Genomic DNA, 72089 nt, shown 5'->3' on the forward strand with positions numbered 1-72089 from the left:
CTCTGACATGGTTTCTGAGGGTTAGGAACCTGGGTGTGTCTTAACTGCACACTCTGGCTCAGGCGTTCTCATGAGGCTGCTGTCAAGTTCCTGACGGCTCCAGTCCTCGCTATCTCCGAAGATATGAATATGGCTGGAAGAAACACTTCCATGTTCACTCACACAGGTTTTGGCAAAAAGGCTCAGTTGCTTGCCACATGGGCTGCTCGGCTGCTCATGACACCTCCCCCAAATGAAGGAAGGAGGGAGGAGGGCAAAGAGGGAGGGGGGGGAGACTTAGAAGCCAGTGTCTTTATAATACAGTCTAAGAAAAGACATACCCTCACTTCTGCTGTCTTCTATTGGTTACACAGACCAGCCCTCATATAGTGTGGAATATACCATGAGGCAGACCACTGAAGGACATCATGGACTGTGCCTATCACAGCCCATCCTCACTCTTTCCCAAGGCCCCCAAAGTCTCACCCCATTAAAGCACTAGTTAAAATTCCAGAATCCCATCATCTAAATCCAGTCTAGGTACAGATACAGGTTCCTCAGATGTCATTCCTTAGTATAGTTCCTCTTGGTTTGAAGGCTGTTAGCTAAAGGGACAAGCCATCTGTCCCCTAATTGGCCGTGATAACCACCATATATACTATTGTTCAAAAAGGAAGAAAATGGGAGAAATAGACGTGTCAGTGATCCAAAGAAATTCTGAAATCCAGCTGAGCAAATATCCAAAGCTCCTTAATTGGTACATCCTTCCATGCTCAGTTTTTATTGCCCGTGGCTCTCGGACCCACCCTGTGGGATCTTGGTTCTTCCCTCCTGGACTTCCAGCCTCCAGAACTGTGAGAATATAAATTCCTGTTGTTTAAGCCCCGTAATCCCTAAGCTGAGCATGATTTTACTTTACTTTAGCTTCTATCTTACCTTAATATATATTATAAACCCAATCTATTATATAACCAGTTAGTTAAGTTTCATTTTAATTCATATTTTTCCCAAAAAACATTTTTTAGACTCTGAATTTTGTAACTATTTTAAAATATATTTTATTATGTTGTTACAGTAGTTCCAATTTTTTTCCCCTTTGCCCCCCTCTGCTCAGTACCCCTCTTCCCTCCAGCAATCCCACCTTCCTTAGTTCATGTCCATGGGTCGTGCATATAAGTTCTTCGGCTTCAACCTTTCCTATATTATTCTTAACTTCCCCCTGTCTATTTTTTACCAACTGATTATGCTTCTTAATCCCTGCACCATTTCCCCATTTCTCCTCCTCCCCCCTCCCAGCTGATAACCCTTCAAATGATCCCCATATTTATGATTCTGTTCCAATTCTGGTTTGCTTAGTTGGATTTTGTTTTTATTTTTTAGATTCAGTTGTTGATAGTCGTGAGTTTGTTGTCGTTTTAATACTTATAATTTTTATCTTCTTTTTCTTAAGTAAGTCCTTTTGACATTTCATATAATAATGGGTTGGTGATAATGAACTCCTTTAGCTTCACCTTGTATAGAAAGCACTTCATCTACCCTTCCATTTCTAATGACAGCCTTGCTGGATAGAGTAATCCTGGTTGCAGGTTGCTTTTCATCACATTGAATACTGCTTGCCAGTCCCTTCCTGCCTGCAAAGTGTCCTCTGAGAAATCAGCTGATAGTCCTATAGGCACCCCACCGTAGGCAACTCTCCGCCTCTCTCTTGCTGTCCTCAGGACTCTGTCTTTATCTTTCACCTATGGAATCTCAATCATGATGCATCCTAGTGTGGTCCCCTCTGGGTCCAGCTCGCCTGGGACCCTCCCTGCTTCCTGGACCTGTATGTCCATCTCCTTCACAAAATTTGAGAAGTTTTTCTCATTTTTTTCAATTCTTGCCTCCTCATTCTGCACTGGTTGACTGTTGTTCTCTTCCTTATATTCCAAATCATTGATTTGAACCCTGGTTTCCTTCCCTTCACCATTGGTTTTGTGTGGCTTTTCTTTTGTTTCACTTAGCGTAGCCTTCACTCCTCTTATGCGTTTGCCATACTCAAGCATATCTGTTAGGCCTGTGAGCATCTTTATCACTAGTGTTTTGAATTCTGCATCTGTTAGGTTGTCTATCTCCTTATCTGTTAGGTTGGCTATCTCCTTGTCACTTGTTCTCCCGCTGTAACCTTGATCCATTCCCCCTTTTGGGCAATACTTCTCTGTCTCCTCATTCTGACAGGCTCCTACATCTGTTTGCCTCCATGTCCCAGGTAGAGCAGTCGCTCCTGTTACATTGTAAGGGGCAGAGCCTTAGGAATTCGTCAGTACAGGGCGACCTGTCACCACGTTGTGGTGCTGTATGTGGGGGAGGGGTCTGAGAGGGAACAATGCCACCTGCCCAGCACTCGCCCCTTTTCTAGGCACTTCTCCCACTTCTGTATGAGACTGGTGCCTCTCTAGCTGTTGCCCTGGCCATCGTTCCCAGGGTGGGTGGGTCTGTGGACGTTCTAGGACTGTAGTGGCCTTAAACAAGCAGACTCTGCTGACAGACTGGCAGTTTATGCCTTGACCCCAACCCCCACTGGTCTACACAGTTAGAAGCAATGAGGCTTGATTTTCTTGGTGCTGGGACTGTGAGTTGCAAGGTCCAGTTAGGTGCTGGGAATGCTCCCCAGGTGTCCTTCCCAACTTTTTAAAATGTGTGACTATGCTTTCTGCTGGCCTGCTGCTACCATCACACCGTATCCTTTCTGCCCCTCCTACCTGTCTGGATGAATATTTCTTCTTTATATCTTTGTTTGCTGGACTTCCATGCAGTGATTTTCTGGAACTTCTGGTTGTTTCTAGTTTCAAGGTAGTTTTAGTCCTTCTTAGTTGTGGAGGGAGATGCAGCAAGTCTGTCTATGCCTCCATCTTGGCCGTAAGTCCCCTCTGTACTGTAACTATATATTAAAAGCACATACATGCTGACTGGCTTCACAGGGACCACCAATACTTTTAGATCTCTACTTACTTATTTTTAAGTGTCCTATAGAGTAGGTCTTTGAATAATTTTTTTATAAGCTCACACACTGATAGTTTATTTTATAAGTGATCTCAAGAACGGGACTAAAGAGTAAAACTGGAAAGGTCAATACAAGGACATATCCTTGAGCTGGGCCCCGCTGTGGAAACTGAGGCTCACCCTGCGTAGAACATGCCTTAATGTTGTCCATCTGAGGGAAAGAAAATGACAATACTTACCCGCCAGCTCCTGTCCCCCACTGGTTGAAGAAGGTCAAGATATTTAAAGAAGGTCAAATAGGTGAAATTGCTTCTGATTCTTAGATATCTGAAAATACCTTTCCACTGCCTGTGTTCATGGATTAAATTTGGCTTGGAATAACAGTATGCTTAGATCATAAAGTTTCCTCTTTAGAGAAGCAGATATTTCTCCATTTAGAGCTGGTGAATAAAAACAGAAACTAGCCTTATTTTTTCCCTTTGTGGATAAACTATTAATTTTATCTGGTTGCTTACATGATGATCTCTTTTCTCTAGATTTACAGGCTGTGTCCAAATAAGGACATTTTTTCTTCCATCAAAATCTTGATTTTTCTTTTCTTCCACTAAGGAAAATATTTTTCTATCACGTCTGTGATTATTTCTTTTCCTTTTGTTCCAGCACTTTCAGGAGTATTGTTATCCATAGGTTAGGTTTTTACTACTTTCACTCTGTGTCTATTATGATCTCTTGACATTTCATCTTTATACTTTATACAATCTTGGAAAGCAAGTTCTTATACTGAGTACACAAAGGGTTCTTATACTGAGCACATGAAAAGCCAGCAAGATAATCAGATAGAAAAAAGCCCTTCCCCTCCTCCTCCAGTACCAGATTGGAAGTGGGACTAGGGAAGGGAGGCACATGCACGATAGAAGTCAAAATGGCACAGGGGAAGGTGCTAGACCAAAGAGGCCTGTTGGTCTAGCCTGGGGAAAGAGGGATGTGTTGGGAGGTGGACCCACCTGAAGCACGCAAATGTTTGGGTAATTGATTGGTATTTTGAGAAAGCACCAGGTCCATCCCACATTCAAGCTAATATAATCCCAGGGGAACAAATAAGCGCTCTCTTGCGCTCTCTCTCTCTCTCTCTCTCTCTCTCTCTCTCTCTCTCTCTCTCTCTCTCTCTCTCTCTCTCTCTCTCTCTTTCTCTCTCCCCTTGTGACCTGCACTCACATGGTGCACTTGCCTGTTCTCTCCATGGGCCATGTGGCTTTAGCAGCCACATGTCCCATGGTCTCCAAGAAGGAGCCTCTCTGGCTCTCTTTGCCCACCTAGTGATGCACTAGCCTGTGCAGTTGTGGACTTTCTCACCCAGGAGCACTTGACCATATGGCTATGGAAGCTACGTGGCCCATGGCTGTGTGGGCCTCACACACAGGCTCCAGGAGGGAGCCTGAAATGGACAGCAGCTGGGAACAAGCTAAGCTACCTGGATAGAGGCTAAGACTGCTTAGCAACCGCCTGTGGGCTCCAAATGAATGTACTTTTAAATAGAGCAGGAACACTGGACACTGGCTTTTGTCTTGGCCTTGGTAAGGACACGGTTGAACATCTTTTTTCTATTGCATAAAGAAATGGTTTTGGAGATGGGAGTCCGCTATTCTCCCAGGTTGCACAGCACCTGAATAAAACTTCTTTCCTTTTGCACCAGCATCTGCCTCACAAGTTTGGCTTTTGTGGTGGCAGGCAGCTGAACCCCTGTTTTTATTCAGATATGCCATGACTGTCAGTCTACTGCTCTATTAGAGCATAAGCCCCACATGGCTGAGAACCCATCATTGCTGCATCACCAATGCCCAGAGAAGTGCCCAAGTCATAGTGTGGATGACAAACCCTTTTCCTAATATACATAAAAATTAGAGCAAGTAAAGTTTTGGGACTTACATAGATAAACAACACAGACTGAATCAGTAAGTCTAAATGTGTGGGAGAGAGGATGTGTATTGTTTTGGAGGTTAATAACCAAAACAAAAATAAATGGACTGAAACTTTCTAAATATTTACAATTGGAAAACTGCCTTTGGCGCATCTCAAGTCTGTCCTGGAAAATTTGCTGGGAGCAGAGATTTGCATGTGGATGAATCTGTTATGCTTTCAGAGTGATGTAGACAGCCCCACTCTGCTCCCTAGAAAAGAAATGTGAGGGCAGATGTGCATGGCCAGTTTGGGAACAAGGTTGCTGAATGGATGAAACTGATTTTGAAGGAACCTGTACTGTTCTTTCAACTCCTTATATGTTGGAAATTTTCAAACTAATAAATTGAAGGGAAGACTATCAGAACTACAAACTGTCCACTCAGGACTAGAAATATTAAAAAGATGCACTGATTTCGTAATGTATGAAGGACAAGTTGAGACATTAAAACTAAGAGACTTAAGGGAAACAATCCTGGGATACTGGAGGTGCTAAGATAGACTGCAGTTTGAATAAACAGAAATCTGAGCAATAGTAAAAGAAAAAAAGAGGGGCAGATGGATGGAATATAGATTCCTTAATTTCACTTCATGCCAACAGTTATGAAAAGTCCTATATTATCATTTATGAGTTTATCATGTTTTAAATCAAGAATGTAAGGTTATATTCTCTAATGAACAGTTTCCTTAGAAAGCAGTTCAATACATTTATGTTATGAACCCGAATAATCTGCCTCCAAATAAAAATAAAAATACACAAAAGGAAAAATCATGGAATAAAATAAAATGAAGGAGACAATACATTTATGAGCATAAACCAATGAAGTAGTAAACAGAGGTACAACAGAAAAGATTAATAAAGGGAAAAGCTGACTGTCTGAGAAAAAATGAATTAGACAAACACCTGATGAGATTAAACTACACAACAGTACAGAAGAGAGAAGACACAGAAATAATTTTAGGACTGACAAATGTGACCTAACTATGGATTAGTAGAAGTGAAAAAATGTAGTTAGAGAATAGTATGAAGATTCTTATGCCAGTAAATTCAAAACCAAATGGATAAATTTCTAGAAAACTGCCATTTACTAAAATGGACACAAGAAAGCCTAACTGGTCTTAAAACAATTAAACAGATTCAATCAGTAGTTTAAATATTCCCCCAGGCACAGATAGGTTTCAATTAACTTATCAAATTCTTCCACAGAATAAGATACTACTCCCTCAATAACTTTATAAGACCAGAAAAACTTGGTATAAAGCCAAATCAGGAAAGTACAAGAAAAGAAAACAATACGCCAATTAAAATACAAAAACCCTAAAAGAAAAAAAAAGAAAAACAAGCCATCCAAGCCCAGGAAAATATAAAAATGGTAACACAGCATAACAAAATTGAGGGTTTCTCAAGCATGCAAGGGTAATTAAAAATTAAAAGATTTACAAGAGTTACTTAGCAAATAACCAGACTAAAAAAGATACATCATAAAATCATTTCAATAGATGCAAACAATTATTTGCAGTAAAATCAATATAAATTCATCATCTAGTAATGATAAAAATAATTAATAATAACAATAAATAAAACTTCTTTAGGAGCTAAAGTGTGTCTATAAAAAAGACTTAACAAATATTCTTCACAGTGAAATGTTAAATTAATTCTTTTTAAAACAAGGAGTAAGAAAAAGAACACCTTCTATATGAAAGATAATAAAAATAATAACAACTGAAAAGGAATGAAAAAAGAAATCATTATTTGCAGATGACTGTCTACGGGGAAAAAACCCCAAAGAATCTATAGACACATTTAGGAAATATTTATTTACACTCGGGTTTATATACAAAAGTCAACTCCATTTATAATAAACTGGCAACAACAAAACACATAACTTAAACACATTCTTTTAAAGGACCTAGTAATAATTCTAGGAAAGGTTGTACTACATATGGAGAAAATTATAAAAGTCTGGAAGACACAAAATTAAAATCTTTGAGGAAGATGATTTTATATATATGTCAATTTTATGCAAATCTATAGACTTAATACACTTTCAAAGAAAATTCCAGCATATTTTTTTCATTATGGTAAAATACACCACTTTAACCTTTTCTGAGTATACAGTCAGTGACATTAAGTACCTTCACATTGTGGTACAGCCATCACCACCATCATCTCCAGAACTTTTTCATCCTCTCAAATTGAAGTTCTATCCCCATCAAACACTAACTCCCTGTTTCTTCCTCTCCCTTGTAGAGGGAAGGGAAGGGAGGGGAAAAGGAAGAGAAACATTGATCACTCACACACCCCCAGCAGGGGACCTGGCCTGCAACCCAGGCATGTGCCCTGACAGGTAATCACACCAGCGACCCTTTGGTCTGTGGAACCATGTGCAACCCACTGAACCACTCCAATCAGGGCAACCATCTGTTTCTGTCTCTGTGAATTTGACTACTCTAGATACCTGGTGTAAGTGCAGTCATATAATATTTGTCCTTTGTGTCTATCGGTAAGGGTCTTTTTTTAGGAACTTGTTTGTCAAACTGATTTCAAAACTTAAATGAAAGTGCAAAAGATCCAGAATAGCCAACATAATTCTGAATTATAGTTCAGATATAATAATATATTATATATGTTATATAATAATATACTATTATAAATCTAGTGTAATTGTAATGATGTATTGCTGGACTAAGGATATGCAAACAGACTAGGAACAAAATAGCCCCAAACAGACTCTTACATATAGAATTTAACCAAGTCCTGAGAGGCAATGCAGATCACTGGGAATGGATAGTTAGTTAAGAAAATGGTGCTGGAACACTGGACAATCCCTAAGGGAGGAAAAAACAAAACCAATCCCTTCCTCACACCACAGACCAACATTTCTAATAGAGTCAAGAGTTAAATTGAAGGTGAAATTCTCAAACTTAAAAATATATATATTTCACCATCTAAAAGCAGACAAGACATGGAAAATGTGAAAATAAAAGATTGATAAACTCAATCATAATGTAAGAATTTACATTAATCAAGACATCATAAAGAAAATGTAAGAGAAGCCACAAATTTGGAGAATATAATTGTAACATCTATAAATACAAAGGACAAAGAACCCCTAAAAGTCAATAAAAATAAGACCAAAGAAAAAAAAGAAAAACTGGCAAAACACATGAACAGGTATTTCACATTAGGAGAAACACAAATGGCAACAAACACGTGAAAGCATGCTCAATCTTAACAGTAATAAATCAGTGAGAGATCTTTCTCATATATTGTATTGACAAGAATTAAGTTCAATAATGCCAAGTGTTGGTAAGGATATGGTTTCACAGATTAGATGCTACTGTCATGGCATATATTGTACAATCATGTTAAAAAACAATTTGGCGCAGTCTGCTGAAGCTGGACACTGGCACACCCCACAACACAGCATTGGACTCCTAGGTAATATATACTTTTGAGGAGTGTTTTCCAAACAACAGATTGCAAATCATTAATGAGTTATGACATTAGTTTAAAAAATTGAGATCAATGTTTTAATTTAAAAAATATCAGAGAGGATTATGAGCAATAAGATAAGCATCATTTCATGAAATGTTTGCTTCAGTTGTGCTTGTTGGTTGGTGGTTCTCGATGGATATGTGGGTATCAATGTGACATAAAACATATTTATTTCTCTGAGTCATGGCAACTAAATGTGAAAGCCCTGTAGAAACTCACACATTTCCCCTGAAAACATGTACAATATTTTTCATAAGACATTTATGTAAAATATCAAAAGCATAGCCCAAACATCCACTGGTACTGAGATGAGAATGGTTAAGTAAATTGTGGTGAAATGGAATGAGCAAGAGAACAGATCTTCAGTTACACATCATGGCTTAGACAAATCTTAGAAACACAATACTGAGTAACAACAAGAAGCCACAGAATACCACATACATTATGCCTTATTTATCAAGTTTAAAGTCAATACTAAAAAATCAATAGACAACCAGAAGCATGGATCCTGAGCCAGATGATTTGGGTTCAGATCCTAGCTCCAACACACATTAGCATGCCACTTTGGGCAAAATACTTAACCTCTGAGTCTCAGTTTCCTCATCTGAGTAATGAAAACAATAGCCTACCTCATGTCGTTTTTATAATTAAAACCTGTAAAATGCTCAGAACCATGAACATGCAATAAAAGAGCACAAGTAGAAAGAATAGAATTAGTACTGCTATAGTTCTTAAGTTGGGAGTGGGTGCATGAGTGTTAAGTGTAGATTTATATTCATGTCTCGCGCCTACGCTGTTCGGAATCTTCTTCTCCATGCTCCTCCAATACGCCTTTAAGGACTGCAGCGAGGGTGTCTTCATTCACACCAGATCCGATGGCAAGCTCTACAACCTGGCCCGTCTATGAGCCAAGACCAAAGTCAAAGAGGTGCTCATCCGTGAGATGCTCTTCGCCGACGACGCAGCCTTGACATCACACTCCGAAGAGGGACTCCAGCAGCTAGTCACTTGCCTTTCCCACGCATGCAAGGAGTTCGGACTAGCCATCAGCCTGACGAAGATGAACGTTATGGCTCAAGGCACGGGGACTCCCCCATGCATCACCATCGACGGATACACCCTGGAGGTTGTCAACGACTTCACTTACCTCGGGTCCACCATCTCGAGCTCTCTGTCAGTCGACTTGGAGGTCAACCGGAGAATCGCCAGGGCAGCCACAGTTATGGCCAAACTGAACCGGCGAGTGTGGAACAATTCCAGCCTCACTGAGAAAACCAGGCTGCGCATCTACCAAGCCTGCGTACTCAGCACTCTCCTCTATGGCAGCGAGACGTGGACCACCTACGCAAGGCACGAAAGGAAACTCAACAGCTTCCACATGAGGTGCCTGCGACGCATCCTGCATGTCGCCTGGCAGGATAAGATCCCCAACACCGAGGTGCTGAAGCGAGCCAACATGAGCAGTTTGCATGCAGTTCTTAGTGAGAGACGCCTCAGGTGGCTCGGCCATGTCAAAAGAATGGATGCAGGCCGTATTCCCAAAGACCTCCTCTACAGCGAGCTTGGAGAAGGCCAGAGGATGACAGGGCGCCCAAAACTGCGGTTCAAAGACATCTGCAAAAAGGACATGACACAATGCTCCATCAATCTCAACACATGGGAAGTTCAAGCAGACGACCGCCTAGCCTGGAGGCTCGCGGTCAGGCAAGGTACGTCACGCGCAGAGGCTGCGCGCAATGAGGAGGCGGCCCAGAAAAGATCGAGGCGGAAGCAGCGTCAACAGCAGCAACAACAGCCATCTGCCTTCACCTGTACCAAGTGCGGCAGGGATTGTCACTTCCGAGTCGGACTGCACAGCCATTCTCGGCGGTGCAGATAGACTCTCAAGAAGCTACGCCATCGTCTCTCGAGACGGACGGCTGCCAATGACGATGATATTCATGTATTTTTCTATACATATCAAATATTAAACATTTCAAATGAGTGAGCTGTGCCATGACAAGACTCTGTGCTCTCAGGCTCAATAATAAACCACTGAGGGCCAAGGATGGTGACAGCCTAAGCAGTTACATACTGGGTTCTGAGCTTGCCATCCACAGACTCAGAGCCAGCTTCGGAGCAGGCTAACCAGCGGCCTTTCTTCAGATTGCTTGGTGTACTGAGCCAGCAGTTCCCACACCACAGCCTGTGTGCAGAGTTTATCATTTGTCAGTCGTTTGTCAAAAATATAAAAAAAGCCAGTGTCTTCACAGGCTACAGCAAATGAGTTCTAGTTGCTTCTAGGAAACTCCTTGAAAGGAATCAAATATGAGACATCCTTCCAGGGGCCCCCTCTCACCCACAGCAAATGAGTGGTGATCACTGTCCACTCTCTATCTCTCCTAGAGTGGCTCCTCCTTGAGATACTAGACTTTAATGCTAATACCAGTATCACTTATTTCATATGACACTTTATTTTTTAAATTTATTTATTTTTCACACCTTTTTCCTTTTATTGAAAAAAACATTTTAATGGCATTTAATAAAGGACACAAACAAATCAGCAAACCAACAGGGATATACTAGTGAAAAGCATAGACAATATAAAACTAAAAATGTCATTGGCTTCTTTAATTGGTTAAGAACACACAAAATGTAACAGGAAGAAGGTCTGTTTTAAACAAATGAAAAAGCTATGGGCTTTTTTTCCCCCCAATTCACCCCAAGTTAAATATATACACACCACAAAAAAAAAAAAATGGTGTGTGAAGATGTACACAAGAAATTGTATCCTGAATTGAGGGAAACAGCTATTAAAACAGGAATTAACACAATAAAATCAGCAACAGATTAGCAATTTTAAAAACTGAGTCTTTAAACGCTGCATAGCACAGAACTATACTATACTGCTAGATACAAAGGAGAAAGTCTGTTCAGTTTTTAGCAAAAATGTTTTTCCAGAAAAGCAAATCAGGACAATGTAATCAATAGACCAAGGAGGCTACAGCTAGCTATCAGAGCTATAATTTCTCATATCTCAGATAGAAAACCCTACTTATCCAGAAGGGACTGAATTTCAGGACAAAACAGGAACGTGTAATATTTCTTACTTTTCTCTGCTTCTTTCCCCATCAACCCTTGATTCCGCATGATCCTTCAAAAAGATGGCTGTTTTTAGAATTGGCTATTTTATTTTTCTTTCTGTGGCAAAACTGTCATGGAGCTTGGATATTTCAGGCTCATAGGCATCCATGACCACCCACTGTGGTCAAAAAACTTAGCAATGGACTTCATGAACTCAGCCTGTCGCTGCTGCTTTGTTCTCCCACTGATGAAGGTCAGCTTCAGAGTGTATTTGTCATCGAACCTTTTGAGACTGGAAGACAGTTGCCAAATATCACCAGGATCCATTCCTGTAGGATCTTTCCTATGGGCCAAGAGAAAGATGCTCTTCTCCTTATATGAGATATAAATGGTCAGGATACCCATCATCACAAAATAGGATATGACTCACAAAGCCAAAACAGGCTTGGACTCTGGAAAGGGGTGCATATAATCCCAAATTAATGCCACTATGGCAAAGAAACAGGAGATGTTACAGATGGTGAGGCGACCGTCAATTAGACCAAAATTCTCCACATACTTGTACTTTTCCAGAAGTACCTTTTTGGCAGAATCATCCAAAGAATTTTTCACAGCTGATACATCCCATTTGTCAGTTTTTACAGGCTTATCATCAATCTTCCACTTATCCAACAAGCCGCTGCGGCCACTACCTGTCTCGCCACTTGGGCCACTGCCAGACTCACTACCGCCTCCGCGACCACCACTTCTCCCGCCTTGTGCAGCTGCCGCAGCCGCCATCTTGTCTGCCTCTGCATCCCCCTCCCACTCCTACTTGTCCGAAGCCGGTTGGCTGAAGCCCACGTCGTGACGTGTCCTATTTTTAAAATTTATTTATTGTTTTTTCTATTACAGTTGTCCCACTTTTCCCCCTATTGCTCCCCCCTACCCTGCCTACCCCTTCTCCCACAGTCAATCTCCACCCTGTTGTCCATGTCCATGGGTCATTCATACTACTTCTCAGATAACACTTTAGATAAAACCAAACATCTATCTCTGGACCAGATAGATGTTTGGTCTTTTTTTGTTTTTGCCTCTGATAGTCCATGGTTGATTAGGCCTCAGGGGAAAAGCATTAAAATGTACACATAAAACCATCTTCATCAATCTCCTCCCTCATTCGCTTTAAAGTTATGATTTGGGCCGAAAATACTGCATGCTTTTCCAGGTTTGTCAAAGATATCTGTGGCTGACCTTTGGCATAGCTAGGCCAACTCACAGCAATAGCTTGTAGGCATGTCAGAGAGGTCACCTTGGACCAACCTGCCCATGAGCCTCCAGCTGACTGCTGTGGTACGAATGGGCCCCAGTAAGGCCAGTGAGGAATCGCACTGGGTTACCCAGCCCAAACTGCTGACCATAGAAGTAGGACCTAACAATTGTGTGCCCCTGGAGTCAGAGGTGGCCACAGGACTCACTTTAGGCCAGTGACAACACAGCTGGTGTAATGTTCCCACTTGTGACTAGTACGTAACTCTGGGTTTCAGTCTGTATCAGAGACTGCCACACTAATTTCATGTACAGATGTGGCATTGTTAGGTCTTATGATGTTGTTATGTTTATTGTTTCTTTGAAGTAGTGTCTTGAATTCTTGAAATTATGCCTCTAGATAAGTTATATCATCTGTGATTTCATTTCAGGATAGTGAAGGAGGTGTCACAAAATATTTTTTATAAAAAAAGAGGGCATTAGGTCCAATAAATTTAAGAATCACTGTATTAGGGATCAAAGGACATGAACATTTTTATGACCACTGTTATACAAAACAAGTGTGAAAATCAAAATACTTTCAGCAGAGAAAAAATGGGGAGAAACTGACTAACTTTAACTAGAATTTAAATTAAAATAACACCGTAATCCAGTTTCCTTTCACTGACGCATCACTAGGATGAACATTTACATTTTGTTTTTTCTCATCTATTAAGTTTATGATGGCTGTAACTCTAGCTCCTTCTTGTTACAGGAGCAATATCATCTCAAGAATTAAAATTTGTTTTCTTTTTACCTCCAGACTTTTATTTTTCTTTACCTTTCTTCATCCCATTTATTGCTACCTGATGATAGGGAGCACAACAACTTGATTATTGGTCCCCTGTCTTTCTACTGCCTTGAAGGTTAAGTACAGGAGGTCAGAATCTGTCTGTCCATCTTGTGTATGGCACTGAGCTGGGAGCTGAGGAATCTTCCTTGAATTAAAATGAATAAACAAATCTCCTTCCTGTTTTCAATATCTCATCCAATCTGTTCAACTCCTTAATAACTTCCTTCCACTTCTGTCACTACTTCCACCTTTCTGGTTTAAGCAACCTAAATTGAGCAAATGAACTCATCTAACAAGAACTAAAATTAGAATGACATAATCACCCTGTTCAGGAGCTAAACATAACAGAAAAATCAGATAATTGGGCCCTGGCTGATATCACAAAAGCAAAATTTTTTGCTCATTTTTTTCTTTCCTGTTTGTCCCTTGCTTTTGACATCTTTCCTCCTTTTCTAGGTCAGGAGACAAGAAAACATGATTTTAAAATGAGTTTATTTTCTGCTGCTGATGTCCCCTCGGTGAAAGATTAAATGATTGAAGCCATCAGCTACCATGGGGTTTGGCCATTACAGTATCTAGATCCAATATTTTATTTGATAAATGACTGGGGAAAGGCAAAGATAGATCAGTCACCTTGTCAACTGAGCATGCAAAGAAGATGAGCTCATTTAGCCTCATAGATGTGATCCTTAACACACTGTAATGTGTATATATGTGTGATACACTGTGTGTATATGTATATATACACATACACACAATATATATACTATACACTAATACTAATTATACTATACACTAATATACTACATATACAAACATATATACATATATAAATTTAACTTCCTATTTTAAAATAATTATAGACCCACAAAAATTTTTTTAATTAAGATAGCACAGAGAGGATTTTTAAAAAATCTAGTCATCACCCAGATTCCCCCAAAAGTAATGTAAGTTACATAACAATAGCAATTATCAAAACCAGTAAATTCAATAAAAACTTTATACACTGAATATTCTCACTGTAGTGGAGATCTCATTATTTTAAAATGAACTCAGAAGTAGAAATATTATTTTTTGCAATACACATAATTACATCCTTAGCTAAGTCTGGGGTTTTGGATAGTTATACCAGATTTTTCTAAAACAACATGTGATGTTATTTCTTTCTGTTTTTGTGGCTGAACCCTTCTCCAGTCCTGGGCATGAATACTCTATCTTCCTCTGTGCACTTGGTTAATCCCCAACGACTGAGTCTTGCTGCACCTGTTCACAAGCCCTTTCTTTGGAGAACTCTAGGGACTGAGCAGTCAGAACAGCTACATTCTTCCCTTTTGAAAAAGATCCATCTGCAGGTGCAATCAAGCTAATCTACAGCCAACATTTGGAAACTCTGAGTCTAAGCAATTGTGCAAAAGAATGACATCATAAACACGCATTCATAATGAATATCATATGTATCAGGCAACACCATTAGGTAACATCAATAAAAGTTAGTTTTTAGGTCAAATGGCTTTTCAAGGCATCTTTGAAGCAACTAAAATTTCTACTCATGAAGTATCTCACTGATTTAGACCAGGTTCAGTGAAACTTGGATACAATGTCTAAAAAGTAGGATCTAGTGCCAAGGCAGAAACACTTAGAGCAAATTAGAATAAAAACAGGTGTCTGAGGAAAAGCCACCCAGACATCACCCACTCTATAGCAAAGACAGGCCAGGCAGTGGGGATGCCTCATGTTTGTGCGATGGAGTAACTCCGAGTGGCAGTACTTACGGCACTGGGGCCTGTAGTACTTATGACACTGGGGTCCAAAATCATGCCCTAGCAGGATTGGCTACAAAATCTGGAGACCAGTGCAAAACAAAAATGTTCAAAAATTATTAAGGACTTAAAGATGGTGAGAGCAGTGAATTAAACCAATCAGGGTCCTTCTGAGCATGAGGTCCTATACGATTGTCCAGCTTTCACCCCAGAAACCTGGACCTGGCCCCTGGGATCCCAGTAGGACCACCAGACAACAATGTACCTGCATGTCCTGCCTTTTTATTACACTAAATCTGGCCACCCTAGGTCTCTGAGAGCAGCCCAGGTGTCACTAAGGGAGTACAGTTGAAGAAAAGACCAACTGGGTGATTCGCCACCAAGCATTCTAACTTTTCACCTCTGTTAGATGCTAAACATCACATCAAAATAAGATTTCTTTGAGGAGAATTTTTAAAGATTGCCTGACTAGAAATAAATAAATGAAAAAGAGAGAGGAAGAATAGGGAGGGAAGGGAAGGAACAGAAAAGGGAGGAAGGGAGGGAAGGAGAGTTGAGAGAGAACCACTTTAAACTAGCACATAAACCATCAGGTACAATGCTCTGAGTAACCACTGAGCCTTAAACATAAATCTAAATTTTACTTAGGAGGATGAATGTATCTAAAGCAGTGATTTAAGTCCAGCAAAAATCTATGCACTACTCAAATGAACTTAATAGTGGTTAGTTTTTGGTTTGCTTGCTTGGTTAAATCTGGATCAAATTTAACCTATTTTCCCAATATCTCTTTCCAACAGAAAATAAAGTGCATCTTTGTGCTTTCCTTCCTTCATTCTGTAACAGAACCCCTGGGCTGCTCTGATTGAAACAGAACCCATGGGCTTTTTAGTTAGGAGCCCAATTGCCCGCCACCAGAATCGTAACTCTCAATACCAGAGTTTAGTGAAAAGAAAAAGAACTGTTTATTTAACAGTTATACAGATTTAGATTATTTGCGGGTTTCTGCCGTTAAGTCTTATGTTCTTTAAAGCACCCACAAACACATAGTTCTGCCTCCCCCTACCAAACCAGGCTAGTTTTAGAAAAGTTAGAAATACTGTTTCCCTACTTCCTAGACACAGTTCAGCTTTACCGGTAGCTGCCAATCATTCAATTCTGATTGGGGAGGTCTTTCTGTGTTGTGGTGCCCTCCAGCACTCAATGCAGAACTGCGTGGATTCTTAGCCTCCTTGCAAACTGCCTTCCCAAACCCGCATGGTGTTTCCCTCTCAAAACAGCACGGAGAACCTTCTTAAAACCACATGGAGAACCTCTTCACCAAGCTGCATGGAGAACTCAGTTCCTCTAATCCACATGGAGAACTCCCTTCTTAAAGCAGCATGGTGAGAGTCCTTCTTAAAGCAGCATGGAGAGCACCGCTAAAATGTCTGCAGCTGCTTTTTAAAAGCCCTGACTGTTTCCTCTGATGCAGTGGATGCAGTAACCAGTTCTGACCATTCACAGAACCCCACGCAGGCTCTGTAAGCTCTTTCAGTACCATTCCAAGGTCCAAGACCCCTCCCATCTTCCTGGGCCCTGGAAGCATCAAAGCCATTTACATAACAAAGTTACCGGCCACTAGCCCCAGGCGTGCAAAGGCATCCTAAAAGCTGCTTCCTTTTCCCCATCCCCAAGCTGCAAGCTCTGGGGTTTTTTTTTGGACACTCCCATTCTGTAACAATTCCACCCACATTTATGGAGCACCTATTATGTGCAAGGCATCCATTGTCTATGTGGAGTCTAGTGTGGATTAAATAGGTGACTATAAGAAACCTCTGTTCCTATGGGGTTTCCAGTCTGATAGGAAAGATCAACACAGACACAAGCACGACACCCAGGGCATCTGTCAGAGCCCGACAGGCACAAGCACAGCCAGTCAAAGTAGATCCCTTTTCTACAATGGTCAGGGAGGGAAGACTTCTCTCTCTCTCTCTTCCTCTCGCTCTCTCCCTCCATATTTGCTCACTTATCTGTCTCAAAAGGTATCTTTCCACCACCAGAAGACTGCCATTCAATGCACTTGGCCCATATGGAATCAGGCCTCCTCCTGACAAAGACATGGTGGCCCTCACCCTGGGCTGCTGGGACCCAGGCTCACACAACCCCCTACCCAAGCCTTACTCTCCTTCTAAGATTTCACTCAACCTTCCACTCTGGCACTGGGCACAGCCCTGCTGCTTTCTGTCACCATCCTGATCAAGACCTTGCTTCTGGAAACATTGCCCACAGCTCTATAAGGAAAGCCCCTCACATGGTCCAGATTAACCCAGAACCCTAGAACCACATGATTCCACTATGAATTTACTAAGCATCTATTGTGTGCCCTGCATGACATTAGCAACAGGTGAAGGACATTGAATTTTTCATTAAGTGGACAGGTATGTCTCAGAGATTCTGTGGGTTTGGTTCCTGACCACCGCAATAAAGTGATTTTTGTGATAAAGTGAGTTATATTCTTTTTGCTAGGGTGTGGGGGAGGAGGGTGGATCTCACCTTCAGTTTGTAAAAAATGCAACCTCTGAAAAGCATACTAAAGTGAACCACAATAAAACAAGGTGTACCTGTACCAATAACTGTGATGAACACTTCGTGTCCCTCACTTAACCCTCATGATATCTGGATAAAGTTTGGGTTATCACCCCACTTAGAAATGTGGGGAGGGAGGCTCAAAGAGACAAGGAACTTGCCCAGTCTGTTTCATGCTAGTGTAGGGACTGAGCCCTGGTCTCTAGAAATCAGACCACCATGTCACACAGATTGCAGAGCTGTATTTGGTGTGCAGGAATGAGGTCGTGAACACAGTGATCAGGGAGCTTGGAATCAAACAGAGAACGAGCAACAACAGGAACCACAAGAGCCCTGCACAGTGCAGGTAATGCCATGGCACAGCAGACAGCGCTTACCTTGACAGGCCATGTTTCACATTCAGTCACTTTGAGGACCCTACCCCTGAGCCCCCACTCCCTGAGCACAAGGTGTCCTCCCTCCTTTGCAGTGATGGCTCAGTCTTTGGCTCCAAATCCTACCACCTGGCAGGCAAACTCCCAGGAATGTATTGGCCTGCAGGAGGTGAGCAGGCCAGGGAAGAAGGGCTGTGCTTCCAGGTGCCGGGCTCAATGCTCAATACCCACTCATGTCCTCTTTGACCTCTCCCAGCCCCTTCCCATTTAAACCAAATCATGTGTTCCTCTCCCCTGAAAAACTGGAATTTCTGTGACATCTGAAGCCATGTTCCCTTGGGCACAAGTCAGTGGGAGGTACGGCAGCCTCTGAAGAGGGCAGGGCCTATGTTGGCCTCAGTTCCCACCTCACTGTGCTCTGAGATTTCAGGGGCATGCTGTCCTGATGCTGGTCTCTGCCCATCCCCTGAAGCCCACCGATTTGGACAAGTCTGGTCCAGGGAGCTCATGCAGCTGCTGTCAGACCCTGGGGGTGAGGTCTTGACCCTCATCTCCACCTTCTCCATTTCCCAATTTGATGGACAAGCCATGTGTGACTGGTCCAACACACCCTCAATGGTAGGGCCCAGCTAAGGAGCACTCCACCCCTATGGGACAACAGCTGGCTGGCTGGCTGCCCCTGCCACACTCCACACGCCACACAGACTTTGCTTTCTGGCCCACACCTGGTGCCCACCCTCAGCTTCTGTGCAGCTAGGACATCAGCAAGGTACAGTCCTGTCCCATGGGACCTGGAGGAATCCGGCCAGGCCTCTGGGGAAGGGTTTCCTGTAAGGTACTGATGAGACACCCAGGAACCACGCTGATGCTGTGGAGTTGAATGCAGGAAAGAAGCTGGGACTGCAAGGGTAAGCAGCCCCTGAGCCAGGCATAGGGTCACCATGGGGGACAGTACATATTCTTATAGTTGAGACCATACTGCTTGGGATTTTATAGCCACTGTGCCTGTCATGAGTGGTAAACCCACCAGCAACTGGGTCCAGGCTGAACTCCCCAAAGCAAGTTTCTACTTTCTGAAACCCAGGGCCTCTGCTACTGGTGGCCCAGGTTTGCTTCCCCTGCCCCCCATCTCTCCTCATTCCAGAAGTTTCCATACAGTGCATGCACATGTCAGGCCATTCCTGAAACTCAAGTCCTAACAATAATAGCAAAGTGTCCAGTGTCAGGATAGATATGACTATGCAAAATAAATGGCAATGAGCAGAATGTTAAAAAAAAGAAATCATACAGTTTTCTCTAACTTGACTTATGTACAAACCACTTCAGAGGGGAAAAAAAATTTCCCCTTAACCCCCAATGCTGACTTAAGTTGTTTCAAATTATAATGTTACTTAAACACGTACAAACATAAAACTAGATATAAACACCTTATGTTTATAGCTCTTGTTCAACTATAAACTATGAAATTGAATACAAGCAAAGCTACAAAACCAAGAGAGTCAAACCAATGGCCCTAATAACATGTGGCAGACTGTGTTGTGTAGCCTGGATGTGGTTCCCTTGGGTGGGTTCTACCCAGGCCTCTGAGGGCTGGGGGAGGTGTCCCTTCTCTTCTGGTCTCTGAAACCCTCCATCCAGCTGAACACTTTACCATCCCTTGGCTTTCGCCTGGCACAGATACATCATTTTATTCATAGAAAACCTACATCTCTTCTTTCCTGGTTGGCTCTTGGTTACCAAGGGGGTATTATTTGGTGCCACAGGGCTTATATATACTGACACCAGAGCTGGAACCACACAGCAGTCTCGGGTTATACGGTTGGTATCCAGATAACCTGTACAACTCACTTAGATGATGTCTCTTTAGTTTATCATCAACACATTCCTGTAAAGAACTGTAGACTCCAATTTGGAAAACAATGCCAAAATCCATCTTGCTGTACAGAAATGGAAGACGTCACTGTGGGGCTCAGACAAGTAAAGATAAGCAGTCTGGCCCAGGTCCAGAAGGCTCCTTTGCCAGAAGTCTCACACATGGAGCCCATGAGGAGAGTTTTCAGTACGTAGATGCTACAACCTCTGGGTTTGAAAACTTAGTGCCAATGTTGTGCTTCAGAAAAATAGGCTCTGTTCAACCTTGGCCAGCTTTTCTATGAGTGCATTATCCCAAAGTTCCTCCAAGTCCCTCAAGTGATCACATTTCTAAATGCTTCGTATCAATTCTGTTCCTAAGCAGATCTTCAGGCTACCCTCTTCACTCCATCCTCAATGCCATCAGCCTGGCCTGGACACCAAACTGTCCTCTCGGCTGAGACTTGGTCCCCAGCCCAGGTCTGGCTGCTCCACCATGGGCCCCTCAGGCCTTCCACACCTCCCCCTAATTTCCCTGCCATCATCGGGGGTGATTCTGGGTATAAATCCCTGTCTGTTGATTTTGGGGGCGGATCCCTGAAACCATATGCTCCTAATTCTACTGGGCCAGGCAGTCCTCAGCCTGCCTTCTCTGCTCTCTCAGAAGAGGGGAACACTGATCTTTCCTGTAAGCAGAGCTGTCATCCATGCCCATCACCCCGTACTGCCGTTCCTCCGTGCCTGCCTTGGCCATCGGATTTCAGGTCCACAGCACTGACGCACCATGGTGCTGAAATGGAATTCACCAAACTTCCCCTCTGATTACAGGGCAATCTGCCCTTGCCCCACCCTCAGGCCTTTTGACATCATTACATGCTGATCATTGGGGCTCACCTACAGCTGGCAGGTTAGGACCCCAGTGAAAAGGTTCCTTCAGGTTTACTGCATGGTTCCTTCCAGGATAAGACAGAATCCGGGTTCTCCTGCTGAGGTTCCCGTCCTCGCCATCCTCCACGAGTCTTACTCATCTGGGAGAAGCTGGAATTCTCCTCAGTAGTGTGGGTGGGGAGAACACCAGGGGGAGAGAGTGAGGTATATGTGGGAGTGGGGGGCTTCTTCTTTTCTTTCTTATCATTTATTCCTTCTCTTCCCTCCTTCAACTTTTACATTAAAAAAAAATTTTTTTTTATTACTCTTATTCTATTACAGTTGTCCCAATTTTCTCCCCTTGGCCCTCCTCCACGTAACCTCCCCCCAACTCCCACACTCAATTCCTACACTGTTGTCCATGTCTCTGGGTCATTCACACATGTTTTTTTGACTGATCGCTTCGCTTCTTTCCACCATTACCCCCCTCCTCCCACCCCTCTGGTAGCTGTCAGTCTGTTCCATGTTTCTATGTCTCTGATTCTACTTTGCTCGTTAGTTTACTTTGTTCATTAGATTCCTCTTATAAGTGAGATCATATGGTGTTTGTCTTTCACCGACTGGCTTATTTCATAACAGTCTCCAGTTCCAACGAAGCTGTCGCGAAGGGTAGAAGTTCCTTTTTTCTTTTTCTTTTTTTAATTTTTGATTTATTTATTGTTTTTTTATTACAGTTGTCCCATTTTTCCCCCATTGCTCTCCCCACCCCACCCAACCCTTCTCCCACAGTCAATCCCCACCCTGTTGTCCATGTTCATGGGTCATTTATACTAATTCCTTAACTAGACCTTTCCCCTTCTTACCCTCCTTTTCTTCCTCCCCACTCCCCACTGGTCACTGTTAATCTGCTCCTTATTTATATGCCTCTGGTTCAATTTTGCTCTTTTGTTTTTGTCGTTCATTAGTTTTCTGTATTAGGTGATATCATATGGTATTTGTCTTTTGTTGCCTGGCTTATTTCACTAAGCATAATATTCTCCAGTTCCACCCATGTTGTCACAAAAGGTAGGAGTTTCTTCTTTCTTTCTGCTGTGTAGTATTCCGTCTTGTAAATGTACCACAGTTTTTTTATCCACTCATTGATTGATGGGTAATTAGGCTGTTTTCAGCACTTGGCTATTGTAAATAACACTGCTATGAAAATAAATGTGAATAGGTTCTTTTGAATTGGTGTTTTGGGATTCTTAGGGCATATTCCCAGCAGTGGAATCACTGGGTCAAAAGGCAGTTCCATTTTTAATTGTTTGAGGAAACTCCATACTGTTTTCCACAGTGGCTGCACCAGTCTGCATTCCCACCAACAGTGCACTAGGGTTCCCGTTTCTCCACATCCTCGCCAGCATTTGTTGTTTCTTGATTTATTGATGATGGCCATTCTGGCAGGTGCATTCTTGCATCTCTCTGATGGATAGTGATGTTGAGCATTTTTTCATATGTCTATGGGCTATCTGTATGTCCTTGAAGAAGTATCTGTAATTGGATTGTCTGTCTTCCTGGAGTTGAGTTGTATGAGTTCTTTATACATTTTGGAGATTAAATCCTTGTTTGAGGTAATACTGGCAAATATGTTCTTCCATGAGCTTGCTTCCCTTTTCATTTTGGTGGTTTATTTAGCCATGCAGAAACTTTTTAACTTGATGTAGTACCATTTGTTTACTGTTTCTCTTTTATTTTCTTTGCCCTAGGTGATATATCAGCAAACGTATTGTTACGTGGGATATCTGAAATTTTCCTGCTTATGTTTTCTGCTAGGATTTTTATGGTATCATGACATATTTAAGTCTTTTATCCATTTTGAGTTTATTCTGGTGTATGGTAGAAGTTGGTGGTCTAGTTTCACTTTTTTTTCCTGTACAAGTCCAATTCTCCCAACACCATTAATTGAAGAAGCTATTTTTATTCTATTATAAGCTAGTGCCCTCTTTGTCAAATATTAATTGACCATAGAAACACGGGTTTATTTTTGGGCTCTCTATTCTGTTACACTAATCTATGTGTCTGTTCTTATGCCAGTACCAGACTGTTTTGATTACAATGGCCTTAAAGTATAGTTTGTTATCAGGTATTGTGATCCCTCCTATTTTGTTCTTCTTTCTCAAGATTGCTGTGGCTATTCAGGGTCTTTTTTAGGAGGAGGGGGGAGATTCCATATCAATTTTTGAAATATTTGTTCTAGATCTATGAAATATGGCATTGGTATTTTAATAGGAATTGTGTTGAATCCATAAGTTGCTTTGGGTAGTATGGACATTTTAATGATGTTAATTATTCCAATCAATGAACATGGTATATGCTTCCATTTATTTGTATCTTCCTCAATTTCTTTCTGTAGTGTTCTGTAGTTTTCCAGGTACAGGTGTTTTAGCTCCTTGGCTAAATTTATTCCTAGTTACTTTATTTTTCTTGTTGCTACAGGAAATAGAATTTTTTTCTTAGTTTCTCTTTCTGATAGTTCATTGTTGGTGTAAAAAAATGCCATCAATTTCTTAATATTGACTTTGTATCCTGTTATTTTGCCAAATTCACTTATTAGGTCAAGTTTTTTGGTGGAGACTATAGGTTTTCTAAGTACACTACCATGTTATCTGCAAATAAGGACAGTTTTACTTTCTTCTTTCCAATTTGGATACCTTTTATTTCTTTTTCTTGTCTGGTCGCTGTGGCTAGAACATCCATTACTATGCTGACTAAGAGTAGTGAGAGCAGATATCCTTGGTCTTGTTCCTGATTTTAAGGGTAAAGCTTTTAGTTTTTGACCATCGAATATGATATTGGCAGTAGGTTTCTCATATATGGCCTTTATTATGTGGAAGTATGCTCCTTTTATTCCCACTTTGCTGAATGTTATTGTAAATGAGTGTTGGAGTTTATCAAACTCTTTTTCAGCATCTATTGATATGATCACATGACTTTGGTTTTCCATTTTATTTCTATGGTGTATTGTTTACTTACCTGTGAATATTGTACCATCCTTGTATCCCTAGGATGAATCCCACTTGATTATGGTGAATGATATCTTAAATGTATTGCAGATCTAGATTGCCAGTATTTTGTTGAGGATTTTTAGGATCTATGTTCATCAGAGATATTGGCCTATACTTTTCTTTCTTTCTTACATCTTTATCTGGTTTTGGAATTAGGGTAATACTATGCCTCCATCTTGGCCAAAGTCCTACTTCACCTCTTTTGTTTCCTATTTTATTTATTTGGGTCCTCTCTCTTCTTTCCTTGATGAGTCTGGTTAAAGGCTTGTCAATTTTGTTTATCTTTTCAAAGAAACAACTCCTGGATTCATTGATCCTTTGAATTATTCATTTAGTCTCTTTGTCATTTAATTCTGCTCTGATCTTGATGATTTCCTTCCTTCTATTTTCTCTGGGCTTTACTTGTTGTCCCTCCAGTTCTTGTAGAGGTAGGGTTAAGTTGTTTATTTGAGATTTTTCTATTCTTTAGGCATGCCTGTATTGCTATGAATCTCCCCTCTCAGGACTGCCTTTGCTATGTCCCATAGGTTTTGGGTTGTTGTGTGTTCATTTTCATTTGTTCCCAAATACTTTTTTATTTCTTCCTTGATCTCACGATTAAGCCATTCATTATTTAATAACATGTTATTCAGTCTCCATGTACTTGAATGTTTTTGAGTTTTTTCCTTGATGTTGGTTTCTAGTTTCAAGCCATTGTGGTCTGAGAAGATGCTTGATATAATTTCAATTTTCTTGAATTTTTCAAGGCTTGTTTTGTGTCCACCATGTGCTCTACCTTTGAAAATGATCCATGAGTGTTTGAAAAGAATACTTATTTTGCTTCTTTGGGGTGAAATGCTCTGTAAATATCAATTAAGTCCATTTGATCTAGAGTGTCATTCAATGCCACAATATTCTTGTTGATTTTTTGTTTGGATGACCTATCCATAGTTACCAGTGGGGTGTTAAAACCTTCTATGATGACTCTGTTGCTGTCAACCTCTTTCTTAAAGTCCTTCGAGATCTTTCTTATATATTTAGGTGGTCCTATATTGGGTGCATATTTGTTTACAAGGGTATATCCTTTTGTTGGACCACTCCCGTAAGTATTATGTAGTGACCTTTTTGTATCTTGTTATAGCCTTTGTTTTGAAGTCTATTTTGTCTGATGTAAGTATTGCTACCCCAGCTTTTTTTTTTTTTTTCATGTCCATTTGCTTGGAATATTTTTTCCATCCCTTCGCTTTTAGCCTGTGTAGCTCTCTTATTCTGAGGTGGGTCTTTTGTAGACAGCATATATGCAGGTCATGTTTTCTTATACACTCAGCTACCCTATATATTTTGAGTGGTGCACTTAATTCACTTACACTGAAGGTTATTATTGATAGGTATTTATTCATTGCCATTCTTCCCCTTTGTACCTATGCCCTCCCCCTGTCTATCTCCTTAAAGCAATCCTAAAAATATAGAGTACTTCATGAATTTTTATGTCATCCTTGTACAGGGGCCACTAATCTTCTTTGTATCATTCCAGCTTTACTATATGTGCTGCTGAAGTGAGGAGGAACATTTACATTTAAAGGAGGCACTATTTCTTAATGGTTCTAAATACCCTTGATTTTTAAAATTCTCAAGCCACATTAAATGATCTTAAATAAAAAGTAAAAGTTTCCTACGCAAACTCATAACTCTAGGACCTCACTCCAAGAATAACCTTTCTTTTTTTAAAAGTTTTTTTTTTTTAATTTATTTTGAGAGGGAAAGGGAGGGAGAAAAGAGAGGTAGAGAAACATCAATGTGTGGTTGCCTCTCGTTTGCTCCCAACTGGGGGCCAGGCCTGCAACCCAGGCATGTGCTCTGACTGGGAATCAAACTGGAGACCCTTTGGTTCACAGGCCAGTGCTCAGCCTACTGAGCCACACCAGCCAGAGAGGGAATAACCATTCTTAAGCAGTTTTTGTTCTGCAGTATTTAGAAGTGCCCAGTGTCAAGGTCAACCAGACTCTTATGTCCTATTCAAGTTTGCTTCATATTTAAACCACGCATTTCTTGACTGGTTTTGTTTTCCTGGAGTCTTAATGAAATTTCCCCACTTTGCTTCAAGAGGAAACATGCCTTTTCCATCAGATCACTAAGATCTTCCTGCTTCTTAATTGTCCTATTTTGGTCTAAAATCACTTCCTTCTTGAAGTCCTTCTTTTGATTCCTCTGACTCCCTATTCCAGTTTGGACTAATCATGTCCCATGCTCACCACACCACTGTATCCAGTTGTTTCTTTAAATATGCTCCTCTTGGGTTAGCTCCAGAAAGCATATATGTCTTCTGACTCTTAATTCCTTTCATGCTTGTCTGCAGTTCTACAAGCAATGCTTTTCAGAAAGTGCATGACATGTAAATTTATTGAGCATTTGAAGATCTTTAAGTCTTTATTTCACCATATATTTAATCAATAATTTGGCCAGCTATAAAATTTTACATTCAAGATAACTTTTTATGAATTCCAAAGGCATTGTTCCATTCTATTTTAGACCCTTGTCATTTAAAGAGTGGTTCACAAACAATAGCCACCACATGACCTAGGAACTTGGTAGGAACCCAGAGTCCCTGAACCTGAATGTGAACAAGATGCCCGGGGACATATGGGGGTGTTCCAGTTGAGGAGTGCTGCTCCAGCTTTCATTGCAGCTTCTGAGAGGGCTGGGGTCAGTCAGACCCTTTCTTCTCAGTCTAAAGGCTGGGGACCTCCGTTTGTCCTTACTTGGTGATTTGGGGTCTGATCGATTCCAGTGTCTGCTGTCAATTCAAGACTCGTTCCTTTCTTCAGATCTGGGAAATTTTCTTCTTTTATTTCTCTGCTCTTGTCTGCCTCTCTGCAGTATCTGTTCCGTCTTTTGGGAATGTTATCAATTTTCTAGGTTGATTATATCTCCTAGCCTTTCCTTTTTATTTCTCTTCACTTAGTTTTTCTGATCCTCATTCTGAGAAGTTTCCTCAAATTTGTACCTTAGCCCTTGCATTGGATTTTTTAAATTTTGCAAACATATATTTTAATTTACTATAGTACTGTTCTCTGCACTATGGTTACTATGACTTAATGAACTATAGTTCTCTGAATGCTCATTTTTCATAGCAGGCTGTTCCTGTTTAATGAATAAAATGTCTCACATCTCTAGAGATACTAATTAGTCTTAGTTTCTCTGTTTTGTTCCCTCCAGCACTAGTAGGTCTGTTTGTTCATCTTGCTCCTTCTTTTTCAGGTTGTTGATTTTCCTGATCATCCTCCTTAGATGACTATGAAATCATTATTTATTTACTTAAGTATGATGATGGTATTGTACTTATATAAGAAAATGTCCTTATTTTAGACAATGAATGTTTAAGTTTTAGGGATGATGTTACTAATAGCCACAATTTACTTTAAATGGTTACACAGAGAGAAAGAAAGAAAGAAAGAGAGAGAATAAGAAAGAAAACATTTAAGTATAGTGAAGTATGAAGGGGGACCCATAAAAACCGAAATTTATAAAAAATTATATATTTATTCTTACATGTATGAACTTCAGTCACCTTCAGAGTAATCTCCATGTGATGCAATGTACCTATCAAGATGTTTTTCCACTGCTCAGAACAGTTTTTGAACTCGTTGGTTTTGATGGCTTTTAGTACTTCTGGCACTTTGTGTTTCACCTTTTCCACATCAGCAAAATGTTTCCCTTTGAATACTTTTTTTTCATCCAGGAAAACAAAAGAAGAAAAGTGCTTGGGGCAAGATGGGGTGAATAGGAAGGGTCATGCTGTTTTTTGGTCAAAAACTGCTGAACACTCAGCGTGGTGTGGGCAGGTACACTCCTAAATCACCCATCTGGAAATGGGTAAACACTTTGAAAGAGATCAAAAAATATTCACCAAAGATGAACGCAGCCTCTCATAACAACGCCAGCTTGTCTACTGATACAAATGGGTTCCCAGAACCCTGACCTAGTCAGGGAAGCCTGTACTACAAGGGGCCTGCCCTCCAGAAGGTAATTTCGGTTTTGTGGGGGTCCCCCTTGTACTAACACTTGGAAGTGAAGAATATTCTCACTTGTTATTGTATTAGGCTTTCCATTTTTCTCTTAAAGTTTGTTTGAAATTTTTCATAGTAAAAGTCGGAAATAAAAAAAAAACAAAACAAAAATCTCTGAATATGATGGGGAAAATACATCTGGGGCCTGAAATCCCAAGAGATCAGCTTCCTTGTAGGAAACCAGATATCTACATAGTCTTTAAGCAACTTAGGCTATATAGGTCATTTGCATCCATGCATACTTGCAGTGTTTACAGAGTGATGGGCAATGTATACAGAGTCTCTGACTGATATTCTTCAGGAAATCTGCCCAAGTGGATTGGGAAGGCTCTTGTCCTGGTGAATCTCTAATGAAGCAAAAGAAAGTGAAAATGGGATTTCATGGATGTGGGTAGTAATTGGATTGGTGGAGGATATAATTAAATTTCACCAAGGTCCTCCAACCCCTGCCCCAGGAAAATAATGAAAGGGTGAGAAGACCTTCTGCCTTGATGAAAGGGAACTATGTGAAGCCTGCAGAGACTCTAAGCACATGCCACCTCTGTCCACAACTCCTCAGTCATAGAGCAGCAGACCCAGCACCTTCACAATTGCTAGTTTTACCTCAGGCAGAGGGCTGAAAGTGCTGGAGTTAATACAGAACACTGTGAAATGCATTAATCAATTTCTGTGCCCTGGTCTCCTGAAATTTCTATCTCTACTTTAGTAAGTGGGATCGAAGCAGAATCCAGTCCAGAAATGGGAAGCCTACTCAGAATGGGAAGATTCGAACACTCAAGTGAAAGGCCAGCTGACCAGTGCAGGCCACCAGCACCACCTTCCCCACCATCATGTGGGTGCCAGGCAGCCTGAAAGCTCAGGGAACAAAGCCATGACAACTGACAGGTTTCCTGTTATGGAGGATAGACAATGGGTGAGCAGGAGGACTGACTTCCACTTCCGCACAAAGCTTGTGTCCTCAGGGGTCTTGGGTTCTCACCCAGTGTTCTTCCCATGGTGGTTTCCGGAGCTGGTCAAGTGCTTTGCTGTGGGAAGCTGGCCATCCTGCTGACAGGAGGCCTCACAGAAAGGCCTGCTTCTTGCCCAATTCCCTCTCCTGCTCTGCATCCCTGTGACTCAGTGTCTCTCCAGAGATATCCACAAGAAACAACTCCCACCTCAGCTGTGTCCACTGGGTTGATCCACCAAGTCCATCCCATTGACTTTCCATTCTGCAGGAATCTCTCCAACTCCTGGTCCTGTGATGGGCCCTCACCCACCATCAATGCCCCTGAGCACTGTTCCCTTCTATTTCTTCTCCCAGTTATCTTAAAGGGAAAGGAGCAGTGTAGTGTTCACACCATCATCCTGAACCAGAAGTCCTCACTGGTTTCTAGTCCTCCCATTTGTGCTGCAGTGTCTAAGTATCTTCTTTCTCAATCCAGATGCCCTGCCGTTCCCCCCCTCTCTACCCTTTATATTCCATCTTTTAGCAGTAAGTTAGGAAAGGCATCTGCCTGGCCTTATGACACACTGCAGGAAAGAGTTAACCCAGCAGGCCTGAGACTGCCATTCTTAGAAAAGCCTGCATGCAAGGCTGGTCCTTGGTGGCACCAGGGAACTTCGATGTGGGGAGGGTTTCCAGCTTTCCCTGACTGATCAGTGTGGCTCCTGTGCCTAAACTGTGTGCAAACACTGGTTTATGCTACCATCTGTTTTTCTTCTGAAAGTGGAATTTTGATGCATGTGAGGCAGAAGGTGCCCAATAAAAACCATCATGCTGGGTCCCTTAAAGAGCATCCTGGGGAAGTAAGACTTTACCTGTGTTGTCACCAGTCATTACTGCAGAGCAAAGCTTGTCATGTGTGACTCCAGTGGGAGGGGCATACATGCTCCCGGTTTGCTTCAGACTTTGCCACTTTGCCTTTTCCCCTTGCTGCTTTTGTGTTATATTTTTTTGCTACAATAAATCATAACCAGAATTTTGACTCTATGCTGAGTCCTGAGAGTCCTCCAGAGAACTGTCAAAACGGGGACCCCTGACACACACCACACTGCTTACAAAATATATGTTTCCTGCACTTGATAAACTTCCATTGTGGCTAGAGGTATTGCACTATTTGTCTGGCACGTGTTGAAAAGATGTCTGTCTGGGAAAACAGTCAAAAGGTCTACACAACCTGGCTTTAGGGTCTTTGATGACCTACTTTCTGGCAGAATGTGAAGCTGGACCATCCCTGGCTTCTGTCCTCAGACTGGGCCCTGAAGCTTTCATGTGGGTTCTTATTGCACAAAGCCTCTGTCTGTCCCTCTGTGCTGGCACACGTCCCCATGCAGGCAGCCCAGTATCCCTGCATGCCTGTCCTCTGTGGTCAGAGTCCCGCACTGGCACTGTCCCTGCTCCATCCACAGGACAAACAGTAAATAGTCCCTGTTTCTCCATGTGCTTCCACTTTGGTTCACAGAAAGTGTGAAATGAAGAAAAATCCACATGAAACTAGTGGTGAAGGAAAGGAAACCAGGGTTCAAATCAACAAATTGGAACATAAGAAAGAAATAAATAGACAACCAGTAAAAAAGGAGGAAACAAGAATTGTAAATAATGAGGAGAGGCTTAGAATCTCTGGGACAACTTTAAATGTGCCAACATCTAAATCATAGGGGTGCTAGAAGAAGAGGAAGAGCAAGAAATTGAAAAATTATGTGAAAAAAATAATAAAGGGAAACTTGCATAATTTTGGGAAGGAAATAGGCATACAAGTCCAGGAAGCACAAAGAATCCTAAACAAACTAGACTTAGGGACGACCACTCCAAGACACATCATAATTAAAATGCTAAAGGTACTTCCCCCCAAGATGGAGGCCTAGACTGACACACTCCATCTCCCTCCACAACTAAGAAGGACTACAACTATTGCAAAACTAGAAATAACCAGAAGTTCCAGAAAATAAAGCTACATGGAAGTCCAACATAAGAAGTTATAAACAAGTGGTGCTCATCGGGACAGGAAGAAGGGGCAAAGCCAGGGTGGAGAGATCAAGCTGTGCTGGTGGCTTGCAGCAATGATCGGTGGGACCCGGTAAGCACAGACACCTGTATTTAAGGGGAGGCGAGAAGCGCCCAGGGACTGCACCTGGCAGCAGACTAAACCCATCAGATCGCAATTCCAATGCTGGGGAAGGCAGACCCCCATTGCCTCGGACTGTGAGCCCAGAGAGTGTGGGGACAGAGGAGGAGGCTCCTGCTCTCTCAGTGGAGAGTGAACTGCAGGAATCCAACTTGGGCCCCTGCCCCTACACAAAGCACCACAGTGTGGTGAGAAGGGTCACCCGGTAGTGACAAGTACACAGAGTTCTGCCCCCAATAGCATTTGAGGGGTGACAGCACCACCCAAGAAGAAAAGATAAACGAAAACTGTCAGGATGGCAGGAATGATGATGCAGATCCCAATCATGCAGTTGACCAGAAAGCACATACATGAATTAACTTACAAAGAAATAGATAATCTTTCTGAGGCTCAGTTCAGAGCTATAGTCATACGGCAGCTTAAAGAACTAACAAAAGGTCTTGAACAAGATGGGGAAGGAATGAAGGTTAGTCCTGTTGAAATGAACAAAAACACATATGAAACTAGTGGTGAGGAAAAGAAAACCAAGGATCAAATCAACAAATCGGAACATAAGGAAGGAACAAACAGTCAACCATGCAGAAAGAGGAAACAAAAAGTGAGGAAAATGAGGAGAGGCTCAGAAATCTCTGGGCAGCTATAAGCGAATGAACATTCAAATTATAGGGTTGCCAGAAGGTGAAAAAGAAGAACTAGAAATTGAAAAATTATGTGAAAAAATAAGAAGCAGAAATTCCCTAACTTGGGGAAGGAAATAGACTTACAGGTCCAGGAAGCACAGAGAGTTCCAGATAAACTGGACCCAGGGAGAACCACTCCAAGACACATTATAATCAAAATGTCAAATATTAAGGATAAAGAGAGAATCTTAAAAGCTGCAAGAGAGGAGAGAATTACGTACAAAGGAGTCTCAATAAGACTATCAGCTGATTTCTCAAAAGAAACTCTGCAGGCAAGAAAGGAATGGCAAGAAATATTCAAAGGAATGAAAAGCAAAAACCTACAGCCACAATTACTCTACCCAGTGAAGCTGTTATTCATAATAGAAGGGCAGAGAAAGTGCTTCCAGGACAAAGTAAAACTGAAGGAGTTCATCAGATCCAAACCATTGTTATATGAAATGTTAAAGGGACTTGTTTTGAAGAAGGAGGATCAAAACTATGAACATAAAAATGAAAACTGTATCACAACAATCAACAAAGAAGCTAGGGAATTGAAACAAAGGCAAACTAAGAGGCAACAAGAGGAGAAAAAGAATTATAGGTATGGGGAACATATAGGGGGGAGGTCAGCGGGGAGGGGGAATGGGGAAAGGGAAGGATATAATGCAGGAATTAAGAAACATAGTAGGAGGGAATGGAGTAGACAGGAAGATGTTGAGAAGAACTATATACACAACAAATGGGCATGGACTACGTGGGGGGTGGGGAATTGGAGGGGGTTTCACAGGGTGGAGGGGAGCAGAGGGAAAAGAAATTGGGACAACTATAACAGCATAATCAATAAAACATTAACAAATAAAATAAAATAAAATGCTAAAGGTTAAGGATAAAGAGAGAATCTTAAAAGCAGCAAGAGAAAAGCAGAGAGTTACCTACAAATGGAGTACCTATAAGACTATCAGCTGATTTCTCAAAAGAAACTTTGTAGGCAAGAAGGAACTGGCAGGAAATATTCAAAGTGATGAGAGGCAAGGACTTACAACCAAGACTACTCTATCCAGAAAAGCTATCATTTAGAATGGAAGGGCAGATAAAGTGCTTCACAGACAAGGTGAAGCTAAAGGAGTTCATTATCACCAAGCCATTATTATATGAATGTTAAAGGGACTTATTTAAGAAAAAGTAGATCAAAACCATGAACACTAAAATGACAACAAAATCACAACTATCAACAACTGAATCTAAAAAATGAAAACAAAAACAAACTAAGCAGACAACCAGAGGGGTAACAGAATCATAGGTATGGGGAGCATGTGGAAGGGTGTCCTCTGGGAGGGGGGAGGGGGAAATGGTGCTGGAATTAAGAAGGATACTAGGAGGGTGCAGAATAGACAAGGGGATGTTAAGAATAGTACAGGACTCATATGCATGACCCATAGACATGAACTAAAGGTGGTGGGCCTCCTGGAGGTTGGGGTGCTGGGTGGAGGGGAGCAAAGGGGAAAAACTGGTACAACTGTAACAGCATAATCAGTAAAACATACAAAAATTTATATCAATATAAATTTTTTGAATCATCCAGAGACGTTACCACAGAGATAACTGTATCTAGTATTTTGATATATCCTTCTAAAATTATATATGCATAGGTGTTTTCTTCTATTCACATGAAATTGTAAGATATGATTCAGTGACCCCCTGTACCCTTTACCCAATTTCTCCCAAGAGTAATATCTTGCACAACTATATTGCAATACCAGAGGAAAATAATGTTGGTACAATCTAAGGAACCTATTCAGTCTTTGCCAATTTTAGATGCAGTTGTGTGTGTATGTGTGTGTGTGTGTACCTCTATGCAATGTTATCACATGTGTATCTCCATGTGACCACTATAGTCAAATACATAACAGCTCCATCCGAAGCATATCTCATGTGCCTTAGTAGAGCCACAGCCACTCCCCTCTCTTTTCCCTTCCTCACTCCTGGCAACACTGATCCAATCTCCATCACTATAATTTCGTGTCTGAATGTGGTGAGAACATTTAAGATCTATTTTCTTAGTGAACTGCAAGTACTAAATGTTACAGTATTGTTAGCTATAGTTGCCATGGTGTACATTAGATTCCCAGACCTTACTCATCTTCTAACTGGAAGTTTGTACCCTTGGACTAACATCCCCCCATTTCCCCTACCCTCCAGTCCCCTGACAATCACCCTCCTATTCTATTTCTATGAGCTCTGCTTTTTTATATTCCATATATAAGTGACACCATACAGTATTTTTCTTTTTCTGTCAAACTTATTTCACTTACTGTAATGCCCTCAAAGTCCATCCATGTTGTCTCAAATGGCAAGACAGCCTTTGTTTATAGTGCTGAATACTTTTCTACTATATATATATCCCGTTTTCTTTATCCATTCATGCATTTACAGACACTTAGGTTGTTTCCATGTCATGGCTATTGTCTATAATGCTACAGTGAACATGGGGGTGCAGATATTTTTTCAAATCCTTATTATATTTCTTTTGAATAAATACTCAGAAGTGGGGATTGCTGTAACATCTGGTAGCTGTTTTTAATTTTTTGAGGAATCTCCATGTTTTCCATAGTGGTTGCACCAATTTACATCCCCACTAATAGTGCACAAGGGTTCCTTTTCCTCTATATCTTCACCAATACTCATTACCTCTTGCCTTCTTCAGAACAGCCATTCTAACCAGTATGAGGCGATATCTCACCATAGTTTTGATTTGCATTTCCTCATGATTCATAATGTTAAGAAGTTTCTAATGTACCTCTTGGCCATCTGTATGTCTTCTTTGAAAAAAATGTCTATTCAGGTCATCTGCCCATTTTTTAAATTAGATTGATTGTTTAGTATTGAGTTGTATAAGTTCCTCGCATATTTTGAATATTAATCCCTTATCAGATGGGAGGTTTGCAAATATCTCCTCCCATTTCATAGATTTCTTTCTCATTTTCTTGTTTTATTTACTGTGAAGCAACTTTTTAGTTTGATGTAGTCCCACATGTTTATGTTTGCTTTTGTTGTTTATGCTTTGTGTGTCATATCCAAAAAAATTGTTGCAAGACCAATGTTACGGAGATTTTACCCTATGTTTTCTTCTAGATAATTTATGGCTTCAGCTCTTATGTTTAAGTCTTTAATCTATTTCAAGTTAATTTTTTATGAGTGGTATGAGTTAGGGGAACAATTTCATTCTTCCACATATGATTATATAGTTAGAGACCATCCATTCACCATTGAATATTCTGGGCTCCCTTGTCCAGTATTAGTTGACCATACATACATGGATATATTTCTGGGCATTTGATTTTGTTCCATTGGTCTATATATCTATTTTAATGCCAGCATCATACTGTTTTGATCACTATAGCAGTGTCCTGCACAGCTAGGGAAACCAGGTGGTCACATGCTCTTATTTTCCCTCTGGGAGAAATCACAGGCTGAGGTTTTCTTGTTACTGAACCATGCTACCTTGGGGGAAGGGTGATGCAGGTAAAGTGACTGCTTCTCTTTCCCTCTTCAGTATGGTCAGTCACAGATATTTTTTTTCTCCAACATTGTGCTGAAATTTCTCCAGTGGTTTCTTGGACTTCCACAAAGGCACTCTCATCCATGCATTGATTGTCCCATTTAGTGTTCTTTGTTAAGAAGATGGCAGGAAACTCCTATTTCATCATTTTAAAGATGTCTTAGAATAAGCTTGTCTATGGCTACAAAATAATTTGTTGTGATTTTAATAGGAATTTCATTAAATCTATGAGTCAATTTGGGCAGAGATGACATCTTTGCTAAGAGAGGCATCCAACTCATGAATATAGTATATATCTCCATTTCTTTAGGACTTCTTTGACTTCTTTCAGCAGCATTATCTAATATTATCTTATAGATACTATACATGTCTGTTAAATTTACACCTAAGTATTTTATTTTGAACAACTATAAATGATACTGTTTGTTTTAGTTTCCACATGTTCCTTATCAGTATAGAGAAATGTGATTAATTTTTATGTATTTATATTAATATCCTGCAATCTTGCCAAACTCACTTGTTAGCTCTAGGTGGTCTTTTGTAGATTCCATGATTTAATTGTCTGTGTAGACAATGATATAATATGCAAAAAAAGTACAATTTTTACTTCTTCCCTTCTTATTTTTATCTTTTATTTATTTTTCTTGCCTTATCGCACTGGCTATAACTTCCAGCTCTGTGTTGAATAACAGTGATGCCAGTAGACATCCTTGACTTATTCTTGATCTTAGAGAAAAAGCATTCAATATTTCATAATTCAGCATGATGTTACTTATAGGTTTTTGTAGATTCTTCTTTATCAAGTAAGGAAAGCTCCATTGTATCTCTAGTTTGCTGAGTTTTTATCATGAATAGTTGTTGTAGTTTGTTAAATGCTTTTTTCTAGGTAAACAAATAAGATCATATTATTTTTTTCTCTATTAGTATGTTAATGATGGATTGAACTGATTGATTTTTGAATGTTGAAGCATCTCTGCATAACAAATGAATTTCACTTGGTCATGATGTAGAACTCATTTATATACAGCCAGATAAAATTTGCTAATGTTCTTGAAGATATCTGTATCTAAGTTCATGCAAGTTATTGATATGTAGTTTTCCCTTTTTTGTTCTGTCTAGTTTTGGTGTCTGAATAATACCAGCTATATAAAATAGAGTTCGAAGGGTTCTTAATATTGGTTGAATCTTATTTTTTATCTTTGTCATTCTTGCTAGAGAGTTGAAAATTTTATCAATTCTTCTCAAAGAAGAGGCCATTTGTTTCATAGATTTTTTCACTACTGTTTTCAACTTCATTGATTTATGCTATTTTCTTAATTATTCTCTTATGCTTGGTTTATTCTTATTTGATCTACTTTTTCTATTTTCTTTGAGGTCCATCTTCTTTCTAAAGTAAGCATTTAATGCTATACATTTTCTTATCAGCATTGCTTTATCTGCATCCCACATTTTATATATTTTTAAATTTCCTTTGAGACATCCTGTTTGGCCTATGGATTATTGAGAAGTGTGTTGTTTATTTCCATGTGCTTGGATATTCCTCTTTTCTTTTTGTTGTTAACTTCTAGTTTCATTCCATTATGGTAATAAAACATCCTCTGTATTACCTAATTCTTTTAAATTTTTTGAGGTTTCTTACATGGCTCAGGATATGGTCTATCTTAGTAAATGTTTCATAAGTGCTTGAAAACACTTATGCTGCTCTTGTTCTATATAGTTGACCTCTGAACAATGCAGGGGTTAGGGGCACTGACCATGTATACAGCTGAAAATCCACATATAACTACAGTCAGCCCTCTGCATACATGAATTCCCAAAGGCCAGTTGATCCTTGAACAAAACAGGTTTGAACTGTGCAGGTCAACTGATAAAAGACCATGTATTTCAAACCCACATTGCTCAAGAGTCAACTGTGTATCAATTATATCCTATTGGTTAATTGTGTTGTTCAGTTCTTCAATGTTCTTTCTGATTTTTGGTCTAGTAGTTCTAGTTCTATCAAATAGCTGAGAGTGATGTGTTGAAGTTTCCAACTATAATTATTGATTTATTTCTCCTTTCATCTTTACCAAGTTTTTTCCCTAATATATCACTATGTATAATGTTGTCAGTGGTTGCTTTAAGTATCATTATGTGTGTGTGCATGAGCATGCATGTGCATATGTATGTATGTATGTATGTATGTATGTAACTTATTATAGTCTAGTGGTACTGATGTTTTACCACTTTATGATGTGTAGAAACCTCACTTCCATTTAGGTCTTTTATTTTACCCTGTTTAAAAATATAATTGTCTGAAGAATTAACAGTTTCTCCATACACATTGAGCACTGCACCAAAAGGAGTTATGATTGTTTCAAATATCAAATATAATGAGGAGAGAATATTACATTTACCCCAATGTTATACATTCCAATGTTCTTTTTTTTTGAAGTTCCAAGGCTTCTTTTGTTATCGTTTTCTTTTCTGTTTAGAGAACTTTCTTTAGTCATTCCTTTCCTTTTTTTTTAACTTGAGCACACTTCATTTTGCAAGCAAGAATGCATCGGACAATGTAAAGGTAATCATTAAATTGAGCTCTCAGTGGTGAGATGGCTCTCATCTGGAAGAGGGCTGAGGCATCCTGAATTTCGAGAGGTCCAGGTTTAGGTCTAAGAAGATGTACATGGTGTAGTTATGATGCTGAAGATTCTTGTAGGTAGTATTGTCAAATGGCTCAACAGGAGCAGTGACTTGCACAGGTTCCTGTGTGTCATCTTGGTCTCCCACTTACGTTGAGTCTTCCATGATTTCATCCTTTGCCTCAAGCTTTAGTACTGCTGTCTTTTCGTCAAAGATATCTTTATCATGAACAGGAACTTGGCTTCAAATTTTTTATTGATTCCTAATCTTCCAAAATTTCTTCATTAGCTTTTGAGATTCCTTCTATTACCTGCTTCCTCAAATTTTCTTTTTTGAATGGGGGAAAAAGCCACCTCCCCATTAGGCTCTGGTGCTTATTTTTCTAAATGTCTTCTGGTTTCAGGAGGAGCTGCTTGTAACTGTCTTCCTATGGCAGTTTCTTCTATCAATCGATTACACTTTGGGCCACCACTCAATTGTGTAGATAATCCTGATTTTGTGTGGTCAGATGAGGTATTTTTAACTTCAAATGACTTCTGGCACCATCTATTTTATTTAAGCTAAATATTTTCTGCAGCTTTTTTTCCTTTACATTTTGCTTCATAAATTCTTCATCTACTTGTGACTTAGGTACTGTGGGTTTTGGCTCATCTTTTCTGACCTTTAATGGCTTCATGACGGCCCCTTTCTTCTTTGCCTGATGGGGCCTCTCTCGGGAGGGGAGGTCCAGATGTGGCTGTGGTGACCAGGCCTTCTCTCTTGCTGGTACCGACATTTTGGGGGCTTTGTTTTCAAAGGAATAGGAGGTCTCTAGTTTTGAAACTCTTCCTTTGCATTTGCTCATCACTTGAGAATCAACTTCTGATTCATCCCCCTCCTTGTCAGACTCTGAACTGGAGGAGCTGGATGAAGATGGAGATTAACTGTCCGTCACTCTCCCACCCTTCTGAAGAGCTTCTGAATTGGACCCTGTTTTCTGAATGAAGATGAAACTTTTTGAGGGAATTCTACCAAAGTCTTTCTTGACAAAAACTTTAAAACCCTTTCATCTGTGAACAGCACGTTGTCATCAGCGTTAGGGCTAGCTACTGTCCCACCTTGATTCACAACTGATGAGAAAGAACTGGGTGAAGTCAAGTTTTTAGATAATTCAGCTGCTGCTGAGGTAGTTAGTAGGTTGCCCCTCTCCTTTGGGTCCACTACATTTTTTGGTGAACTTTGTTTCTTGGAATTTGGTGGCAGTCCCTTGTCACTCTTTTCTGATTTTGCAGAGAGAGAAGCTGTAGGAGCAAATCTTCAAAATACTTGTCCTTCTAGGAGCATAGCGTTCAGCGCCCTGGCTCATCCTTGCTGGAACAGAAGGAAGGCAGCCATCACAGTGACTTAGAGGTGGCCTGTGTGAGGGGCAGGCCGGGCAGGCTATTCATTCTTTAAGAGTAGATTGGTTAGCAATAAATTCTTAGTTTCCCTTAATCTGATATCGTTATTTTCCTATCAACCTGGAAATATATTCTCACTGGATATAGAATTTGCAGTTGACAGTTCTTTTCTTACAGTACTTGAAAATAGTGTGTTGATTCCTCCTGGTCTCCCTGGTTCCAGATGAGAGATCTGCTCTCACTTGAGTTGGTGTTTCCCTAAAAGTAATGCACCATTTATCTGTCTGCTTTCAAAATTTTGTCCTTGCTTTTAGCTTTCAGAAGTCTAATTATTATGTGTCCTGTGGTGAATTTCTTTGGGTTTACACTATTTGGGATTCACTCAGCACCCTTGGATTTTCAGTTTCCTGTCTTTCAACAAATTTGGGATTTTTCTGGCATTGTTTCCTTGAATACTTGTTCATCATTGTCTGCTTTCCTCTCCTTGTGAGACACTAATAATACAAATGCCCTTCATTATTGTTCTAAGGTCCCTGAGACTGCTCACTTTCATCCACTCTGTTTGATTGGATAAGTTCTATTGCTCTGTCCTCAGTTTTACAGATGCTATTCTCTAGCCTCTCTACTCTTCTATCAGGGTCATTCTGCAAATTTGCTATTTCAATCACTGTATTTTTCAATTCCATAATTTGCATCAAGTCCATTTTTATTCTATCTTTGCTAAAATGTTCTCTTATTTTTATGTTTTTCAAGAGTATTTGTAATTACCTTTGAAGTATTTTTATTTTTTAATATGCTTTATTGATTATGCTGTTACAGTTGTTCCAATTTCTTTTTCCTTTGTTCCCCTCCACCCAGTGACCCCCCCTCCAATTGCACCCCCCTTAGTCCATGCCCATTGGTTGTGCATATAGTTCTTCTCAATATTTCCTGTCTACTCCACTCCCTCCTACTATGCTTCTTAATTCCTGTACCATCTCCCTCCCCTTCCCCACTTTCCCCACCTTGCTGACCTCTCCCCATAATGTTTCCTATACCTATAATTCTTTTCCCACTCTCGTTGCCTACTTAGTTTGCCTTTGTTTTGGTTCCCTCGCTTCTGTTGTTGGTTGTTGTGACACAGTTTTCATTTTAATGTTCATAATTTTGATCTTCTTTCTCCTAAACAAGTCCCTTTAACATTTTACATAACAATGGTTTGGATCTGATGAATTCTTTCAGTTTTACTTTGTCCTGGAAGCACTTTCTCTGCCCTTCTATTCTGAATGACAGCTTCGCTGATTAGAGTAATCGTGGTTGTAGGTTTTTGCTTTTAATTCCTTTGAATATTTCTTGCCATTCCCTTCTTGCCTGCAGAGTTTCTTTTGAGAAATCAGCTGAAAGTCTTAGTGGGACCCCTTTGTTTGTAATTCTCTTCTTCTCTCTTGCTGCTCTTAAGATTCTCCCTTTATCCTTAATATTTGACATTTTGATTATAATGTGTCTTGTGTGGTTCTCCCTAGGTCCAGTTTTTTTGGAATGCTCTGTGCTTCCTGGACCTGTAAGTCTATTTCCTTCCCTGAGTTAGGGAAGTTCTGCTTCATTATTTTTTCACATAATTTTTCAATTTCTAGTTATTCTTCTTTTCCTTCTGGCAACCCTATAATCTGACTGTTCGCTCGCTTATAGCTGCCCAGAGGTTTCTGAGCCTCTCCTTATTTTCCTCACTTTTTGTTTCCTCTTTCTGCATGGTTGACTGTTTGTTCCTTCCTTATGTCCTGATTTGTTGACTTGAACCCTGGTTTTCTTTTCCTCATCACTAGTTTCATATGTGTTTTTGTTCATTTCAGCAGGACTAGCCTTCATTCCTTTCCCATCTTGTTTAAGATCTGCTGTTAGGCCTGTAAGCATTCTCATAACCAAAGCTCTGAACTGCGCCTCAGAAAGATTTCCTATCTGCTGCTTCATTAGATTAAATATTTGCTGTCTGGGCAGGTGTGTGATTGGGATCTCTATCATGATCTGTGCTATCCTGACAGTTTTGTGTTTACCTTTGCTTCCTGGGCAGGGCTATCACACCTCCTATGCTATAGGGGGTAGAGCCCCGTGCACTCGTCACACAGGAGACCCTTCTCACCACACTGTGGCATTTTCTGTGAGGGTGGGGGTCCAAGATGGATTCCTGCCATTCACTCTCCGTTGAGAGACTGGGAGCCTCCTTCTCCGTACCCACCCTCTCCGAGCCTCACAGTCCAAGGCAATGGAGGTCTGCCTTCCCCGGCGTTGGAATCACAAGCTGACGGGTCTGGTCTGCAGCCAGGGGTGCTCCCCAGGTGCTTCTAGCCTCCCCTTAAATACAGGTGTCTGTGCTTACTGCCATCCCGCTGCTGTCACCGCTGCTGCTGCTAACGACCGCCAGCACAGCTTGACCTCTCTGCCCCGGCTTCACGCCTCCTACCTGTCCAGACGAGCACCACTTCTTTATAACTTCATATGTTGGACTTCCATTTATTTTCTGGAACTTCTGGTTATATCTGGTTTTGCAGTAGTTGTATTCCTTCCTAGTTGTGGAGAGAGACAGAGCATGTCAGTCTAGGCCTCCACTTGGCTGGAAGTCTCTGAAGTATTTTTATGATAAGCGCTTTAAAATCATTGTTAGATTAGTTCAACATCTGATTCTTCACAGTGTATCATCCACTGCTTTCTCATTCAAGTTGGTTTATTATATAATGAGTGATTTTCCTATACCAACCAGGGTGTTTGGGTATTATATTATGACATATTTGATCTTGAGCACAAAGTCTGGGTGTGTGTATATGTTCAGTGCTGTCAACACCATTCTGGCAAAAGTGGTGCACTGCCTCGCATTGTCTTGTTGCAGACAGGTAAATCTTCAGCTCCCTCTTGGTCTTGCTGATACCAGGGGATGTGGGTGGGGAAGCACAGTGCCAAGGAGCCCAATTTCCCATCACCCCTTCCTGCCTCTATTTGATACTGGATGAGGGCTGAGGACAAGCTTCCACTGGCTCCTACTAAAAAGTGGGGTGGGAGAAGTAGAGTATTAACTATCCCAGCTCATCTCACCATTGTTGCCAGGTATGGCTGGAGGCTCAGCTGCCACTGGACCCCTTTAGTATGGAGGTGAGATAACATGTAGGGGAGAGATCGAAGTGCACACTAGTCCTCCTTTGCACTAATTTGGTTTCTTATTGTTGTGCAAGTGTGTAGCTTCAGCTGCTCACTAGGCTCAATGACACCAGGGAGTGGGGTAACGTTAGTGGTGACCAGCCCTGGCTCACACATCCTGGTTTGGTCTAGATGATGTCAGATGGAGGTAGGGGCTCAACTTTCCACTGGATCCTGCTGACACTGGGGTACAGGGTTGAAGTTTACTAGTGATTAGCTCCACTTTACCTCATCTCACTGGGTCTTATTGCTGCTGGTGGACGTGGAGGCTGAGCTCACCAATGGTTCCTGTGAGCTCACCAATGTATCCTGCTGATATTACCCTGATGGGACAGTCTGGCCTCCACTCACTCTACCAGGCAGGGGATGGAAGAGTAGTTCCCTGCTCAGTCCCACCAACACCACCTGGTAGAGTGATGTTACTCTACACCTGCTACCTGCCTCTGTCTGATTCCTCATATTGGAAGTAAAGGGAAAGATCCGTTTCTGCCAGGCCCTGCTAATATTGGCATGTGTGTGTGTGTGTGTGTGTGTGTGTGTGTGTGTGTGTGACTAATGAAGAGTGAGTATTGCCAAAAGTATTTTCTGTCACTAGTCCACCCTTTTCCTTGTCTTTTGGCTATGGAGAATAGACTTTTCTTGGAATGCATTTTGCCCCTGCCTGTTATAGATTGAGGACATATATGCTCTGCACAGGATTTATGGGAGGCAACAAGGAAACCCAGAGAACTGACTGCTATTTCCTTCCTCTAGGCAGCCTGCCCCCTCCTTCTGCTTTTCAGTATCTTCCTGTGCTAGGTTGTTGTGCTACAGCCACGGTGTTTAATTGCTAAGAGGTAGGCCCTGGAAGGATGGGACCACTCCATTTTAGCAGGACCTGAGGTCCCTGTTCTTCTTTTTTAAATACCAAATTGTGATCACATTCTGTATACAGTTTTATATCATTTTTGCTTATCACTTCATAAGTTTTTGATTTCTGTAATAACCTCTTTTAAGTACAATTTTAAAGGCAATATAATTCCCCACTGAGTGGCCAGAACATGGTTTATATAATAATTTTCTTATTGTTGAAAATTTAGATTCCAACATTATTACTACCAAATAATGTACCAATGAAAACATTTGTGTCCTCAAGTTTCCCTGTATTTAGGATTACTGCCTTAGATAGAATTCCAGAAGTAGAATCTCACACAGCTCAATGAGTGCCCCCTTTTGTTCTCACCTTTACCGGACTCCAACGCACTCTTAAATGTGAGCCGGTTTGATAGAGAAAAAGAAAATGGTACTACAGTATGCCCTCGTGTGCATTCCTCTGATTACTAGTGAGGTTGATCAGTTGCCCTCCTTTTGTAAATCTGCTTTTTATATCTTTGCCTGTTCATCTTATGGGGCCTTACATACTCTTTGGGATTCACCTTCCAAGCAGAAGAATCTGACTCAATATTTATAGGTAGTTTTCTTAAACCAAAAAGGAATTCAACATCAAAGATTATCCAGGAGAGAAAAAATTTAATACTTGTCAAATTACTGCAAAAATCAAGTGTCTGGCAGGAAAACATCTGCCAATTAAAAGAAGACATCAGATGAAGGTAAAACACATGAAACTTCAGATTTCTGGATAAGTCTTGATCTTGAAATGTAAGCTATTTAAGCAGCATGAACATTTCCTGAATTTTACCTGCAGCATAACAACATTGTCACCTTCGAAAGTTACAGACACATCTGTGTCACATTTTAAGCCTGAAATTTGGTTATCCATCATGTAACCCTATTACAAAAAGGAGAAAAAAGAATAGAAACACATTTTAAATTTGAAGTCCCATATGCATCATTCTAAGAATTTTGACTCATCACAGTAGCTTTCAGTGTATAAATAATATTACTTTGGGTGTTGCCACCATTAGTAGTAAAAATATTTGAAAATACTCATGTCATATTTTTTCAAAATATTTTAACAAATTATACTATTTTTTCCAACTCTTATGAATTTTAATAAATATCAAACTATTAGTAATTACACCCTACAATATACAGGAGAACGGGGCCTCCCCTCCTACCCCACCCCAACCCTTTTAAAATTAGCAAGTACACCTACAATTCTTGGAAGGCAACATAAAAATCCTATATTGCCACTCTGCATCGTAATTTCTTTTATTTTTTATTTTATTTTATTATATATATATATATATTTGCTTTTTCAATTACAGTTGTCCCCTTTTCCCCTAATTTCTCTCCCCCACCCAACCCACCCCCTTTTCCCCTAATTTCTCTCCCCCACCCAACCCACCCCCTCTCCCGCAATGATATCCCTCCCCGATGTCCATGTCCATGAGTCTTTTATACAGGTTCTTTGACTAAACCGTTCCCTTACTTATCCCCCTTCCCTCCCTCTCCCTTCCCCCCTATTGACTGCAACTCTGCTCTTTGTTCTATTTAGTTCCTTTGTTTGTGTTGTTCTTTAGTTTCCTGTATTAGGTGATATCATATGGTATTTTTCTTTCTTTGCCTGGCTTATTTCACTAAGCATAATTCTCTCTCGTTCCACCCATGTTGTTGCAAATGGCAGGAGTTCCTTCTTTCTTTCTTCTACATAGTATTCCATTGTGTAAATGTACCACAGTTTTTTGATCCACTCATCTACAGATGGGTACTTAGGTTGTTTCCAGCACTTAGCTATTGTAAACAGTGCTGCAATGAACATAGGGGTGCATAAGTTCTTTTGAATTGCTGTTTCAAGATTCTTCGGGTATAATCCTATTAGTGGAGTCGCTAGTTCAAAAGGCAGTTCCATTTATAATCTTTTGAGGTAATTCCATACTGTTCTCCATAGTGGCTGCACCAGTCTGCATTCCCACCAACAGTGCAGTAGGGTTCCTGTTTCTCCACATCCTCGCCAGCACTTGTTGCTTGTTGATTTGTTGATGATGGTCATTCTGACAGGTGTAAAATGGTATCTCATTGTGGTTTTTATTTGCATCTCCCTGATGGCTAATGATGTTGAGCATTTTTTCATGTGTCTATGGACCTTCTGTATGTCCTCTTCAGAGAAGTGTTTGTTCAGGTCCTTTGCCCATTTTTTAATTGGGTTGTTTGTTTTCTTGATGTTGAGTCGTATCAGCTCTTTATATATTTTGGAAATCAATCCCCTGTCTGTGATGTCATTGGCAAATATGTTTTCCCATATGGTTGGTTTCCTTTTCATCTTGCTGATGTTTTCTTTTGCTGAGCAGAAACTCTTTAGTTTGATGTAATCCCATTTATTTATTTTTTCCTTTATTTCTCTTGCTTTAGGAGATGTATCCGTGAAGAGATTGTTACGTGAGATATCTGATATTTTCTTGCCTATGTTTTCCTCTAGGACTTTTATGGTGTCGCAGCTTACATTTAAGTCTTCGATCCATCTTGAGTTTATTCTCGTGTGTGGTGTAAGTTGGTGGTCTAGTTTCATTTTTTTGCAGGTCCCTATCCAGTTCTCCCAGCACCATTTGTTAAAGAGGCTCTTCTCACTCCATTTTATGTTCCTTCCTCCTTTATCAAATATTAGTTGACCATAGAGGCCTGGGTTTATTTCTGGACTCTCTATTCTGTTCCACTGATCTATATGTCTGTTCTTATGCCAGTACCAGACTGTTTTGATTACAGTGGCTTTGTAGTATTGTTTGATATCTGGTGTTGTGATTCCTCCAGCTGTGTTCTTCTGTCTCAAGATTGCTTTTGCTATTCGGGGTCTTTTTTGGTTCCATATGAATTTATGGAGTATTTCTTCTAGGTCTGTGAAATATGTCATTGGTATTTTAATAGGGATTGCATTGAATCTGTAAATTGCTTTGGGTAGTATGGCCATTTTAATGATGTTGATTCTTCCTATCCAAGAACATGGTATTTGCTTCCATTTATTTGTTTCTTCCTTAATTTCTTTCTTCAATGTTATGTAATTTTCAGAGTACAGGTCTATTATCTCTTTGGTTAAGTTTATTCCTAGGTACTTTATTTTTCTTGTTGCTATAGTAAATGGTATTTTCTTTTTTGCCTCTGTCTCTGCTATTTTATTGTTGATGTACAGAAATGCCTTAGATTTCTGTATATTTATTTTGTACCCTGCGATTTTGCCAAATTCACTTATTATATCGAGTAGTCTTTTAGTGGAGTTTATAGGGTTTTCTAGGTATACTATCATGTCATCTGCATATAATGAAAGTCTTACTTCCTCTTTCCCAATTTGGATGTCTTTTATTTCTTTTTCTTGTCTGATTGCTGTGGCTAGGACTTCCAACACTATGTTGAATAGGAGTGGAGAGAGTGGACAGCCTTGTCTAGTTCCTGAGTTCAGGGGGAATGCTTTCAGTTTTTGTCCATTGAGTATGATGTTGGCCTCAGGCTTCTCATATATAGCCTTAATTATGTTAAGGTATGCTACCTATATTCCCATTTTGCTGAGTGTTTTCATCATAAATGAGTGTTGTGCTTTATCAAATGCTTTTTCTGCATCTATTGATATGATCATGTGATTTTTGTCTTGCATTCTGTTTAGGTGATGTATTATATTTATTGATTTGCGAATATTAAACCATCCTTGCATCCCTGGAATGAAGCCCACTTGATCATGATGTATGATCCTTTTGATGTATTGCTGGATCCTGTTTGTCAATATTTTATTGAGGATTTTAGCATCGATGTTCATCAGTGATATTGGCCTGTAGTTTTCTTTCTTTGTTGTGTTTTGACCTGGTTTGGGGATTAGGATAATACTGGCTTCATAGAAAGAGTTTGGGATTTTCCCCTCTTCTTGGATTTTTTGGAATAGTTTTAGGAGGGTAGGAGTTAGTTCTTCCCTAAATGTTTTGTAAAATTCGCCTGTGAAGCCATCCAGTCCAGGGCTTTTGTGTGCAGGGAGATTTTTGGTTACTGTTTCAATTTCCTTTTTTGTTATTGGTCTGTTGAGACTTTCCACTTCTTCTTGATTCAGTTTTGGAAGGTTGTATGTTTCTAGAAATTTGTCCATTTGTTCTAGATTGTCAAATTTCTTGTCATACAGTTGTCTGAAGTAATTTCTAACTATCATTTTATTTCTGAGGTATCAGTCGTGATTTCTCCTCTTTCATTTCTGATTTTGTTTATTTGGGTCTTCTCCCTTTTTTTCTTGATTAGACTGGCTAGAGGCTTGTCGATTTTGTTTATTTTTTCTAAGAACCAGCTCCTAGTTTTGTTGATCTTTTGGATTGTTTGTTTAGTCTCTATGTCATTTAATTCTGCTCTGATCTTGATGATTTCGTTCCTTCTTCTTGCCCTAGGCTTTGTTTGTTATTGTTGTTCTAGTTGTTGTAGCATTATGGTTAGGTTTTTTATTTGAGATTCTTCTATCCTTTTCAGATAGCCCTGTATTACTATGAACTTCCCTCTCAGGACTGCTTTTGCTGTGTCCCACAGGTTTTGGGCTGTTGTGTGCTCATTATCATTAGTTTCTAGAAATTTCTTGATTTCTTCTTTGATGTCATTGTTAACCCATTCATTATTTAATAGCATGTTATTCAATCTCCATGAGTTTGGGTGTCTTTGATTTTTTTCTCTGAGGTTGATTTCTAGTTTCAAGGCATTGTGATCTGAAAAGATGCTTGATATGATTTCAATTTTCTTGAATTTGTTGAGGCTTGTTTTGTGTCCTATCATGTGGTCTATATTTGAAAATGTCCCATGTGCACTTGAAAAGAATGTATATTTTGCTTCTTTGGGGTGAAAAGTTCTATATATATCGGTTAGGTCCATGTGGTTTAGTGTGTTGTTCAATGCCTGTATATCCTTGGTGTTTCTTTGCTTTGATGATCTGTCTATTGTTGATAATGGAGTGTTGAAGTCCCCTACTATGAGTGTGTTGTTGTTGATATCCTTTTTGTGGTCTTCTAGTATTTGCTTTATGTATTTGGGTGCTCCTATGTTGGGTGCATATATGTTTATCAGTGTTATATCTTCTTGATGGATTGTTCCTTTAAGTATTATGAAATGTCCTTCTTTGTCTCTTTTTATTGTCCTTGCTTTGAAATCCGTTTTGTCTGATATGAGGTCTGCTACGCCGGCTTTTTTTTTCCGGTCCATTTGCTTGGAATATTTTTTATATCCCTTTACTTTCAGTCTGTGTAAATCTTTTGTTTTCAGGTGTGTTTCTTGTAGACAGCAAACATGTGGGCCCTGTTTTCTTATCCATTCCGTTACCCTATGTCTTTTAATGGGAGCATTTAATCCATTTACATTTAAGGTTATTATTGTAGTGTATTTATTCATTTCCCTTTGTACCTCTGTTCCTCTCCTCTCTTGTTCTTTTCTTCTTTTTTCTTAGAACACTCCCTTTAGCATTTCTTGCAATGCTGGTTTGGTGGAGATGTATTCTTTTAGTCTTCCTTTGTCTGAGAAACTCCTTATTTCACTTTCTATTTTGAATGAGAGCCTTGCTGGGTAGAGTATTCTTGGTTGTAGGCCTTTGTTTTTCATTGCTTGAAATATTTTTGACCATTCCCTTCTGGCTTGTAATGTTTCTGTTGAGAAATCCGTTGATAGCCTTATCGGAGCTCCCTTGTATGTTTTTTGCTGTTTTTCTCTTGCTGCTTTTAGGATTCTCTCTTTGTCTTGGAATGTTGCCATTTTAGTTATGATGTGCCTTGGAGTGGGTTTTTGGGGGTTCCTCTTGATTGGAACTCTCAGTGCTTCTTGGACTTGCATAACATTTTCTCTCATCAGGTTGGAAAATTTTCTGTCACAATTTCTCCTATCAGTTTTTCAATTCCATGGTCCTTTTCTTCTCCCTCTCTTATTCCTATGATCCTTAAATTATTTTTTCTAATGCTATCCTGTAATTCCCTTCTGCATCTTAATTTCATTAAATACTCTGCATCATAAACTTACACTCTAGATTTTAGCTAGTTTTTTTTCTTTTTCTTTTTTACTTCCTGAAATCCTTACTTAACTGGTAGGAGCCTGCTGCTAATTTTCAAAGTGTTGATAATATTTCTGTACTAACTGGGAGATCAGCTGCTCAAGAGAAAGTTGCTCATCCCCAGGCGAACCATGACAGAAGCAAAGTCCACCTTTGCTTGGCCTCAGGCCATCCCATCCTGAAGGCCCCTGTATTCCATTTCTTTCAGCTCCTTGGGATCCCCATTAAATCTCCAGAATCAGCCCCACTCTAAAATCTTCCACAAATCCACCCTGCCTCAGTAAGCCATGTCAAGGGCAACTGTCATATTACTTCTCCTGGGAGCACCTGCATTTAGACTTCAATGCTGCTTAGGGCATGACAAGCTTCCAGCCTGGTGATGTTTTTAAGCCACTGAGCTACCGAGGTTTCCAGAAGGGTGGTCCTGCAGGCAGTCAGACACCCCAGTCTCCAGGGAGCAGCTTCCCTTCTGAGAATAATCAATTGAATCACAGAAGCCAGCACTTCCTGCAGAGCCCTGAAGTCCTATGAGCATCAGTGCTTTCTGCCCCCAAAGTGCCTCCTGTTTGTCCTTGTGCCCCCAGCAGCAGGGCAGTCCAGGCAGGCTAATGGACATAAAGTTTAGAGAAGCAAAGGCATCTTCATGAGTCCACAGGGATCCTAACTTACTGGCCTAAAGGTAAAGGGACTGCATTTATGGGTAAGTCAATCAGTAACATTTCCACTTGGAAAAGTTTAGCCTCTGCATCCCCACCTGCACCCACAGGATTAAAGCCACCCTACGAACAAACCATATGAAATTCAGTTATGACTAAATATGATCTGCCTCTGAGTGTCTCCCCACAGAGCTGACTCATATTCATCACCATTATTCAGCCATCTGTTGAGGATCCACCACAAGCCAGCTATTGGGCTTTATCCAAACTTCATTTATTATTTCACTTACTTGTTTTCATCTGCACAGCAGCCCTGGGAAGCAGGAGGTACCTATTTTACAGATGAAGAAAGTGAGGCTTGTGGGCTAAGTTGAAATGTTCTTGAATACCCTCTCAAGGTCTTGTGAAGAAAATGTAGTACCTCAGTGTTAAGAAGCATTATACATAAAGTAGAACTGCTTAGTGCTCAAAATAGTATGTTTGAAGAAAAAACATACATTTAATTTGACCATTTTGCTCTAGTTTCACCCAGTAAGGAAGGGAGGAACAGGTTCTCTGTTGTTCTGCGACACCCGCTTTCAAACTTGTCATACACTGCCCTGGAAGCCAGGCCATAGGGGCTTTAAAATGACCAAACATATAATCTACTTCAAAGGCAGCAGAATCAGGAAACGACACCAACAGCCTCTCAGGAACAGGCACTGGAGTGCTGTGCACATGAAGATGTCTCATCTTATATCGGCTCCTTGAACTCAGTTTAACTGATTTCTCTTCTAGAAGGCGAAACCCAGCTTGGAGCACCTCTTCTAGTTTGAGGATCAAGTAAAACTGCATGACTGTTCTGAAGATTCTGGACTCACCAGGGCTCTGACAGAACTGAGGGAGCATGGCTCACAGCCCTTGCCCAGAATGTGGAGAGAAAACCCCAAGGCCCACCCTGTCTGAGCTAGCGCTGGGGCCAGCGTGTCGCCCTCCCCCATCTCTGAAACCACTGGGGGCTTATTGATGATCTGATTTCTTTAGAACAGGCCCATCCTCATGAATGGCGAAGTCCTTGGTATCTCTGATACGACCTGTTTCTTTCTTTTTCTTCCTTTTTTATTTTTATTTTTAATGTTTTTTGGTTTTTCAATTACAGTTGTCCCATTTTTCCCCCATTTATCTCCCTCACCAAGCCCACCACTTCTCCCACAATCATATCCCTCCCCATTATCCATGTCCATGAGTCATTTATACATGTTCTTTGACTAAACCCTTCCCTTACTTATCCCCCTTCTCTCCCTTCCTCCTCCCCCCTATTGACTGCTATTCTGCTCTTTGTTCTATTTAGTTCTTTTGTTTGTGTTGTTCTTTAGTTTCCTGTATTAGGTGATATCATATGGTATTTTTCTTTCTTTGCCTGGCTTATTTCACTAAGCATAATTCTCTCTCGTTCCACCCATGTTGTTGCAAATGGCAGGAGTTCCTTCTTTCTTTCTGCTACATAGTATTCCATTGTGTAAATGTACCACAGTTTTTTGATCCACTCATCTACAGATGGGCACTTAGGCTGTTTCCAGCACTTAGCTATTGTAAATAGTGCTGCAATGAACATAGGGGTGCATAAGTTCTCTTGAATTAATGTTTTAGGATTTTTCGGGTATAATCCTAGCAGTGGAATCGCTGGTTCAAAAGGCAGTTCCATTTTTAGTTTTTTGAGGTAATTCCATACTGTTTTCCACAGTGGCTGCACCAGTCTGCATTCCCACCAACAGTGCAGTAGGGTTCCCGTTTCTCCACATCCTCGCCAGCACTTGTTGTTTGTTGATTTGTTGATGATGGCCATTCTGACGGGTGTAAAGTGGTATCTCATTGTGGTTTTTATTTGCATCTCTCTGATGGCCAATGGTGTTGAGCATTTTTTCATGTGCCTATGGACCCTCTGTATGTCCTCTTCGGAGAAGTATTTGTTCAGGTCCTTTGCCCATTTTTTAATTGGGTTGTTTGTTTTCTTGATGTTGAGTTGTATTAGCTCTTTATATATTTTGGAGATCAGTCCCCTGTCTGTGCTGTCATTGGCAAATATGTTTTCCCATATGGTTGGTTTCCTTTTCATCTTGCTGGTGTTTTCTTTTGCTGAGCAGAAACTCTTTAGTTTTATGTAATCCCATTTGTTTATTTTTTCCCTTATTTCCCTTGCCTTAGGAGATGTATCCGTGAAGAGATTGTTACGTGAGATATCTGAAATTTTCCTGCCTATGTTTTCCTCTAGGACTTTTATGGTGTCATGGCTTACAGTTAAGTCTTTGATCCATCTTGAGTTTATTCTCGTGTGTGGTGTAAGTTGGTGGTCTAGTTTCATTTTTTTGCATGTCCCTGTCCAGTTCTCCCAGCACCATTTGTTAAAGAGGCTCTTCTCAGTCCATTTTATGCTCCTTCCTCCTTTATCAAATATTAGTTGACCATAGAGGCCTGGGTTTATTTCTGGGCTCTATTCTGTTCCAGTGATCTATATGTCTGTACTTATGCCAGTAACAGGCTGTTTTGATCACAGTGGCTTTGTAGTATTGTTTGATATCTGGTGTTGTGATTCCTCCTGCTGTGTTCTTCTGTCTCAAGATTGCTTTTGCTATTCGGGGTCTTTTTTGGTTCCATATGAATTTTTGGAGTATTTGTTCTAGGTCTGTTAAATATGTCATTGGTAATTTAATAGGGATTGCATTGAATCTGTAAATTGCTTTGGGTAGTATGGCCATTTTGATGATGTTGATTCTTCCTATCCAAGAACAAGGTATTTGCTTCCATTTATTTGTATCTTCCTTAATTTCTTTCTTCAATGTTATGTAATTTTCAGAGTACAGGTCTTTTATCTCTTTGGTTAAGTTTATTCCTAGGTACTTTATTTTTCTTGTTGCTATAGTAAATGGTATTTTCTTTTTTGTCTCTGTCTCTGATATTTTGTTGTTGGTGTACAGAAATGCCTTAGATTTCTGTATATTTATTTTGTCCCTGCTATTTTGCCAAATTCACTTATTATATCGAGTAGTCTTTTAGTGGAGTTTATAGGGTTTTCTAGGTATACTATCATGTCGTCTGCAAATAGTGATAGTTTTACTTCTTCTTTCCCAATTTGGATGCCTTTTATTTCTTTTTCTTGTCTGATTGCTGTGGCTAGGACTTCCAACACTATGTTGAATAGGAGTGGAGAGAGTGGACAGCCTTGTCTAGTTCCTGATTTCAGGGGGAATGCTTTCAGTTTTTGTCCATTGAATATGATGTTGGCCTCAGGCTTCTCATATATAGCCTTAATTATGTTAAGATATGCTTCCTCTATTCCCATTTTGCTGAGTGTTTTCATCATAAATGAGTGTTGTACTTTATCAAATGCTTTTTCTGAATCTACAAATATGATCATGTGATTTTTGTCTTTCATTTTGTTTAGGTGATGTATTATATTTATTGATTTGCGAATATTAAACCATCCTTGCATCCCTGGGATGAATCCTACTTGATCGTGGTGTATGGTCTTTTTGATGTATTGCTGGATCCTGTTTGCCAATATTTTATTGAGGATTTTAGCATCGATGTTCATCAGTGATATTGGCCTGTAGTTTTCTTTCTTTGCTGTGTTTTGACCTGGTTTGGGGATTAGGATAATACTGGCTTCATAGAAAGAGTTTGGGATTTTCCCCTCTTCTTGGATTTTTTGGAATAGTTTTAGGAGGGTAGGAGTTAGTTCTTCCCTAAATGTTTTGTAAAATTCGCCTGTGAAGCCATCCGGTCCAGGGCTTTTGTGTGCAGGGAGATTTTTGATTACTGTTTCAATTTCCTTTTTTGTTATTGGTCTGTTGAGACTTTCCACTTCTTCTTGATTCAGTTTTGGAAGGTTGTATGTTTCTAGAAATTTGTCCATTTGTTCTAGATTGTCAAATTTCTTGTCATACAGTTGTCTGAAGTAATTTCTAACTATCATTTGTATTTCTGAGGTATCAGTCGTGATTTCTCCTCTTTCATTTCTGATTTTGTTTATTTGGGTCTTCTCCCTTTTTTTCTTGATTAGACTGGCTAGAGGCTTGTCGATTTTGTTTATTTTTTCTAAGAACCAGCTCCTAGTTTTGTTGATCTTTTGGATTGTTTGTTTAGTCTCTATGTCATTTAATTCTGCTCTGATCTTGATGATTTCCTTCTTTCTTTTTGCCCTACACTTTGTTTGTTGTTATTGTTCTAGTTCTTGTAGCTTTAGGGTTAGATTTTTTATTTGAGATGCTTCTATCCTTTTCAGATATGCCTGTATTGCTATGAACTTCCCTCTTAAGACTGCTTTTGCCGTGTCCCATAGGTTTTAGGCTGTTGTGTGCTCATTATTATTAGTTTCTAGAAATTTCTTGATTTCTTCTTTGATGTCATTGTTAACCCATTCATTATTTAATACCTTGTTATTCATTCTCCATGTGTTTGTGTGTCTTTGATTTTTTTCTCTGAGGTTGATTTTTAGTTTCAAGGCATTGTGGTTTGAAAAGATGCTTGATATAATTTCAACTTTCTTGAATTTGTTGAGGCTTGTTTTGTGTCCTGTCATGTAGTCTACCTTTGAAAATGTCCCATGTGCATTTGAAAAGAATGTATATTTTGCTTCTTTGGGGTGGAAAGTTATATATATATCAGTTATGTCCATGTGGTTTAGTGTGTTGTTCAATGTCTGTATATCCTTGGTGTTTCTTTGCTTTGATGATCTGTCTATTGTTGATAATGGAGTGTTGAAGTCCCCTACTATGAGTGTGTTGTTTTTAATATCCTTCTTGTGGACTTCTAGTATTTGCTTTATGTATTTGGGTGCTCCTATGTTGGGTGCATATATGTTTATCAGTGTTATATCTTCTTGATGGATTGTTCCTTTAAGTATTATGAAATGTCCTTCTTTGTCTCTTTTTATTGTCCTTGCTTTGAAATCTGTTTTGTCTGATATGAGGACTGCTACCCCAGCTATTTTTTTCAGGTCTGTTTGCTTGGAATATTTTTTTATTTCCCTTTACTTTCAGTCTATGCAAATATTTTTTTTTGAGGTGTGTTTCTCGTAGACAGCAGATATGTGGGCCCTGTTTTCTTATCCATTCCATTATCCTATGTCTTTTATTGGAGCATTTAATCCATTTACATTTAAGGTTATTACTGACACGTGTTTATTCATTTCCCTTTGTACCTCTGTTCCTCTCTTTTTTCTTCTTCTTCTTCTTTTTTCTTTGAACATTCCCTTTAGCATCTCTTGCAATGCTGGTTTGGTGGAGATGTATTATTTTAGTCTTCCTTTGTCTCAGAAACTCCTTAATTCACCTTCCATTTTGAATGAGAGCCTTGCTGGATAGAGTATTCTTGGTTGTAGGCCTTTGTTTTTCATTGCTTGAAATATTTTTGACCATTCCCTTCTGGCTTGTAGTGTTTCTGTTGAGAAATCAGTCGATAGCCTTATCGGAGCTCCCTTGTATGTTATTTGCTGTTTTTCTCTTGCTGCTTTTAGGATTCTCTCTTTGTCTTGGAATGTTGCCATTTTAGTTATGATGTGCCTTGGAGTGGGTTTTTGGGAGTTCCTCTTCATTGGAACTCTCTGTGCTTCCTGAACTTGTATAACGTTTTCTCTCATCAGGTTGGGAAAATTTTCTGTCACAATTTCTCCTATCAGTTTTTCTATTCCTGGTTCTTCTGTTCCCTCTTTAATTCCAATTATTGTGATATTGTTTTTCCATATGCTATCCTGTAATTCCCTTATTTCTTCATACCTTTTCAATTTTTTTTTCATTTTGCTGTATTGTCTGGGAGTTTTTCTCTACATTATCTTCTAACTCACTAATCCAATCCTCTGCTTCATTTAGTCTGCTTTTGACTGATTCTACTGTGTTTTTCAGTTCAGAGATTAAATTCTTCATTTCCTCCTGGTTCTTGTTAATAGTTTCTATGTCTTTTTTTATGCTGGTGTAGTTCTCTGCAAGTTCCCTGTTATTTTCTTAAAGCTGCTGGTAACTTCCTTGGAGGTCGTCATAGTTGTTTTTAAAGTTGTCGAGTATATTGAGCTTCTTTACCACCATTGTTTTGAATTCCATGTCTGACATTTGGGCTATGTCTATTTCATCTACCTTTCTTTCTGGGGATTCCTCTTTTCATTGAGAGGTTATTTCTGTGTCTTACCATGTGGGATTCTCCTTGTTTGTTTTTTTGGGGGAGTTGTCTGCTTTGACTTCACACATTTGTGGTATGAGATTCTTTATAGGAGATCTGGGGATTTCAGTGGTGCAGTCTCTTTGCTCTCCTGATCCTGATGTTCTTGGGTTACCCTTTATGTTGTTTGTTTATGCTGTCTGGTTATATTTCAGATGCTCTTTGGTAGGATCTTCCTTCTGGCTAGTTGATTGAGGGTCACTCTATCCACTTTGTCTTGATTTATTTTGTGGAGATGCTGTTAAAAACATAAACACACAGCCCAGGCAGGAGACCCACACCCTCAAAAATATCCCCCACCCTCTATGCCTCTATCGTCAGCCAATGAGCCAGTGTTAATATAAATGTAGAGAGATTAGAGTTTTTATAGTATAGGAAGAATAGATAAGAGTTGTTTTTAGGGAGGACAAATATAATTTTTGAGATAGGGGATGATAGATTAATAATAGTTGAGACAATGCAAGACAGTAGGTAATATTTACATTGTATGTTAATAACAATAGAAGAAAAGGATGGAAAAATGCAGAATATAGTAAGAAAGTGAGATCGTTTAGTATTGGATTTATATAGTAATTATATTCTATTTATTTAGAGTGAAAGGGAGGCTAAACTAGACACACAAACAAATAAACAACCATTAAAGAGGAAGGATGAGAAGGAGAGATGGGGTAAAACGAATTAGAGATATAGTTGTTTTTTTTTTCCCCTTCCTCTCTTCTCTTCTTTTTTCCCTTTTTTTAAGGAAGGGAAAAAAAAACAAAAAAGGAATGTTTTTACTCAGTTCAGCCTTCCTGTGTCGTCTTCTTTTTCTGAGTCCCCAGCTGGTCTAATGTGGTGGGTCAGAGGTTCTTGTTCCTTGTAGCAGCGGTGTGCACCTGCGGTGGCCGGCATGGCACCCGCTGGAGCCAGCTGAGATGCCTTTGTGTGCGCGCCCCTGTGCACACAGGGCGGCCCAAGAGCTTGCCTCGGGCCTGCCCAGCCGCGCTCCGGGAGCTGGTCTCTAGCGTCCCAGGGCAGGGCCCCAGATACTTAGGCACAGTGGAAGTGAGCGATTGGTGCCTATTGAAGCCTGTCGAGGTGCTTCCATGCTCACGTGCCCATGCGCACGCAAGGCGGCCCGAGAGCTAGCCTCAGTCCCACCGAGCCTTGCTCCGGGAGTTGGTCTCTCGCCTCCCAGGGCGGGGCCCCAGACACTTGTGCACAGTGGAAGTGAGCGTCTGTGAGTCTATGAGTCACTGCCGCTGGCTGTTCCCACGCTGTAGCCGCCCGCCGTTCCCACACCCGCCTGGGTGGGCAGAAGCAGAGCCTGAGCAAGTGGTCTGTGTTCCAGCCTGGCGCCCACTGGAGCTGGCCAGGGGTGTCTGCGCACGGTCTTCTGCGTGTTCAGTGGGCCCTCCCTTATGCCCATTGGGGCACTGATATTATGTTTGTTGGGGCGTGTCCAAGGGGCACCTGGACTCGCGGCTCCGAGCACCTGGGCCAGTGAATGAGGGCACTTCCCTATGCGCACCAGCGCAACCCAAGGGGAGGGTTGGGGAGTGGATGAGCACACCTGTGCGCCTGCACTCCTCAAGAATGTCCTACCACCCCCAAACTTTCCACCCCTCTCTGCAGTCCACAAGAGAAAAATATAAAGGAAATTATGTTCTCACTTGCACAGCAGTACGCTGTCACCTGTCCTTCAGCGCCAATGCCACCTGGTTGAGTCCCGTCCCTGCCAGCAGGCAGAGATCCGCTCTCCTCCCGACTCCTCTCTTGGGAAGCCTGTGGTCGCCAAAAAGCCTTTGTGTACTTCCAGCTGCAGCTCGGGAAGCCACCCCAGTCAGGAATCCCGTCTCGTCCCTTTTTCCTCTGCTATCCTCACTAAACAGGTTGCTCCCAGGTGGTTTTTCTCTAATCCAGCAATGCCACGGCTCGACTCCTGCCAGTGTCCAGCTGCTCACTGAGATGTTCTGCCTGCACTTAGTCCAAACTACAGACGGGTCTCAGGAGCCTGAAAGCACAGCCTCCCCTCACTCCTCTGCCATCTTCTCCTCCTCCGCGACCTGTTTCAAAATGAGCCAAGTTCTAAAAATCCTAGGCATCGAGTTCTGTGTGAATGTTTAGACACCTGGCATTGAGAAGTTACTTACTGCCTGGGAACTGGCAGCCACCTTCCTAAAGGATGTGAATTCTAAATTTGTGTTGCCCAGTTCTTTGGGGACAAGTGATTTTATAAAAGTGTGTGTGTGTGCATGTGGATGCATGTGGCTTAAATGTTATTTTCTAATTAAAAGTGAACTTTTAAAATTAATTACTAAAAGCAAAGATAAGCAATGTAAAAAACAAACCAAAAATAAAGAATAACTGAAGGAAAAAAATATTTTTTAAATCGTCCATAATTTCACAATGTGGATGCCTAAGAAAAAAAGACCCTGAGAAAAAGGCCTGGAATAGGAACTGAGGATATCAAGAATGGGACAGACACTGTGGAGGAGGCTGGTGTGGAGACTCAGAAACCAACAAAGCAGGTCTGGGCCAAGGAAGCCATGGAGTGTTCTAGGGGAAAGAGGCAGATGGCTGAGCATGGGAGGTATATGCGTTGTTGAAGCCTTGCTGGGGAGTGGACTAAACCACCCCGTGCGTCTTTGTTGGGAAATCTCTCCATTGCAAGATCTAGTGTATCTCCAGTTAAAACTAAAAATTTACTTTGGGAAGGCCTATAAAAACATTACAGAGAGTATGTGCATGACTGTGTGTGTGTTATGGGTTCAACTGTGCACCCCACCCCCCAAATTCATAGGTTAACCTAACCATCAGGACCTCAGAATGGGACTGTATTTGGCAATATGATCTATAAAAAGGTAATCAGGGTTAAATGACATCACTGGAGTTGGCTGTAATCTACTATGACTGGTGTGCTTGTAAGGGGAGATTAGGATACACACACACACACAGAGGAGACAAAGTGAAGACACAGAGAAGGCAATAAGATGATCTACAAGCCAAGGAGAGAGGCACACAGGAGAAGCCAACCCTGCTAACACCTTGATCTGGGACTTTAAGCCTCTACAATTGTGAAAAAGTCAACTTCTGTCATTTTAGCTACCCAGTCTAAGGCAGTTGGTTACAGCAGCCCCAGCAAACTAATACAGCCTATGTGTGCAAGCGTGTGTGCTTGTTTTCCTGAACCTTGCTAGTTCACAACAAGAGCTAAACCAATGTGACCTGCTTCTTTGAGGTAAATAAAACCTTTAGAGGCATCACCTCAAGGCACTCAATAGCACCTTGAGTTTTCATTTCAAACAAAATGGTAGTTCCTGGCATTTTTGTTCTTCCCCACATTGAACTCTGAAGTAGAGGCATTTGCTAATACATTTCAGGTTGTAGGGAGGGGGGTGGAGAGATGAGAGAAAGAAGAGGGGAATAAGGAAGGAAAGAAAGAGGTTTCATCCAAAAAAAAGTGAATAATATTTTCCATTAGCTTACTTCATTCTTAATATATTAAAAAAAAAAAAAAGACATGAACTAAACAGCAGGAACTGTAAATTCCATGCTCCTAAAGCCAGCAAAATCCTTGGGAAATGCAGGCCAGAATCTGCTCTCGGTGAAGTGCACTGAGCAGGTTACTCTCTCTCTGTCTCTGGGTTACATCGGGCCTCTTAGCAAGTAATTGTGAATGTCATTAGGTTGTGTCCCATTTCAGTGAGAGCCCTACAAAACATATTTTATGATTCAAACTTTGTACACCGAAAATTTAATACTTTCCTGCTGTTTATAACATTTAATAAGTGTATCAGAACAAATTAGAAACAGGCTTTCTTTCCCCTTTTAAACAAATTGAGGGTAACTTTTGTTTATCTGAAGAAGAAGAAACAGACAAAATCAATCTTATCTGTGAGGGAGGGTCAATTGAAAATAGAGACCAACCAGGAAGGACCATGTGTAAGTTGCATTAATTTCATGCCTGAGTAGGGAGAGCTCATAGGTGTGACATCCAGAATGTGTGTGACATTCACTGTACCCTCTCTGGAACAGCTGTGATCTGGGTAGGGTCTCCTGACAGCCCGAGCTCAAGGCTCACAAGTATTGGATGTTCTGATGAAAATAATGACACATTGTCCTGGCCATGTGCTTTCTGCATTCTCACGGCTCATGAACTGGGGACAGTGGGGCAGGGGGAGATTCACTCATGGTCCCCATCACCAACTGTATATGGAAGGTCTTGTGTTGCAGGCAAGATGCTACACTTTGTAAAACAAGAACGTGGTCCTGTCCTTGGGAGAGACAGGCATTGGTCAGGTAGAGAAATAAAATTGGTAATGAGAGAATCTGTGATTAAGTGCCAGAAAGAAAAAGATATAGGTTCCGGGAGAAGAAAAAAAAAGACAAGACCTCTTCTAACCTAGATGCCAGAGGAGGTTTGCAGAAGGCTGTTTAACTTGGAATCTTAGAGAGGAGAAGTCAGCAGGGCCAAGAATGGGAGAAAGCTTGCTTTGCTAAGCAAACAGCCTGTGCCAACATCTAAGGCCATGAAGGGCACAGAATGTGCGGGAACAGGATCCAAGGCTGGGCTGCAGGTGGTGAGCTGAGGAGAAGTGGCCCAAAGACAAGGATAGGGAAGCAGATGGAGGTCAAGTGACTCGGGTCCTCGGGAGCCATCTTGGTGTTAGTTTAGGTACAACATAAATTCATAAATAATTTTAAGCTTTGGAGTAAGATGACTTGTGATTTTAAGGTAGTTTTAGCTGCTGAGTGAGCATGGCCCCGGAGGTGAGAGAGTTGGTGGCATGGAGGTAGAAGGACAGGGTTTAGTGAGGGTCAGGTGTGTGCATGAGAAGGAGGAAAGCTGGGCCATGTGCACAGCAGGTGTATGGGATGGTGCTTACTGAGCAGGAGAGACCTGGAGGGGGAGCATGTTTGTGGGGGAAGAACAAATATTCACATCTGTAACTGTCAGAGGTGACAATCAGTGAGACATCCACAAGAGGACCAATCAAAATGAAAAGTTAGACACCAGACTTTGGTGATGTGAAAGATACCCCGGATGGAGATGTAAGTCAGAGTCATCACCATATAAGTAGTATCTAAACCTCAGGAAGGGATAAGATCATCAAGAGAGTAACTAACTGCACAGAGAGGACCAAGGCTCGCATTCTGGGAAATCGCCACATTCAGAGGTCAGGTAGAGGAACACTGGAGAGACTAACAAGACAAAGCAGCAGGAATAAAAGCAGAATGCCTGGGGTCCTGTGAGCTGAGAAGGGTGTATCCAGGAGGGGAAGTATGCCATGACACTGCTCCTGAGTGCTCAGACAGGTGAGGACAAAGAAGGGTCCTTCAGACTGAGCCACAGGAATCAATGGGAAAGGGACAAGAAACAGTTTTGTAGCATGGAAGAGGGGATGCCAGAGATGTGTGGAACTTTCATCTCTGGCAATATGGCAGAATAGATACTCTTTAAGAAAACTAACTCTCTAGTAGAAACCATTGAAAATATGCTTGATAAGTATTTTTTAAAACTCATCTGAATGCATGTTAAGCTGATAAAGAGAAATAGTCAGACGCACAATGAGGGAGCATGACTCCAAAAAGGGTGAAAGGTGCTGAGGCCAGGTAGGAGGTTATATAAAGAAACCCACACATTGTTCTCAGGAAAACAATGCCTACCCTGGCAGAAATAATACCACACTCACCCAAGAAGATAGTGAGGAAATTCTGGTCTCAGCTCTGGCTGTGGATGGGGCAAAAACATCTCTCAGTATTTTTTACTACAGCCTGCACTAATTACTTCACATGGTTCTGTGGCCTGAATTCATGAAGCCCTTGAAGCCCCAGGCAGGAGCCAGGTTAAAGAGCAGTGTGGTCTCCAAGCACTTGGCAATCGATGTGGAATCTGCTCTGGCCTGAATTACCCTGAGAGAGTCCCAAAATCATGGGCTTGAAAAATGTCACAAAATGCAAACCACAAGGCGAAACAAAGGATAATTTAGAGTCAAAACTGCAGAGATATTGACATTAGCTTAAAACTCCTAAAAGAAGAGAATAGACGAATGTAGAGAGACTGTTTTCAAAATGACAGTGTCCTGAAATTTTCCAGAGTTGTTGAGAGACACAAATCCACATGTTAAGCAAACCTAAATTATGCCAAATAGGTAAAGTAAAAAATAAATTCATACTCAAACACATGATAGTGAAACCATAGATTACCAAAAATAAAATAAAATACTTTAACATTAGACAAAATTAGATTCCCATGAAAAATTGCAGTTAAGCCAATTATCCAGTAACAAGGGAACCCAGAATAACAGTAAAATCTTGCAAGTGCTGAGAGAAAATAACTGTCCACCATGAATTCTATGCTTAACAGTAATCAGCCTTTCCAGACTGAGCACGAAATAAAATCACATTCAGACAAATAACAGTAGGTTGACCCCCACACATCCACTTTTCTGAAGAAGGTACTCCAGGAACCAGAAAAATAACTAAAGAGGTGCAAGGAGGGATTGTGAGGAGACAAACTGATAAAAGGTGGTAGTTCTGAAGAAACCCTAATTCCATATAATGAAAAAACACATGGTACTGAAGTAACGAAAACTATAGTATTGAGGCTGGGAGTTATGAAGAGAGAAAGCAAGCTAAGCTCTTGCACTGCTGGGAGAAGGGGAAGATGATACTTAACTATAGAGTATGCAAGTGAAATGTACATATAACTGCCAGAGGAACCCCAAGATCAACATAAATATCATGAAAACCAGAAAGGGATAAATGGAAAGGGGGGGGGGGGAACAATAAATCTGAAAATAAATAAGAAGCATTGAGCAAAAAAGAAAAATTAAAAAAATACTTATGGACACAGACAACAGTGTGATTGCAAGGGGTTGGGGTTGAGGTATAGGAGGGTATAGGGGAGATAAATGGTGATGGAAGGAGATTTAACTTGGAGCGGTGAACACACAATACAGTGTACAGAAGATGTGTTGTGGAACTGTGTACCTGAAACCTGTGTTACTTTGTTAGCCAGTGTCACTCCAATAAATTTAATTAAAGGGATGAAAGAAAAATGTTTATTATTTGAAAAAATATGAAACACCCTATCAAGAGGCACAGAAATGGGGGCAATAAGCACGGTGAGGAACGGCAACGGGGGTGTAACAATAGAGAGAGCAGGGACGAAAAAGATGTGACGGTATTATAAACTTTATGCCAATAAATTTTAAAACTAAGAGGAAGTGGACAAATTACTAGAAAAATATAAATTACCAAAACAGACTCAAAAAGAAATACAAAGCCTGAATAGCTATAACTACAAAAGAAAGAGAATCAGTTATTTAAAATGTTTTCATAGAAAGAAACTATGAGCCTCAGATGGTTCTACAGGTACTTGTACCAAATAGCCAAGAACAGATAATTCTGTTTTATAGAAACTCTTCAAGAGAACAGAAAGAGAAGGAGCACCCCACTCCCAATCATCAAATGAAGGTGGTATAACTCTGATATCCAAACTATATAAGGCAGTACCAGGAAAGAATAACACAACTGGCTTCACTCATGATCACAGACAGAAAATCTTATATGAGTACTGGTAGACACACTCAACAGTGTATTAAACACACATACACACTCACATGCACACACACATCATGATTAAGTTGTATATATCCCCAAACTCAAGATTTGTGAAACAGCAGAAAATCTGTTAATGTAAATTTCACTACATTTGAAGATTAAAGAGAGGAAAAGGTGAAATTATCTCAGTAAAATACATGCACATAAGTAATTCCATAAAATTCAAATCCATTCATAATTTTAAACTCACCAAAAAATTAACACACACACACACACGCTTCTTCATAAACTAAGGGTAGAACAGACCTTTCTTAACATGATAAAGAATGTCTAGAAAATCGTCGTCGTCGTCGTCGTCGGCAGCCGTCCGTCTCGAGAGACGATGGTGTAGCTTCTTAAGAGTCTATCTGCACCGCCGAGAATGGTTGTGCAGTCCGACTCGGGAGTGACACGGTATCTGTCTCCTCCCGTGTTAAATCGACATCTTGCGATGACGCTGGAGTGTCCTCTCCAGTGAAGCTACAAAGCCTGGGCAGGGTGATATGGAGGGTCTGCTGTTGCCCATGCAGCAGACCCCCCCTCTCTTCGCAGCTGAAGGGTCCAAGGGAAAGACGGAGTCAATACAGCTTGGCTTCAGGTGCGCCGCAGGAGTTGCCGGTGTTGACTATGACGTCGAACCGCCTTAGGGACTCCGGCTCCGGATTTTCTGTCGGGGTTTACTCCCTTAGCCTTTCCCCTGAAGAGGTATGCCGCAAGGCAGCGGAGGTTTTTTGGAGTCAGAGTTTTCCTTCTCTGATGTGCCCTGACTGGAAGATCGAACCAGCGACACTTAGCTCGCAGGCCGACGCTCAATCCACTGAGCCAAACCAGCCAGGGTTTTGTATGTAGTACTGTGTAGAATATATATAAAACACAAATCCTTTCCAGTTCATTCCCTTTGATACGTAAGTCTCTTTCCAAAATAACAAAGAACCCCTATTCTGTCCTTAGTGAGAAATACACTTTGCTGGAAGAGTTAGGTTGCAGTGTGGCTCCAAATCAACCTTCTTCTTTATGAAGAGATATTTGGGAGAAAGTTTTTGTTCGAAGAGCTTTGATGAATATAAGCAGTAGTCACCTCCAGTATTTGGAAGGTTAGTGACCTAGTTAACAAGTCAGTTGTCAACTTGAATGAAGTATTTATGAAAAAATATTTTCTAAAAAGAAGCGCTGAAGAGACCCATTCAAAGTAAAGGAATTTATTTAGCTGTCGTGACCCTTTAGAGGAAAAAAAGTTATAATTAACTAAAAGTCACTAGCTTCATAGGTTAACTGTGGCAAATGCTCAGCTTTAAGAGAAATCACCCAATGGACCTGGCCAGGTAGCTCAGTTAATTAAAGCATCCTTCTGATACACTGAGTTTGCAGGTTTGATCACAGGTCAGGGCACATACAAGAATCAACCGATGAATGTATAAATAAATGGAACAACAAATTGATGTTTCTCTCTCCCTTCCTCTCTTTCTCTAAAAATTAATTAATTAATTTAAAAGAAATTGTCACCTGATGAATGCTAAATAGACTCATTGTGTGATCATTTCACAATATCGAGAAATACTGAATCATTATTTTGTACATTTGAAACTAAGATAATGTTATCTATCAATTTATACCTTAATTAAAAATAAAATAATTTTTTAACTTAAAAGAAAAATTATCACTATTGTGATGGTCAGTACATTTCAGTAAGCCTTTCAAACACTTAATATAGAACTTCCGTAAGCAAATTTTCATTATTTTTAAAAATCATTCCTGCATGTATTCATTCCAAACATGAAAAAAATTTGTTATAATTCAAATTTTTGAAAACCAGAGAATCTAGTTAATACACTCAGGACTAATCATGCTCACCAACCCACTCAATTTTTTTTTTTTTTTACATTCTTTCTGCACAAGTTACTTGCTTCTAATTCTTGATGTTCAGTTTCATCTTACCAACCAGGCTTCTACAATACAACGATAACACTCAAGACCTATTAGGACTTCTTTGGGTCAAATAAAAAAGGAACTGAAGTCATTCAAATGCAGGCTACACAGATTCCCTATAAGTCACTAGCATCAATGTAGACAAGAAAAAGATGCAAAAAAAGAGACATCACAGAACTTCTATCATAGGTAATCAAAATATTGGTCTACAGTCTATCCTAGAATAGTCACTTTCCCAAGCTGCTGCATAATGGCCTTAACATTACCAGCAAGAAACAAAAAGTACAAGGGTAAGTTTTATGGCTGATTTGACTCCATGTCATAATTATTCTCCATGCCAATAGTGTCAGAAGGATCTCCATGATATAGGCAGTAACGACAGCCACATCTAAATTTTCTGGATCTTGATTGAATCTCAAGTTTCCTCTCTTGTGGGTCTTTTCGAAGCAGAGACAGGGTGCAGTATCTAATAACTCGCAGCATCCTTCGCATCCTTTCTTTCTGAGCAGTGGCCAGTGTCCTCACTCCATGTCTCCTCTGGTAGACCATGCGTTGAGTCAGCCCCAGGCCCAGCCCCTGTAAGAGTTTTTCTCCGTTCTGCTGTTGGGGTGAACATTCTGGTAGAAGGGAAGGGAGTTTGGAACTAGCGTTGAGTGTCAGGTTACCAAGGTTCTTTGCTAGTAGTTCTGAGACAGCTTGAGTGTCAGCCGAATATTCTTCACGGGGCATCTGAAGAGACTCGGGGGTACAGGTTGGGTTAAGCTTCTTTGGGGAGTCCATTGGATGTCTAGCCACAGCCTGAAACTCCTAGATTCTCCAACGGGTTCAGTAGAAGGCGATACTCAAAACTCTAGAATTGCTACAAAGTAGCTCAGAAAGAACCCTATAGCCCAGAAACCGCTAGAAATTCCCGAACTCCAACCAAATGTGAAAGAAAGAGCAAATCTGGTCACAAGGTATTTAACTGGGCTCTGGGCACCCTTAATAATTAGCCTTTGATCATAACATTTTGTAATACACCAGAGTGATAGTACCTATTATGTCTTATACAGATTTGTGTTTCCTCAGAACACGGAGTAGGTCTAGAAAATACCCATCCCAGAAAGCATCCTCACTGAGGGAACAGGGAGCACATGGCCTTTGAAGTCAAGAATAAAATACAGGTGCCTGCTAATAACCACTTCTTTCAACCACTGCATTCAAGGTCCTTGCCACTTCAACAATATGACAAATAAATGAATGACAGCTTGTAAGGGAAGAAACAAGCTATAATTTTCATAGACAATATGATTATCTTCACAGAAAATGCAAAAGAACTACCAACAGATTATCAGAACTATTTTGAGAGTTTAACAAAAGTTAACTGAGTATAAGAGTAACATATAAAATTCAACTCCATTTCTACACACCAGCTACAAAAGGCTGTCAGAAAATGTAAATCTACCGTGTGTACTGTGGTAGATATCTGCTCAGCTCCCATTCTCTGAGAACTGTCTCATTATCTACATGAGGAGGGAATCAGCAGCCGTGTTCGTGGTATGGGATCCCATTCCCTAACCAAAGATGATGAAGCCAGGAAGGACTCAACTCCAGCTAAGCCTGCATTCAGCACTGGACCTGTGAGACACCATCTCAGTGCAGCTGGGATGGAGAAGCTACCAACTCCACCGCCAAAGAGCAGCCTCAAATGCTGCAGGGCACGGAGAATGGCTGGATATGAGAGGCAGAGGCTGAGACTGTGGGAACCAAGCAACCAGGGCAGAGCTGCCAGGATGCCGGATGCCTCCCCAGTTCCTGGCCCTGTGAGAAAATGGATTTCAGAACCTAGGATGTGTTGTCCTTTCCTGCTTGAGCAAATCTGCTATAGGTCTCTTCTTGCATCCAAAAAAATATTAACAAGATGATGACAAATACAGAAGTCAGCTTGTGAAGTTTCATTTTTCCTTCCTATTTTCTTGATGTGGTGGGGTCAATCATGAACCACCACAAAGAAGGGTAAGAGAGAATACAGTAGATTCAAAATTTGACAAATTGGGCCAGCATAAATGCCAGCTCTATCCATTATTCTCTCATATGTCTGGATGCTATCCATTCCATATAAAATTTATAATCACCTTCTTTATGCCCTGAAGAAGTTTGGGCTGAGATCTTCAAAGGAATGTTGCCAATAAAATGGATCGTCCTTAGGTTATTTTAGAAATCTCTCTTTTCTTTATCAGTGACAAGGGTCAGTGTTACTGCCCAAAACTCTCCTACTCTAATTTGCCTGACAAGATAAGACCTACTAACATAAGACACGCACGAATATGACATGTGGGTTTTCTCACTGGGAGAAGATCTTTTCCAGTGACCATAGGTTCAGAGCGAAACATAGAGGCTTGTTTAAAAATTGTGGATTATGTTAAATGAGGGTTACTTATAGGACATTGATGAACACAGAATCCAGGAGTCAAAAGCAAAGTTATCATCCTCCTGCCCTGAAAAACAATGCAAGGTCCTGCATTAGAAACAAGAGCCTTGGATTTCAAAGACCTGAATTAAAACTGCAGCTTCCACCTTTCAATTACCTAAAGAAATGGCATCTCATCTCTGGCTTTAGTTCTGCCACCCATTGGAAAACCATAAGGATAATAATTCCTACTCATAGGACTATTGGAGAGTTGAAGGTGGTCACATCTATACAGACCCTGGACATTTTATCTTTCAGGGGCTCAAATGTCACGGGGTCAAAAATGAAAACCTTTTTTGTAAAATAAGAGCTGATTCCTCTAATCTTAGAGCAACGTGCTTCCAAAGTTGAGTAATAATTTATCATCATGAAGTTATTTTCATTGCACTGTCTTTCTACATCCCTACAACCAACAGGCGATTGTCTGCAGAATGCTCAGAGAGTGACAGCAAAGATGAGAATCCTAAAATTTAATTCAGAACCCCAGAATGTTGGGATTCTTCTTGAAGACCCTCATTCTGTCCAGAAAAAGAAGACTCTGATCGCTAAAATGGGAAAGGAGGGAGTTAGTAAGAGGCCCATTGGTGCCCTAGAAAAATTAGGTTGGTATTGAGCAAAGAGTCTGGCAAGTAAAGTCATAGTAACCACTGAGAAGGCTCTTCCACTGGGGTCAGCACTTGAACCCTAATCAAGTCCTTTTTCAGAAGAGTTGCCATCACCGGCCTTGGATCCTTTCTGAGTAGGGGCTGTACCTGAACCTTTTCTTCTCTGGTGCCCAGTTACTTGGTGTTATGGTGAAGCCCATCTTGACCTCATATGCAATCCTCGCCAGCTGTACCCACAACCTTCAGATCTAGAAGCCTCCACCAGCATCACTGGCTGCACAAGGCCCAGGCACCAGCCAGGGTTTTGCTTGGCTCTGTTTCTGCTTAAGAAATTGGACAGGGAACAAAATGGTCTCTGCCATATTAGATCCAAGTCAAGCTGACCGATTTATCTGTTTTGAGAGATACATGTCCATGGGGTTTCTGTGAAACGCTGAGCAGTTAAACAAATACTATCTATGTTATCCCACGGAGTAGTAAATCTGCAGAGTCCGGGTTGGAGGGATGACCCTCAACAACTATCCTCCTTGGACCATCCTGACTGCCTACACAGAGCCCACTCTGCCTGCAGGACTTCATGTTCAGAAGAGCTCTGATTCCTCCTCAGGGTTGGGCAGGGGCTTGCTTTGCTCCTGAATGCTTGAGTCTCATTCCAGTTCTGGCTCTTCCGTGGTCACCAGCACTCTCAGATGCTTGCTGAGACCCTCTGTCCTTACTCTGTCTTTACTACTCTTCATCACCCCAAGAAACCAGGAACCACGGGTAAGAGAGAATAGTAAGAGCAGGCTCCCTCAGGAGGGGAATCAGGGCTTGGGCTTCAGGACAGGGACCTCATGTCACCTCTTTCAGATTCCCAGAGTTCTGCTTTGCTTACTTTGGGCCTTGGCTCTGTTCCAGAAAATGGTTGATGCCAGATGGATGAGGTGGTGCTGAATCTCACTGAGGAATTTTGTCTTGGACTAAGTTGACTAAATAATCAGGGGGCTCACCACCACACTTAAAAAAAAAAATTACAAACACTTGTAATTGCTTTAGTGCTCTCTTATGCAAGCTTTACAATATAACGCTTCCGTCATTGTCCAGCTGGATCACGTCTCCAAATGGCTCCCAGCAGCTCTACATCCAACATGAAAGGATCGGTCAGCGAATGCTTGCTGATAACCTTATCATCAGGCTGGGCCATAGATCTCTCCTGAGACTATCCTGCTCCAGTTTTTACAGATATGTCTCTATTCTGCTTCGGCCAGTACTTCTCTTCCACGTGGGATTCTGGATCACACTGGGGAGAAACGGAGCAGCTGGAGACCGAGCTGAGCAGGTCCTCCTGGAGGGGCCCCAGTGGAAGGGGCCCAAAATTCTGCTGTGGAAACCAATTCTGAGGCCAGTGAGCCCAGGAGTGGTATTTTTCCAGGGTTGATATTCGGGGGCCAATGTGCAAGCACACCCCTGGCCAATGGTACCTAGGTACAGGTAATACTTAAGGGCCACGGGATGCTGGAACAGGTCACTGTGAAGAAAGAATATGGCTGTGCAGGGCCAAGTCCAGCAGCTGGGGCTCAAGTTACAGCTCCACCCCAGTGGCATGCAAGGGACCCAAGCAGCCTGCCCAGGCTCCCAGCCTGTCTCTGTAGATCCTGATGTTTTAAAGTCAGATTTGCAGAGAATGTGACTTGCTTCCATGGTCCAAGGTCACACCCTGAGGCGTCCCAACCAGACAGCTCCCATACATGTCTAACGGGTCATGGTGGAGGAGGAGAGAGAAGCTGGGGAGTAAGCTGGAGTCCTCACTGTACAGGTCATATGTCAGAGAGATCACCAGTTTGGTTCCCAACCACCACAAAAAGAAAATATGGTAATAAAATGAATCACATTTATAATTTAGTTTCCCACAGCATATAAAAGATATGTTCACACTCTACTGTAGTTTTATAGTGTGCAATAGCACAATGTCTAAAAAATGAACATACCTTAATTAAAATTACTTTATTTCTAATAAATGCTAACCATCACCTGAGCCTTCCGAGTGTAATCGTTTTGTTTGTGGAGTGTCTCACCTCGATATTGATGAAAATCCAGTATCTGCAAAGTGCAATAAAGCAAAGAGCAATAAAAGCATGTGTGTCTATAATCACACCCAGGAAAAGGAAAGAGGACAGTCAAGCTTAATATGCACTAGGCTCTGAGAGATAAGGACACTAAGGGTCTCAGGGGTGAGGTACAAGGTCACTAAGCTCTGATGGTGAGCTCCTACCCCTCCGTGACAGGTGTCCCCACCTCTCAGAATGCTCCCTGCGCAAGGCAGCCAGTAAGAGGCAGAGATGTAATCTGGATTCTGCTTCCCTAAGTCCTCTCTCTGAAAACTGCAGGAAATTCAGTCTGGGTTTGTTAGATGAGGAGAAGAGGTGATGTGCAAGTAGTTAAATATCAGCAGCTTTAAGGACTTGGCTGACCCCTAAAGACCTGGAGAGAAGCAGCAGAGGCCTGAGTCACATGACTGATCAGAGCCCACAGAACATTTCCACATGGGCAGGTGAAGGGTTTGTATCATGTCTGATGAGGCGGTAGGGTTCTCACTTACACACTGAGACTTAGAAGCCAAAATACAGATCATCTGTGAGCACGAAGCCCAGGCCATTGGGGATAGTGTGGGCTGCAGGCCAGGAGCAGGCTTTGCTTTCCCAGCTCCTGTTCCAGCCCCTCCCTGACTCACAAAGAGGTTAGGTAAGTAATTTAATCACACCCCCCTCATTTCCCTCAGCTCTGAAACTAAGCGAAGTCAGAGAAGATCACCTCACAGGATCTGATAGGGAAAGAAGGGTCTGGTCCTGGCTGCCAACCACCACCATCACAGAAAAAAACAGTTTAACTAACATTCACTTCTGGGCACCTGCAAACAGGCTCAGGAAGAAGAGTGACCTGCCCAAGGTTGTACAGCTGCAAAGTGATGGTTAAATTCAAACTGTGCTCATCCCACTAAAATGAACACAGATATTTTCTTCAGTGTAAGTGCAGAAACCAGCACACTCAGTTTACATATGGCACAGTGATTGATGCATGAACTCTGGGCACAGACTCTGGGTTCAAAGCCTGGCTCAGCCACTTTTTAGCTGTTTAACATTGGGCAAGTTCTTTCTCTCTCTGGCCTCAGTTTCCTTCTGTGTAAAGTAAGTCTAATAGAAGTATAATACCTAACTT

At 40.9% G+C, this 72089-nt stretch overlaps 1 protein-coding gene, 1 non-coding gene and 2 pseudogenes across 2 annotated transcripts; all 4 read right to left on the bottom strand.

Moving 5' to 3' along the window:
- Window positions 1-11330: 11330 nt before the first annotated feature.
- On the bottom strand, window positions 11331-12256 carry LOC150006457 (signal peptidase complex subunit 2 pseudogene; annotated as a pseudogene).
- Window positions 12257-25455: 13199 nt separating this feature from the next.
- On the bottom strand, window positions 25456-25560 carry LOC150006458 (U6 spliceosomal RNA). The gene has a single exon (XR_016512068.1). It is a non-coding gene; the product is annotated as a U6 spliceosomal RNA (small nuclear RNA).
- A 12429-nt stretch (window positions 25561-37989) lies between these two features.
- On the bottom strand, window positions 37990-39387 carry LOC150006459 (NADH dehydrogenase [ubiquinone] flavoprotein 3, mitochondrial-like; annotated as a pseudogene).
- Window positions 39388-66003: 26616 nt separating this feature from the next.
- On the bottom strand, window positions 66004-66726 carry LOC150006460 (developmental pluripotency-associated protein 3-like). The gene has a single exon (XM_090280331.1). The coding sequence runs from the start codon at window positions 66618-66620 to the stop codon at window positions 66138-66140; it is 483 nt and encodes a 160-aa protein (XP_090136457.1). The 5' UTR covers window positions 66621-66726; the 3' UTR covers window positions 66004-66137.
- Between the last annotated feature and the right edge of the window lie 5363 nt (window positions 66727-72089).

The sequence above is a fragment of the Furipterus horrens genome, unplaced genomic scaffold (genome assembly GCF_987537825.1).
Source record: "Furipterus horrens unplaced genomic scaffold, mFurHor1.1.pri manual_scaffold_6, whole genome shotgun sequence".
Lineage (NCBI taxonomy): Eukaryota > Metazoa > Chordata > Mammalia > Chiroptera > Furipteridae > Furipterus > Furipterus horrens.

Coding starts and splice junctions, on each gene's coding strand:
- LOC150006460 (XM_090280331.1), bottom strand. CDS start 66,620: ATGGACTCCCCAAAGAAGCTTAACCCAACCTGTACCCCCGAGTCTCTT.